We start from the raw sequence: 72,089 nt of genomic DNA, 5'->3' as shown, positions 1-72,089 counted from the left end.
TTAAAGAGTGGATACGTGTACATGTGTAGCAGACACTTTGCTATACACCTGAAACTAACACAACATGGTAAAGCAACTGTACTGCAATAAAAGGAAACTTTTTAAAGCAACTTTCCTTCTACCAACAACACAAAACAAGCAAAAAGAAGCTGAGGAGAAGCAGCCAGTGCTCCCGGGGCTACCCTAGCAAAAAGCTAATGACTTTCTCTCTAGAGCTGCAATTATGGTGCTTCAGCTGCAGTGTCCCAGATTCTGAATTCCTTGTCCCAGGGAGGAAAATATTCAATATGATGGAACTACCTTAGATCAGGTCTCTAAAGAGTGATGGTTAAGGAGCAGAATCAATTAGCACAAACTTGGGAATGTTGCCAGAATCATCGGGGCATGATTGGTCACCCCAAAATCTCTGATGCGGTTTCCCCCAGTGATAGATCACAGGTGAGGACCATGGGATTGCACAATTGGTGAAAAGGAGGGGACAACGTTACCATCATGCAGATCATGTGTTTATCTAGAAAATCCCACAGAACCAAAAGAAACAGATGAGAATTCATAAGACAGCTCAGAATGATCACTATCATCAATACGACAAATAAGTGAGGTGAACAATTGCATATAACATTCCCATTCACAATATGTTTTATTAAATTATCAAGTTCCTAAGGATAATTGTATAAAAAAGTCTACAAAAGAGTAACAAAAAAGACTTAAGCAGATGAACTCAAGAATGCTGGATTTTCACAGCTAATTTACAGATTTAATTTCATTCATATTTAATGGGATTTTTAAATTTTTGCTAAAATTGTCTAAGTTTTATCCACAAGAAGAATCAGATGCAAAAAAAGTTGTCAAATATTTCAAATAGCTTCGAATAGCTTGGAAACCAATGAGACTTAGTGTAAATACATAAATATTGAATATGAAATGCCCTGAATAAGAACAGTAGTTTCTCTGCAGAGAGAGAGAAGGGATGATATTTTTCTTCCTGCTAGGTATTCTGTTCTCTCCAAATATCTACAGTAAACTGTTTAAAAAAGAAGAGGAATGAAAAATGTGGAGTATTATGGGAATTCTCTGGTTGTAAGTAGTTAGAACTCCATGCTTTGACCACTTAGGGCCTTAGGTTCTATCCCAGGTCAGGGAGGTAGGATCCCACAGCCACGAGGCCTGGGGGGAAAAAAGGGAGTAATAACTTAAAAGGTAGGGGGTGTTACTTCTAATAGACTTTGAGTCACCACTTTTTTGGATGTATTTGCCTCTAATTTACATATGAAATTTAAAAACAAACTGAGTTTATAGTTCATTAAACTTCTGCAGTCTACTTTTTTTCTTATTTTGATTAAGCATGTTCTTATATTAGTGAAAAATGAGTTTACTAATGTTAATATCCTATGTAATATCCCATTGACTTAAGTAATTTCCAAACTTTCGATAACATAAATAACACAAAAATAGTTGTGTGCTTATAGGTGTCTGTACTTCAGATTATTTGCCTTAGGAAAGCATCTCCAAATGGAATGAAAAGGTAGGTTCCCAATACATATTGCCAAATTTTATTTTGGGAAAGCATATACTATCATTTGTTCTACTATAAAGAGTACAAGAATACCTTAACCAACATAAGGTAGTGTGCGTGCTCAGTTGCTTCAGGCTTGTCCGACTGTTTGCAACCTCATGGACTGTAGCCCGCCAAACTCCTCTGTCCATGGGATTCTCCAGGCAAGAATACTGGAGTGGGTTGCCATTTTCTCCTCCAGGGGATCTTCCTGACCAGGGATTGAACCCACATCTCCTGCGTCTCCAGCATCAGCAGGCAGATTCTTTACCTCTGAGCTACCTGGGAAGCCATTCATTTGTGAATCAATGCTAATTAGTTATTTGGATAGTAGTGAAGGTTAGGGTTACAGAGTCAGACACGACTGAAGCGACTTAGCAGCAGCAACATTGAAGGTTTTCTTTAGATACATATAACAGTTATATTATATTTCACATATCAGATGAAAAGAAGGCTAAATGAAGAAAACGGCAAACAAGCATCTTGGTTATATCTTCAAATAGTGAAGGTCTGAAATTTTGATCCTAAAATAATGAGAAGCTGCCATGACAGTATCTGGGATAAAATGGACTGCTGCCAGCTTGGATGTGAACTGAATAAGGAATAAGTTGAATAAGGAAACTAGTTTACAAGGGATGTGCGGAGAGTAATTCACACAAAAAAAGAATAAGCTGGAATGGAGGTATTCCCTGGTTCTTTCACTACCAATGTTGCTACGAAACTTTTCTTTATTTTTTCTAATGTGATAGATATTTTAAAAGAGCAAGTAAGATTATGTTACCTTTTTCTTCAACTCGTTTCTATCCTTTGTAAATACTTTGTAATGGCAATTAACTACTTTTATAATCAGAAAAGCACACACACAAGCCTTGAGCAGAGAAAGCACAAAGCTTCCCCACTGGGGGGCCCCAAACCCTAAGCCAACTGTCTGACGTGGCACCCAGAAGAGGGAGGAGATACTGCAGCTACTTATCGCCTCTGGGAGCATCTCTACAGATCACAGATTTTTTATCAACGTTAGCTCTTCAATCCCCTCTCAGCAGTGAAAGGGCACAGTCCTAACCACTGGACTGCCAGGGAATTCTTCTCAATCCCTTATTTTCATTCCCAGAATCGGGCCATTCTTTCCCGTCCTGATCTGAACTATTTATTTGCCTTTTCCAAAGAGACACCCCTGCCTCCACCCTCAGACTGACATCCTTGTGCCACTCATTTCTCCAGGAGAGGGAAGGGAAGCTCTCTTGGGCTTTCTTTGGTCTGAACAACTCAAGAAGAATTTAAAAACAAGACACAGAAACAGAAAATGATACTAACTAAAAAGTAAGTGTTTTCTCTGATTTCATTCCTTTCCAAATCACCCCACAGATTACTCATTTCACTTCGAGCGTGTATATTTACAAAGTGTATGCAGTATAACAGGCCTCCCCGGGTGCCTCAGTGGTAAAAAAAAGGAAATCTTCCTGCCAATGCAAGAGATGGGTTTTTGATCCCTGGGTCGGGAAGATCCACTGGAGGAGGAAATGGCAACCCACTCCAGTATTCTTGCCTGGAGAATCCCACTGACAGAGAAGCCTGGTGGGCTACAGTCCATGGGGTCACATGTCAGATACAACTTAGCGACTAAGCAACAACACACACACAGTGTAACAGGATCTAGCAATGTGGGATGGGGGCCAGGAGATGGGAAAAGCCCAGACCTCCCTGCTGACAGCCTAGAGACCCCCTACCATGCTCGGTTCTGTTGTTACAATCTGCTGTGCTGAACAGAGTCAGCCTCTGTTTATCCTCCCTCACTGGCTCCCTTGATTCTTCCAGAAGCCCCCAAGACTCACGACTGGTGAGTGATGGCAGTCTAAACATCCACCCAGGTTTGCCAGCTTGTAGCCTGTCGTTCTGTCACGAAGCACCCCGCCATGTGGCCTGGCCCCAAGGAGCTGCTCCTGGCGTGGAAGGGCCCGCTGTGTACTGCGAGCTCGGCAGAGTTGTGTCAGCGCCCCTCACAGGTGTGTGCATCCAGTGTGGCATTCTGTGCAAGTCAGTGACTCAAAGCCCTTTATTCCGCTTCTGCTCCCTGTCAGCTACATGTGTCACCCCATCCCAGGCAGCTGGGGACACTGCTTAAGAAAACGGAGCTGTGTGGGCATAACAGTGAAAGTGGCATTTCTGTCTCGCTGGGCAGCTTGGCTGCAGCCAGTAGCCAGGATAGAGCAGGAGCCTTTCTGGCTGAGAGGTGGAAGGAAGAAAGGGCAAGGGGCGGTGGAGAGGATGATAGAAGGGAAGACGTGACGGGAACCAGTGTAACTCATTCCTTCATTGAGTCACAGAGGTATTTAACAAGTCACTTAGGAGGTAGACACTGTTGAATCACTAAGTCGTGGCCGACTCTTTGTGACCCCACGGACTATAGCCCACCAGGCTCTTCTGTCTACGGGATTTCCCAGGCAAGAATACTGGAGCCAGTTACCATTTCCTTCTCGAGGGGGTCTTCCTGGATCAGGGATTGAACCTGTGCCTCCTGCACTGGCAGGCAGATTGTTTACCATTGAACCACCTGGGAAGCCCTGCTCATAGCGTATGTGCTCTGTGCTGTGCTTAGTCGCTCAGTCGTGTCTGACTCTTTGCGACCGCATGGACTGTTGCCAGGCTCCTCTGTCCACAGGGATTCTCCAGGCAAGAATACTGGAGTGGGTTGCCATGCCCTCCTTCAGGGGATCTTTCCGACCCAGGGATCGCATTGCAGGATTCTTTACTGTCTGAGCCACCAGGGAAGCGGCTTGTAGTCTATAAACAGCAATTAAAGTAGGGTTCAAAGTCATAGTGCTCCTCAAAGGAAGCAAATTTTAAAAGTTAGAGGAAATCAGAGTGATTAATTTCCATTAGAAATTTCATGGAAATGGTGGCATTTAATGTTTCAAACAGCAGCAGCACGGAGACTTTAAAGGACTTACAGAGACTTACGGAGTTGAAGAAGGTACATCCTGGGGAAGGAATCAAGAGCTACCAGCCTCCCAACCAGAAGGAAAACCCTCTGGGACCAAGTTTGTAGAGATGTGTGAATACCCTGCTAAACTAGAAGGCCCTCCTTCCCACCTCCTCCAACAGATATGCAGACTTGGAGGAGGACAGCCTCACTCTCGGGCTCTTCAGTCCAACCAGTGACAGTCTAACCCCAAACTGGTCGTGGGCAAGTAGAGCTACCTCTCAGCAACTTACTTGTTCTTGTCATGACTAGTCCTTCCCCATGTGTGCAATTTAAAAAGAAAACTAAGGGACTTCCCTGGTGGCCCCGTGGCTGGGACTCTGTGATCCCAATGCAGGTGGCCAGGGTTCGGTCCCTGGTCAGGGAACTAAATCCCACATGCTGCAATGAAGATCAAAGATCCCGGGTGTCTCAACTAAGACAAGTGCAGCCAAATAAATAAATATTTTAAAAATTAATAAATAAATAAAATGAAAAGTAAAAACAAAACTGAGGGCTTTCCTGGTGACTCAGTGGTGAAGAATCCACCTACCAGTGCAGGAGACATGGGTTTAATCCCTGGTCCAGGACGATTCCACAAGCCATGGGAAAACTAAGCCCGTGCACTACTGAGCCTGTGCTCTAGACCCGGGGAGTGGCAGCTACTGAAGCTCTAGAGCCCGTGCTCAGCAACAAGAGAAGCCCCCGCAATGAGAAGCCAGAGTCCTGCAACTAGAGAGTAACCACTGCTTGCCACCGCTAGAGAAAAGCCCAAGCAGCAATGAAGACCCAGAACAGCCAAAAAATAAATACATAAATAAAATTATAAAATAAATGAATTTTAAAAATTGAATTTATAGCTCATTAAACGTCTGTATTCTACTTTTTCTTTTTTTCCCCTAATTTCCTCTCAGCCCCAAACTCACCCTACTTGAGTGCTTTAATGAAAAGCAATCTTGAGTCCTTTAAATAAGTTGCCGCAGGCGCTGAAGTTTTGTCAGCAGAGGGCGCTGGAGAGGCATTGCAGGAAGAAAGAGCTTCATTTTCTAAGAGGCCATCTGGGCGGACCCGTTGCTTGGTTTCCCCGGTGCCCACCTACCCTACACAGCAGCCAGCAACACTCGGTAGCCGGCAGCTCCTTCTAGCAACTCCCTCGGGTGGTCTTGTAGCAGACTGCCTGCAATGAGACATCTCTGTGAACAACCTTCCCCAGCACGCTATAGGGCTGATTTCCAATCAGTTCCAGAGGGCGGGTGTCCAGAGACCTCAAAGGCGTGGACCACAGCAACATGTCTGCCTCTCAGTAGCAATGGCTGAGCCTTTTCCAACAAGGTCTGCATCTCAGTTCATGGGCTGAGGGGTGCTTATTAGATCCTATTAGCCCGCCAGGCTCCTCCGTCCATGGGATTCTCCAGGCAAGAACACTGGAGTGCGTTGCCATTTCCTCCTCCAGGGGATCTTCCAGACCCAGGGATGGAACCCACATCTCATGTCTCCCGCACTGGCAGGCGGGATCTTTACCACTATCATGACCTGAGAAGCCCTATTAGACCCAGTACTAAATAAAATTATGTCTGCTATTATATATTGTATTTACTATTCCTACATTCTTCAGAGTTCTTTTAACTTCTTCCTAGCAAATCCCTAGTCACTCCACTCCCTTGGTATTGATAATAATTCTTTATATTAAGCTTTCCCTATTCAAAGTACCGTTTGATTTTTCTCTTCTGACGGGTCCCAGACTGATACAGAATTTTAAACAAAGCTGGCTCCCTTTTATGGCTGTAATACAGCAGGAGAAATCCTGTACTTTGAAGGTAAGCATTTTGTACAAAGGAGAAATCTGTTGTATATGTAACAAATTGTCACATATTATAACAAACTCTAAAACTAAAAAAATAAATAAATAAAACTAATGAAAACTAGAGAAATGGCTTTAATTGCTGGTTCCTTACATACTTTATCTAAGAAAAATTTATATATATATAGAGAGAGAGAGAGAGAGAGAGAGAGGGGACACTGCTCAGTTTTGGGATCTTAGTCCCCAGACTAGGGTTCGAACCCATGCCCCATGCATTGGGAGTGTGGAATCTTCACCACTGGACCACCTGGGAAGTCCCAAAATTACCACTAGTGTCACCTGAGAAGCCCAGAGAAGCCTTTAGAGTTAATTTCCCTCTACTATTCAGGTCCTCTAAGGACTCAACTAATGCCCCGTGTACTCAGCTAATGCCTGGTGTGTGGTCTGTCTTCTCTGACTGGTTGGGATGTGATGTATACTCGGCTCTGTGTAACCCTGGAATCATCTGTCCTACCACTTTCTAGGGTTCTTTCCCTTGCCTCATAGTTTCCTCTAATCTGCACAGGCCACTACTCAGTCCCAGAGGCGAGGAGATCCCTCTGCAGATCTCTGGAACTCTCTTTCTATGCAGTTCCCCCTTTGGTATCCGGCCCCACAATCCTACCTACCTTGCTGATCTCCGTATCTTCAACTCAGCAAGACTGTTGGGCTTGGTTTGGGGTTCTCCTTCCTGGATCTACATCCTGGAAGGTCCTCAGTAAGGTAGTGAGCTCAAGCACTCAGCTCCTTAGGAATCAAGGTCTGTTGCTGCCTGTTGCTTAACATTTCAAAGCAGTTGATTTAAATACTTTGTCCTGTTTCTATAGTTCACAGGAGAAGGGCAATTCCGGCGGCAATTAACCCTTCAAGGATAAGAGGAGATCCTCTACGATCAATTTTTAATATATGATTAGATTTCAGTGTCCCATTTATTGGCCATCTTTATTCCTACAAATGTGAGAGCAGGCTCTGAAAGTTCTCTATCTTTATCTGTCTTTCCCTGACATAATGATTAACGTGGACTCCTCTAATAGTTATTTCAGTCTTATCTTTATCTATGGTTATATTTTCTTCCTCTTTCTCATTGCTGTATATTTTCCCCCCTTTCCCCTTGGTCATTCTTGCCAGAAGTTTGTCTATTCTAATGATCTTTTCAAAGAAGCAGCTCTCGGATTTATACATCAATCCAACTATTTTTAGTTTTTCAATCTATGCAGTTGGGTTTTATTTTTTATGCATTCTTTCTTCCTGATTTCATTAAGGGTATTTAGTTGTTCTTTTTCTAGATTATCTTGAATTCTTATTTTGTTTATTTTCTATCTTATTTAAATATTAAAAGCATTTATGGACTTCCCTGGTGGTGCAGTGAATAAGAATCCTCCTGCCACTGCAGGGGACTCGAGTTCAATCCCTGGTCCAAGAAGATTCCATATGCCACGGAGCAACTAAGCTTGTGAGCCACAACTACTGAGCAGGTGCTCTAGAGCCCACGAGCAGCAACTACTGAGCCCAAGCACCTAGAGCCTGTGATCCACAACAAAAGCAGCCAATGCAGTGAGAAGCCCGCGCATCGCAACTGGAGAGTAGACCCTGCTCGCTGAAACTAGAGAAAGCCCACTGGAAGGAATGAAGACCCAGCACAGCCATAAATAAATAAATATTTTTTAATAGCCTCAAGTTTATATATATATATAAAGCATATATAACTTTTTTGACTTATAGCTTTGACTACTGTGATTGTGAATCCTAACCCTCATTAGTCGGACAAGATTGAATCAGAGCAACCCTATCAGTTACTTGCTTACAACTGTGCAAAGTTTTGTGTTTTGAGTATCATTTCCTTCTTCAGTCAGAACCTTACCTCACTTATATCAACCATGGCCTTGAGAAATCAATTAATCAAAGTCATTCCACTTCTGAAAGTCATTCCACTTCTGATATCTCATCCTGCTGCTGCTGCTGCTGCTGCTGCTAAGTCGCTTCAGTCATGTCCAACTCTGTGCAACCCCATAGACGGCAGCCCACCAGGCTCTGCCGTCCCTGGGATTCTCTAGGCAAGAACACTGGAGTGGGGTGCCATCGCCTTCTCCATTATTTCCCCTAATGAGAAGCTATTTTAGGATTACATGTGGGGCATTCTCACAAGTTGCTTTATTTGAGGGGGAAGCCTTCCACAATTTGGAAGCCCCATGGAGATTTAGCTGCAAGTCCCAACCACGTACCCAGACTCTGAATTTGAGCACCTAATGACTCACCCTGCATCTCTCCACCTAAGGTTCCTGGCCCAAAAAAAAGAAAGACAAGTCACACAGTAGGTCTGAGTGCCAATGTCATTGATGTTCCTAACTCTATCAGGAAAATTAGGTACCACCCACTGAAATGTCCATTTTCTGATTAGATCTATATTTCTAAAAACTCTTGATGAAACAATACTCTTGATCTAAACTTAGCTTTTCCCATCTTACAAGGTGTCATTAACTAAAATGGAGTAACGAGCAAAGAATAGACAATGAACAGAAGCCCAGGAGGTCCAAAGGACTGGCAAGCTTAAAGTCTTGTCCTGCCAGTGTCCCTCAGTAGATGAAATTTGCCTTGGCTAATCATCTAAAAACCCTATGAAGTCTGTTATCCTTTCAACCCAGCTTTATGTCCCTGAGAATTGGTTTATGAGGGGAAAAAAAAATCTCCAATGCTTCAGTCTTCAGGGCTGCAGTTGTTAGGTCTGTGGTCAGAGACAGCATGGGGCTGTGCACAAGCAAAACTTCTGGCAGATCATTATCAATTTGCATGGGGTGGTCTTGCTGGGTCCAAGCCCACAGCTCCAGTAGGCTCAAAACCTGTTTCTTATGTGCCGATAAATTCTCAGTGCAATCTAAATTCTTGTGCATATCTTAAAAAAGTGACACAGTTTACCAAGTGACCTCTTTGAGGAGCTTCCAATAGGACCAAATTGTCCATTCTTGAAGCAACTTAAAACAAAGGAGCAAGAATTCCCTGGTGATCCAGTGGTTAAGACTCTGCCTTCCAAGGCAGGGGACATGGATTTCATTCCTGGTCAGGGAACTAAAATCCAACATGCCACGGGTTGTGGTCAAAATTAGAAAAATAAAAAAACAAATGGGGAAAGCAGGACGAGGCAGCAAATGTAATTAAATCTTTAATTTCATATTCAGTGGTCAGTCTTTTATGACTAATATGAAGAACTTCAAAATTTAAGCTGGTACAAGGAAGCCATAATCCCAGTTTCCTTGACTTCCATCATCTCCATCAGTCAGTTCAGTTGCTCGGTCATGTCCAACTCTTTGCGCCACCATGGACTACAGCACACCAGGCCTACCTGTCCATCACCAACTCCTGGAGTTTACTCAAACTCATGTCCACTGAGCCGGTGATGCCATCCAACCATCTTATCCTCCGTCCTTCCCTTCTCCTCTGGCTTTCAATCTTTCCCCGCATCAGGGTCTTTTCCAATGAGTCAGTTCTTCACATCAGCTGGCCAAAGTATTGGAACTTCAGCTTCAGCATCAGTCCTTCTAATGAATATTCAGGACTGATTTCCTTTAGGGTGGACTGGATGGATCTCCTTGCAGTCCAAGGGACTCTCAAGAGTCTTCTCCAACACTACAGTTCAAAAACATCAGTTCTTTGTCACTCAGCTTTCTTTATAGTCCAACTCTCACATCCATACATGACTACTGGAAAAACCATAGCTTTGACTAGATGGACCTTTGTTGACAAAGTAATATCTCTGCTTTTTAATATGCTGTCTAGGTTGGTCATAACCAAGGAGTATGCGTCTTTCAATTTCATGGCTGAAGTCATCATCTGCAGTGATTTTGGAGCCAAAAAAAATAAAGTCTGTCACTGTTTCCACTGTTTCCCCATCTATTTGCCATGAAGTGATGGGACCAGATGCCATGATCTTAGTTTTCTGAATGTTGAGCTTTAAGCCAAACTTTTCACTCTCCTCTTTCACTTTCATCAAGAGGCTCTTTATTTCTTCTTCGCTTTCAGCCATAAGGGTGGTGTCATCTGCATATCTGAGGGTATTGATTTTTCTTCCGGCAATCTGGATTCCAGCTTGTGCTTCATCCAGCAAGGCATTTCTCATGTTGTACTCTGCATATAAGTTAAATAAGCAGGGTGACAATATACAGCCTTGATGTACTCTTTTCCTATTTGGGCTTCCCTGGTGGCTCAGAGGGTAAAGCATCTGCCTGTAATGCAGGAGACCTGGGTTCGATCCCTGGGTCAGGAAGATCCCCTGGAGAAGGAAATGGCATCCCACTCCAGTACTCTTGCCTGGAAAATCCCATGGACAGAGAAGCCTGGTAGACTACAGTCCATGGGATCACAAAGAGTTGGACACAACTGAGTGACTTCACTTTCTTTCTTTCTTTTCCTATTTGGAACCAGTCTGTTGTTTCATGGCCAGTTCTAACTGTCGCTTCCTGACATGCATACAGATCTCTCAAGAGGCAGGTCAGGTGATCTGGTATTCCTATCTCTTGAAGAATTTTCCACAGATTGTTGTGATCCACACAGTCAAAGGCTTTGGCATAGTCAATAAAGCAGAAATAGATGTTTTTCTGGAACTCTCTTGCTTTTTCAGTGATCCAACAGATGTTGGCAATTTGATCTCTGGTTCCTCTGCCTTTTCTAAATCCAGCTTGTACATCTGGAAATTCTGGGTTCATGTACTGTTGAAGCCTGGCTTGGAGAATTTGGGGCATTACTTTACTAGCGTGTGAGATGAATGCAATTGTGCAGTAGTTTGAGCATTCTTTGGCATTGCCTTTCTTTGGGATTGGAATGAAAACTGACCTTTTCCAGTCCTGTGGCCACTGCTGAGTTTTCCAATTTTGCTGGCATATTCAGTGCAGCACTTTCATAGCTTCATCTTGTAGGATTTGAAATAGCTCAGCTAGAATTCCATCACCTCCACTAGCTTTGTTCGTAGTGATGCTTCCTGAGGCCCACTTGACTTCACATTCCAGGATATCTGGCTCTAGGTGAGTGATCATACCACCGTGATTATCTGGGTCATTAAGATATTTTTGGTATAGTTTTTCTGTTTATTGTTGCCACATCTTCTTAATATCTTCTGCTTCTGTAAGGTCCATACCATTTCTGTCCTTTATTGTGCCCATCTTAGAATGAAATGTTCCCTTGGTATCTCTAATTTTCTTGAAGAGATCTCTAGTCATTCCCATTCTATTTTTTTCCCTCTATTTCTTTGCACTGATCACTGAGGAAGTCTTTCTTATCTCTCCTTGATATTCTTTGGAACTGTACATTCAAATGGGCATACCTTTCCTTTTCTCCTTTGCTTTTCATTTCTCTTATTTTCATAGCTATTTGTAAGGCCTCCTCAGACAGCCATTTTGCTTTTTTGCATTTCTTTTTCTTGAGGATGGTGTTGATCCCTGTCTCCTGTACAATGTCACGAACCTCCGTCCATAGTTCTTCAGGCACTCTGTAATCTAGCATGTGGACTAACAGTTCCTTCAGATGCTCACGGCTGAATAGGAAGAGTTGATTGAAAGGATCTTGAGATCAGTCTATGTATTCCTGGGGTCAGTCAAACAGAACAGGGACTAAAGAAAGCACACAACATGGTAGAGTCCTTACTGAGGGCAATACCTGTTTTATTTAACAGGTGAAGACCGACCGGACACCAATTCAATTTTTTATTTATTTTTTAAGCAAATTCATTGAGGATTTTAAAAATTGCTTCCAGGCAACAATCTGGGGTAGATCAATAGACACTCTTGTCACATCATCCTCATTTTTTAATGAACAGCCTTAAGCCAGAAGTCAGAGAATTGATACTTCATAGCTAGAGTGGGATAGATAGTGTTGGAGAAGGTTAGAGAAGAAAAACAGAGTTAGACTCTAATCAAGTTAGTGATTTTTCAAATTAAACACCTGGACAGCCCCAGATGTTCTCTATGCCTTTCCATAAAAAAGGTCCCCCCTGCCCACTCCAGTACTCTTGCCTGGAAAATCCCATGGACGGAGGAACCTGGTAGGCTGCAGTCAATGAGGTCGCTAAGAGTCAGACATGACTGAGCGACTTCACTTTCACTTTTCACTTTCATGCATTGGAGAAGGAAATGGCAACCCACTCCAGTGTTCTTGCCTGGAGAATCCCAGGGACGGGGGAGCCTGGTGGGCTGCCGTCTATGGGCTCGCACAGAGTCGGACACGACTGAAGTGACTTAGCAGCAGCAGCAGCAGAAAGAATTCTTGCTGTCATTATGAACAAAAGAGATGCTGGAAGACCAACTGCCCCACTGTGGGCAGAGAAATCTCTAACAGATAATAAGAGGAATTCCAAGGAGGAGGCAGCAGCCAACTTGAATTCTTGCCTTAAAACTCTCAGGATTAGCATGAACTATAGTGAGTCACATGCCTTCCAGGTGTCAGAGCCTCGGCACCAAGTGTTCCACTGACCTGGAATCACACGTGATGACCACTTGCTCTCATCACCTAGTTAATTTCAGATCTTTCACACTTTCTGGAGCAGGGGAACCATCCCTGTCCTCTCAGCCCAAGTCAGGACATGCTCCTCTTTCCTTACATTGCTTCTTTATACTTTCTTCTTTGCTCTCACTGGATCGCAGCTTATAGTTACACATTCATCAAGTATTCACACAAATATGTATCATCCTCATAAGACTGCTTTGGGGACCACGGCTGGACAGAGCTGGTTTGCTCACAACTGTATTCTCTGTGACCAGCACATCGACAGCAAGGTATTCAGGGATTCTGTTGGGTAAATGACTAAAAAGCAAATTAGAATAAGATACACTTTCCATGTGAGAGATGGCAGCTTTAAATACAGTGGTCCCCAACCTTTTTGGCACCATGGACCAGTTCCCTGAAAGACAATCTTTCCACTGGGAGTGGGGGAAATGGTTCATTTTCAAACACGTTACATTTATTGTGCACTTTATTTCTATTATTATTACATCAGCTCTACCTTAGACGATCAGGCATTAGATCCCAGAGGTCAGGGACCCCTGCTTTAATGGACTGGCCATATTCAGTGTTAGGTGAGGGTGTGGAGACACAGGGCACTCACACCCATTGTTGATAGAGGCATAAATTGGTAATGGCTTCATGTACCTATAAAAATGTTCACTGTTGATACCTGTTGATCCAGGGATTTAGCACCTGGGTATTAATTCTGTAGGCACAATAGCACAAATACGTATCTCTATAACAATGATCCCGGAAGTAACAGCTCGAAGTGTGACCAGTAAACTGGTCACAACTTAAGTACCTTTGTAAGAGGATACTGAAAAAATTAAGGGTACACTCATAAAATTAATTTCTGCACCATGCAACTATTATAAGATTCTCTGGGGGCTCAGTGATAAAGAATTTGCCTACCAATGCAGGAGACTTGGTTTGATCCCTGTAGCCTGGCCGGCTACAGTCTATAGGGTCGCAAAAGAGTCAGACATGACTTAGGGACTAACTAACAACAACACAAATATACTGTTAGTAACAAAACTAATGGTTAATGAGAAAAGTTAATCCCAGTATTTTTTTTTTAATCCTCCATATATAAACACAAATAAAAGTTTGGTGTTTTTAAAAAAATAGTGGAGGTAGAGAATAAACCAAATCGTTGATCAGTTTCACCTCTACAGAGTAGGGATGAGGGGTGGGTGGGGATTTTCACTTTTATTTTTATCAATATCTCTAAACTATGTAAACAGGCAAGCTTATAATTCAAAACACATTTTAAAAAATATTTTAAAATCTAGAATCTTTGCAGAACAAGACTTATAAGGTTCACTTATAAGGTAAGGTTCACCTTGAGAAGGTTAAATTAAAGCTACAACCAGTGAGCAACTGCACTAAAAAATGGTCCCTTGAGGACCTAACACCCAGGGACCACCCAAATACAGGCTCATCAGTCTTTAAATCCTAGGGTGAGGTCTGGGAGGAAGGAAGACACAGTAAATGAGGGAGGTCGTGGGGGTCCTGGGATGTGCTTGCCTCCGGAAGGAAGAGGGCAGAATTTATTCTGCATTTCCAAGTACAATATCCTCCCCAGAGGCTCCTTGGACAAGATCCGACGGATACCTTTCACCTATCAGCCAAGATCTTAAGAACCCAAGTGAGGCAGAGAGTCTAGAACCAGGAGCGGAAGGAAATCCTGGGCTCCTTGTCACCCTAGCCCTGTTGAGGAAACCACACACCGCCCACCTCTCCGATCGTCCCGGCGACTACGAAATGAGTCAGGACCCAGGGCTGCGCGGGCGACACCAACCGCGTCGCGCTGGCGAGGTGATCTGGCCCCGAATGTGGGCGTGGCAGGCGGCTTGGAGAAGCAGCCGGGCGCGCACAGCCCGCGCCCTGGAAGACCCGGGGCCCTGAGCTAGCCTTCCTCCCCACCCCACCCCCCGCCCCCCGCACTGCCTCGCGTGCGGCGAAGGCTACAAGGTCAGGTCCCCGGGGCTCGAGGAGAGGGCGCCAGCCGCATCGTGGCTGCTTTGGTAAGTGGGGTGGGTCACGGAGGAAGCCCTACTCCGCCGCAGGCCTCCTCTCTCTCCACCGACTTTAGGACCTCTGGTGGCCTCTCTCGGCCGGATGGATGCCGCCTCCTTTCCTTCCCTCCAGGTTTAGTGACACAGTGGAGGCCAAGCCGTGCATTAGGATCTCCGTCTCTCCTTCCAGCCCGCACCGCTGCGCTCAGGCTCTCCCCATTTTGCCAAGAGGAAGCCGCGGCTGGGGCGGCGAGAAACCTGACCCAAGGTCACCGGGACTGACCAAGGTTTCCCCCACCCTAGATGCTTCCTCGTGTGAATGTGAATGGGTCTAAGTGTTTCTTTCTTTCCCTCAATAGCCGGCGAGAAGAATAAAAATGCGGCCTTTGAGCGCCGGGTTTGGGTCTGAAAAGCCCCGCGCGTCGGAGGTGGCGTGCCTTCCCCGGGGGTAGAGACCGCCGGGCGGCGCGCGGGCCGGTTCTCCGACAGTGAAAGATGCTGGAGAAGTAAAAAGCCCCCGAGAGGGTTCAACAATCTCCCCCGCCCCCCAAACCTTGGGAGCGGCACGGGCCCCGAGCCCACCCGGATCTGAGCCCTGAGGGGGCGATGCCCGCTCCCCACGAGGTGTCAGGGACAAATGTCCATCCGGTCCTAGGGGTTGGACGCCGCTTTCGGCCAGCCTCGGCTCATGGCAACTGGAAGCCGAGAGTCATGGGCGCGACCCCGGGACTCGAGTCCCAGCCTGTAAGGGCGCGAGTGTAGGTGGATGTGAGCGCAGAGGGGCCTGCCTGGGGACCCTGGCCACACTTGCCCACGGTTATTGCTCCTAGGAGAAGACTCTTTAGAGTCCCCTGGATTGCAATCAATCCTAAAGGAAATCCTAAAGAAAATCAACCCTGAACAGTCACTGGAAGGACTGATGCTGAAGCTGAAGCTCCAATACTTACACCTGATGTGAACAGCCGACTTATTGGAAAAGGCCCTGATGCTGGGAAAGATTGAGGGCAGGAGAAGGAGGCAACAGAGGAAGGGATGGTTGGATGGTATAACCTACTCAATGGACTTGAGTTTGAGCAAACTCCAGGAGATAGTGATGGACAAGGAAGCCTGGTGTGCTGCAGTCCGTGGAGTCACAGAGTCGGACTCGACTAAGCGACTGAACAACAACAACGGTCAGCCTGGAGCTGCACCGGTGCCCGCCCCAGAAAGCTGTCGGCGAGAGCTCTCCGCCGGGGTCCCGGGGAGGTTTGGAGAAGTGAAGAGTTAAGTGCGCGACCCCCTGGGAGCGGGGCGCGCCCAGCGCCGGCCAATGGCCGCGGTGGGCGGGGAGGAGCCGCGCCCCTTGGACCCGCGTGGACCGCGGCCCTTCCCCACCCTAGCGCTCTCCGGTCCCGCTGCCCCGCCCGCCAGCTGCCCTCTTAAACCCGACTCAGCCCTGCGGGCCCGCCCGAAGCCTACGGATCCTGAACCCGCGCCGCCCCTCCGTGGACCAGGGGTGCCCGCTCGCCCGGCTGCGCGGTCTCCAAGGTGGGTGCGGAGCCCCGCGTGCAGCTGTGGCCCGGGGCTGCCGCCCGCCGGGGTGGTCGGGAAGCACAGGCAATAGTCTCTGGCGCAATTCGTTCTGAGGAGTCGTTTTGCCTTCTCGGAGTTTGTTTTTGTTTTTGTTTTTTTAACTCGCTTAAACGGCTTTCAACCCCAACTCGAAGGTCCTCGGGGTGAGCCCAGCGCCTTTGGGGAGTCTCAGAAGGGGACGCGTAGATGCCTTCGTCGTGGCTGACCTCTTTTCCTGACCCCGTGTTCTTTAATTTCTGAGTCACGACCCCGCTTGGTTTCCTTATTGGGCTCATTGATCTTGCCCTCGAGACCAGCCTGCCCTGAAGGGGCCCCAGTCTCCAGGCTTGGTGAACTTCTGTCCATTAAAACGCTGTCCTTTTCGGGTGGGGGCGGCAGCGGCGCTGGGGCCGGAGCCAGTTCTCTCCCACCTGACCTGGGGCTCGTCGTCTCCTGCTCCCGAGAGGCCACCCCAGGATCCCTAAGTTCCCAGGCGAGGTGGCGAGTTTCGCAAGGGACCTGGGGAATGTGGCGGGACTCGGCGCACGTGAGGAGCCCACGCTGGCTCCGGAGTTGAGAGGGGAGCCGAAAATGGCACTCACTTCCTCCATCTCCTCCTCTTCGTAGCCGGGACCGCCGGGGTCCTCGGGGTCAGACCCGGGCCTCGCAGCGAAGCGGCCTCCCGGGACCTGAAGCCGGGCTAGGGGAGCGCGACTCCTACGCAATCCGACCGGGCTTTCGGCCCTGTCCTTTCTGCTAGAGACCCGGGAGCGCCCGAAGCTGCCGCCTGCCCCCAGGCGCGGTCTAGCACTCGGCCCCCGCCCCGGCGAGAGGGGAGGTCCTGCGGCTCCGACCCACCCTGGAAAAGAGGGTGTGGAGGACAGAGAAGAGGGCGGAGGAGGGAACTTGAAGCGAATTTTGCAGGAGCCGGGTTTGGGGCGGGCGTCGAGCGTGGGTGTTGGAGACGAGCGCTGCCCGGTCAAGGTGTGTCTGTAGAGGAAGCGCGAAGCGACACTTACCCGGAACTCGGTGTCGGACAGAATCCCGGCAGATATTCGTTTTTATTTTGTTTGGGAGTTTGGGCGGTGTTTTTAATTGCTGTTTTTGTTTCGTTTGCCGGGTAGGTCTTGAGGAATCGAAGTGGGAAGTTTATCTAATGTCCTTGGACTCGGGCGGGGGAGGCTGGGCGCGCAGGAGCCGGCTTGCAGCGCCCAGCGCCCCTCACCGGGCCGCCCTTGCTTTTCCGCAGACCCGCCGAGCGCCGTGGCCCGGGGATGGCCCTGCGGCCGCCGGGGGAGGCCGGCCCCCAGGACAAGGGATGCTACCCTCCCGACTGGCTCCAGGGCAGCCCCCAACACCTGGCCGCCTACTACACGCCTTTCCCGCCCTACGGCCACTACGGGAACACCCTGACCGCGGCAGAGGAGGGCTTCCAGCCTTTCCGGCCCCTGGAAGCCCTGGCAGCGTCCCCGGCTCTGCCCCCCTTCGGCTTCCGGACCGCGCCTCCCTTGCTAAGCCAGGGCCTGGCCCTCCCGAGGGAGCCGCTATGCGACCTGCCCTGGTACAGCAAGCTGCCGACCTGGTACCCTGTTCCCCACCTCCCCAGGGAGGTGCCGCACTTCCAGAACAGCAGTCGTGAGTTTACCGGCGCCGCCAGCGAGGACTTGGCACACACCGCCGGCCGGAGCGACGGTGGCCAGTGTTGGGGACCTGAGATTTTCGTTCCGCCGCCCCCCGTGGATGCTTCGTTGTTACCTGAGAGGCCGAAGCCCTCGCAGCTGTTATCGGGGTCCCCCAGCGAGCCCTCTGAGGATGGCCCCAAACTCGTGAACCGAAAAGGGAAGGCTTCTCGCCGCTACCACTTCACCCAGGAAGACCTGCACTTGGTTCTGTACGGGGTCATCCCCAGCCCGCAGCACTCAGCCCGCCTGCAGCACGCGATCTCGGGCCTCCTGATCCCCACCGATAGCGCCGGTAAAGGCGGGCCCCATAATGCGGGAGTCGGGGGCAACTGGAAGAGAGGTGGGAGCAGGAGGCGGAAGGGGCGCTTCTAGGTGGATCCCAGGCAGTGCGAGTGCTGAAGGGGAGGGTGTGTGCTTCCATCAGAAGATAGAGCTGGGGAGGCCAGGCTAACCTCCGAAACCCTACCCGCATGACTCTTAAGGTTGTTTTGCTTCCCCGGTGCCAATGCAGGGGACGCGTGTTCCATCCCTGAATGGGGAAGAACGCCTGGAGAAGGCAATGACAACCCACTCCAGTATTCTTGCCTGGAGAATCCCATGGACGGAGGAGCCTGGCGGGCTACAGTCCATAGGGTCGCCGAGTCAGACACGACTTAACGATTAAACAAGGTTGTCTTAAGAGAAATGGCTCATGCTGTGTGTGGGCTGATCAGGTGGGCTCAGGTTCTCCCAGGATGCCCAAGGTGTCTCAGTGAGAGCCAGCTGCCATCCACTCTGGGAGTCTCCCTCCAGCCATCTGACCTTGGTCAAAATCAGCATTACCTCTGACTCTCCAGTTCCTTGAATTTGCTAACAGGGGTTAATTACCACCTAACCAGCTAGGGTCCTTTTGAGTCTAAAATGAGACACTGCATATGTAAAAGGAACCGGAAGCCTCGAAGGGTCAAATGGTAAGCTCTAGAGAATGAGGAGGAAGACACGTTTTATAATACCTTTTATTTAAAAAATAAGAGTTTAATCCTGTCTTTTTCTAGGGGCTGATTCTCTTCCTCAGACTCTGGATAACGACTCCCTTCAGCTACCAGAAGGTAGGCAGGGCTCCTGGCTTGGATTTTTTTTTTTATTTAATGGCGGTAAACACAGTAGGTTTCTTCACTGGCTTTCTTTCCTGCCCTGGGTCTCCTGCTAGGTCTCTGCCTCCAGCAGACGAAGTTTGGTGAAGTCGCACATTTTGGGGTGTTCTGCAGTAGTCTTGTGGCCAAAGGAGTCAGGTTTGGGCCCTTTCAGGGTAAAGTGGTCAACACCAGCGAAGTCAAGACACACGGAGACAATTCCCTGATGTGGGAGGTAAATTTGTTTCTTATGGGTTGTCGGAAAGTGGGGAGGAGGGTCGCTGGGGATGAAGCCTGGCCTCTGCCCCTCTGGGAGAGGGGACCCTCTCAGCAGTACTCAGCTGTCTAGTGCTGTCTATTTTGCAACATAAAGAGAAAAGTAGGCAACTGCAGAGCCGCTAGGGATAGCACCTCCACATGGAGTCTGTGTATCTTTTCAGTGCCTTAAGGCATTTTCATCTGAAGATTAGCCCCAGAATACAAAGAGCCAATACCCTGGGTTATATTTACAGACAAAACAAATACTTTAAATATTACCATGTGATGCTAAGAATATGTCCAAAAGGACAAAGACCAGATTTAAAATTTTTTGATATCATTTGTCTAATGGGGATTTTTAAAAACAGCTATTCTTAACTCTGTATGAGGCATGATGGTAGGACTGCAGTATGTCAGACTGTATCAGATTATCCTCCCTTGCCCTGAATTTTGAGGAATACACTTTAGGAAAATAATCTGAAATCCAGACTTCCCAGAATCTGTTTGTAACACCAAAGCATCAAAGACTGCAGAATTACTCACTGGAGAGAAAGAATTAAATTATATCTCCATCAATACACACGAAAACTCATTTGAGATAAAATACCAAACAAATTGGTTGTCTTGAACTGATAGAATTAAATGTAACCTCCTGTTCCCTTTGCTTCTGTTTATGAAGTTAATATATGCTCACCCTAGAAACTTGGGAATCAAGAGGTGATAAAAGTAGAAACCTTTTAAAAATGTCACACCACCTAGACAGATATCTTTCAGCTGATAAATCCATTTAGGCTTAATAATATTGATAATAAATATATTCAAAGAGATCAAGCGTGAGATTTGAATTGTACATTTTTAATATGTAAATTTATTTTCTATGTCAAACCAAAAGAAAAATAAAAGATACATTTCTAAAGTTTGTTTGATTCCATTTAGATCTTTGAAGATGGTCAGTTGAGCCACTTTATTGATGGAAAAGGAGGTGCAGGGAACTGGATGTCCTATGTCAACTGTGCCCGTTTCCCGTCGGAGCAGAACCTGGTGGCAGTACAATGTCAAGGGCAGATCTTCTACGAGAGCTGCAAGGAGATCTACCAGAACCAGGAGCTCCTCGTGTGGTACGGAGATTGCTATGAGAAGTTTCTGGACATTCCCGTGAGCCTGCAGGTTCTCAAGCAGGGGAAGCAGGCATCTGGGTCCTCTGAAGGTGAGTGCACACCTTTGCCTCACCCAGTGAGGTCCTCTTGGTCGAAGGACTGGGCTCTTTGCCCAGACCAGCACCTTCCTGCAGCTTCTCCACTTGCTTGTGGAACTTCTGCCTCCCAGCTCTAATGTAGAACCCCGAACTCAAGGGCGTCTCTAGCCACATGAGTCTTGCCAGCTGGAGGACGATGCCCTCCTCTTCCCAAAGCTGCTGACGCTACTGCTGTTCACCAGGATACCTTTATCTTCTACCCTTTCACCCGCTCCCAGAGAATAAAATAAAAGTGAAATAAATGGATGCAACCTCTGCCTTAGATGAGCCAGCTTCTGATTCATCTCTGCAGAGGCTCACACAACTCAGGAAGTCACTGTTTTTTTCATTAAATTTTTTTTTTTTTTTAATTAAGCTTCTTATTTTGTATTGGAGTATGACCGATTAGATCTTCCCTGGTGGCTCAGTGGTAAAGAATCTGCCTGCAATGCAGGAGACACGGGTTCAATCCCTGAGTTGGGAAGATTCCCAGGAGAAGGAAATGGCAACCCACTCCAGTATTCTTGCCTGAAAAATCCCCTTCACAGTCCATGGGGTTGAAAAGAGCTGGACACAACTCAGTGACTAAACAGCAACAGCATGGCTGATTAACAACCTCATGATAGTCTCAGGTGGACAGCAAAGGGTCTCAGCCATACGCAGAGCACTGCTTTTCAAATGGTGGCTTGCAATATGTTAATAGGGTGGGAAATCAGTTTGGTGGTAGAGATCAGCATTAAAGAAGAAAAAAGAATAAGAATAAAATAGAACAGAAAATATTGATATGAATCTCACTTAAGCATTGTTTGGTGAGGCTTTTGTTTCACATGGATGTGTGTGAACCGGGTCTCAAATAGAAAATGTTTTTCTTACTGGGTCTCAGTCCACTTAGAGGAGCATGGAGCTAGACTCTTGCTCTCCAGTTTTAGTGTTGTGTTAACATGTGGGGCCCTTTCGGAAGGTGCAGATTCTCATTCCAGGATGGGAGATTTTGCATTTCTATCAAGCTACTAGGGGATGCTGCTGCTGCTGCTGCTGTTCCCTGGACCAGATTTCAGTAGCAGGGAGCTGGAGGACCATCAACCCACTCGCTGGGGATTTGCATTTTAAAAAAGCTCTCTGGGCGGTTGATTTTTATAACCACAAAAGCCTGGGAACCAGTCATCTCATACGTGGGACCAGACAAATGCAAATTAATATGTGAACCAGGTAGAAGACCATCCTGTTCTGTTAGGATAGATGTCATAAGCAGCAGGTAAAAGAGAATGTGAATTGCATTCATCACACTGCAGTGATGGTCTGCATGCATGTCTCCCCTGCTAGACTGAGACCCTTCAGGGCTGGAGACAACTGTAAACACCTTAATAGCTCCTGCTCTGAATTCCTTCTGTATTGAAGGAAGGTGGAAGACTAGACTAGATTAGGGAAAACTGCTTAGGGATGTGGTGAATTAAGGGATGAGTTTTGGGCTTCCCAGGTGGCCCAGTGGTGAAGAATCTGCCTACCAATGCAGGAGACTCAAATTCCATCCCCAGGTCAGGAAGATCCCCTGGAGTAGGAAATGGCAACCCACTCTAGTATTCCTGCCTGGAAAATTTCAGGGAGAGAGGAACCTGGAGGGCTACAGTTCATGGGATAGCAGAGAGACACGATTAAGCATGCACGCATGCTCACCACAGTTTAGGCAGGGAAAGGCAAGACAATCCAGGCTTGGGGATATAGTGAAGCCAAGGGCAAGGATGTGTTCACCAGGGATTAAGAGGTGAACAATGAACAGTCTATTTCTAGAGGCCAAATAATGAGGGGTTGTTGAACTGTCTTCTCAGTACCCCAGCTTATGGATGGTGTGGGGATGAGGGTGAGGGGTGAGATGGCAGAATTCTCTGGGGTCTGGACTTCACAGTTGCCCCGTAGTTGGCACCAAACCAAGCCTTTTTAGTCACTTCCCAAGAGGTACCAAGCACTGCTGAAATAGAAGTGCCAAATGGATTTGAGAAAGATACATGCTTGACAACTCACAAAATAGAATCATTATCTTTTTGAAAAGGTATTCAGCACTATGTATCAGAGCTATTAAAATGTTCATAACCTTTGATGTATCAGTAATACTCTTCTGGAAATTTGTCTTTAGGAAATACTCCAATAGGAAAAGCTTTGTCCATAGGGATTTTTAATACAGCATCATTCCTTTTTGTGAAAAGTCACAAACAAATGCCCAATAGTAGAATAATTATTAAGTAAATCATAAGCACCAGGGATAAGGGCTTCCCATGGTCAGTGGGGTGGGGAGAAACACCAGCAGGTGTAGTACCTGGTGTAGTACCCACCTGTACTACACTTCTTTCTTTTTTTAAATATTTATTTGGCTTCACTGGGTCATAGTTGTGGCATGCAGGTTCTTTAGCAGAACTTGGGATCTAATGCCTTCACCTAGGGACCGAACCCAGGTCCCTGGCATTGGAAGCATAGAGTCCTAGCCACTGGACCACCAGGGAAGTCGCTGTGTTACACTTCTGAACCAAATTACATCTGGATAAGTTCATGGCTTTCTGTTAGGAAGAATGGTTGAGAATAGAATTAAAAGAAATGAAAAATCAACATTCTTCTGTCCTCTCAGAAGAAAGTTTTTGTGTTTTATCCAAACCTTTTCTTGAGACTTGGTAGGAGCCTTCCCCTTTAAGGTGTTGAGTGGGAGGGAAGGGCCCTATGTGGGCGGGTTATCTAGAGTTTGCAAACCTAGAGTTTGCAAAGTTTGCAAACCCTCAGTGTGTTTTGGGTGGGGGGCAGGGGGTGGTGGTGAGGGTGGGGAATGTGTAGATAGTTCTTAGTCACTACCCAACTCTATCTAAAGAGTTGTCTAGGTGGCAAACCCGCAGAGTGTGTGTTTTGGGCGGGGGGTGGGGAATGTGTAGATAGTTCTTAATCACTACCAAACTCTATCTAAAGAGTTGTCTAGGTGGGGCAGAAAGCATCATTTTCAGTTTCAGGAAACCATTTGGCTGAAAAAAATTGAAATGGGATGGAGGAGGAAGGAAAGGAAACAGGACAAAATTAGGTTAAGATAAAATTTCCAAGAACCTGAGCTGAAAACGTAGGCGGCTGAAGCCTAATTAGTAAGGGTGCTGTGTCATTTCTGCCTAAGTGGTGGTTCTTATGCAAATTGACTATTGTGCCCCTATTCTGAATTTTGGTGTGCCTTAGGGCTTTAATTTGTAAAGACTCGCTGACCCTGTCTCGTAGACAACCCCCTTCCCACCCCGGAAGCTGGAAGGCCAGGTATTTCTAACCAATGAAAATTCTAGCTTCGAGCAAAAACCGTCCCAGCAGGGAGGTTCTGAGAGCATTAGCACCTCAATGAAAGCGGTAGACGAGACTGAGCAATGGATCGTCCTGGGGCTGGTGGCTGCCTTCCTGCTTATTTACTTAATAAATGAAATGATTTCTTTCCTTGGCCACCTGTTAAATGTGCCTAGCATGCAGTTGTTGACTAACAAAGCCCCCAGTGGATAGCTTTCCTGCTTCCCCAAGCTGACTAAAAAACTTCCACCTACACACTCTTGCATGTACTCAGTCTTGGCTACTCTCTGCCTCCCTGGAGCAGAGGCAGTGAGGTTTCATTGATGCATTCATAAGCAAAACCACTTGATCCTCTGGAATCCAGAGTGTCCTCAGCAGGAACGCTTTTGTAGGTGGCCCCGGTCCTTCCCCTTCCCACCCCACCACATAGACACCCCTGAGCCTGGCATCTCTTCTGCTAGATTTGGCTGCACCTTCTCTAACCTCTCCCCAACCTCTCTCCTCCTCTGATGAAAACGGAGTTACCTTCCTCAGTCTTGTCTGTCGCTCAGTGATAGAGTCACTTGTTGGTTTGAATTCAGTGTCAGGGTTAAATTAATCATGATAATCCCATGTTTTAGTTCTGGAATCTTCCCCGAAAGCTCAGAGAAATGCATTGTTAGCTAAAAGGGTACCTAAGTCTTTGTAAGTGAGGTCCAATGGAGCAGCACTTAATGAAGCCTGGGAAGAAGCTCTGGGTGCCCATCAAGGCCCCCAAAGGGTGAACTGCTTGAACTTGTAGCTCAGTCTGATCTGAAAAGCACAAATACAGTAGGTATTCGGTACATGAACCTTGTAACACAGGCCAGTTAGGAAGTAACTATAAGACTGACTTGCTCATAAATAGGGCTGGAGGAAGGGTGTCTTCAATAAATATATTTCAGGAACAAAAAGGAAAAGGAACCTAGAGATTAAGACATTGAAGAGACATAGTAACTGTGGACAGCATGTGGACTTTGAATCCTACGCTGAACCAACTGACTGAAAAATAAACAAACATAAGTGCGTGTATATGTATTATAAACAAATATATATGTGTTTCTATCTATTAAGGAATAAGGTTTTGACAATTAGGTATGACAGTGGCTTTATGGTTATGCTTTTCAAAAAGTTGTTATCAGGGACTTGCCTGGCAGTCCAGTGGTTAAGACTGCACTTCCTCTGCAGGGGATGCGAGTTCGATCCCTAGTTGGAGAACTAAGATCCCACATGCCACCCTGCTCCCCAAGAAAGTCATTATCCATTAAAGATTGTGGGCTGAGGTGTTGATGAAACAAGTGAGAAATCGGTATTAAAAATAATCTGTTGGGGGAAGTGATGTGAGTCAGTCACTGTCAAAGCCTGGTGTTTGGGCCCAAGAGGGTTTATTCTATTATTTTGACTTTGGTATTTGTTTAAAAGTTTTTGTAATAAAAGGTTGTAAAAGACGGTCCTAAAGAAAGTAAGAATGTGGGAAGATAGCTGACCAAGCCACTTTTCCCCCTGTGTTTGACAGAGTCTGCGGAAGGGTACAGGTGTGAAAGATGTGGCAAAGTATTTACCTACAAATATTACAGAGACAAGCATCTAAAGTACACGCCTTGTGTGGACAAGGGTGACAGGAAATTTCCCTGTTCTTTATGCAAACGATCCTTTGAGAAGAGAGACCGGCTCCGGATCCACATCCTTCACGTTCATGAGAAGCATCGGCCTCACAAGGTAAGAGTTAGGGCAGTGACCCATCTCTCTCTAGCAGTCTGCTTTCAGGCTTTTTCCCCAAACCCCTGGGTGCACCCCGAGGGCCTCCTGGGTGCAAGTTACTGGGATGGGAGGATGGGACAGGGTCTCTGAAGGAAGTGGCAGTGCTGTGAAAGGGCAGACATGGACCCAATGTGATGGTCCATGGACCAAGACATGATGCCTGAGTGTTGAAGCTGGCGGATGCATGGTAGACAGGGGCAGAAGACGGTGTCTTTCTACATGTGGGCCATGAAAGGCCTCATAGACAGGTGGCCGTGAGCAGAACCTAGGACTGAGGAAGTGTCTGGTTTATTTGGAGGTGGAGTTGACTGGGGGTTGCGGGAAGGGTTGAGACATCCCAGTTGAGAAAGACCTTGGCCTGTGGTTTTAGGTAACCACACCTTGTTCCATAATGTGTTCAGGCTTTTTTTTTTTTTTTAACGTTTTATTGAAGCATAGTTTGGTTTACAATGTTGTATTAATTTCTGCCGTACAGCAAAGTGACTCAGTTATACACATACATACATTTGTTTTCATATTATTTTCCATTATGGTTTATCACAGGATATTAAATATAGTTCCCCTTGCCATACAGTAGGACTGTGTTGTCTATCTGTCCTATATACACTAGGTTGCATCGGCTATTCCCAAACTCCCAATCCTTCCCTTCCCCACCCTCTTCTCCGTTGGCAACCATAAGGACCTCTGTGTCTGTGAGCCTGTTTCTGTTTTGTAGATAACTTCGTTTGTGTCATATTCTAGATTCCACATAGTAGTGACATCATATGGTATTTGTCTTCCGCTTTCTGACTTTCTTTGCTTAGTATGATAATCTCTAGGTCCAATGTGCAGGCATACTGATAGTTACAGGCATGGTCCAAAGGATGGGTGGCTTTTGTGCCATGCCAGGGACTTTGTAAGGAAGAAAGAAACACTGGTGCATTGGGGAGCCATTGTCTACCATTCTGGATATGTGGTGGCTCTGCCAGACTTGGTGCAAGAAAGTGCTGACTACCACTGGTCTTAATTAGGATAAAGAGGATGGGGCTTGGGTACAGACCGACAGATTCAGATTAGGCTTCAGTGCTGTCAGGACTCCTGCCAGCCCCACTCTTCATTTGAAGAAATAAAACTGCTCTTGTCTCTCCCCTTCTGTTCACAGTGAAGCTCCTGGAAATATCACAATCACTGTTATATACAGCTGTAAAATCTGAGTATTTTTACAATGATCTCAAATTGTTTTTGTAAATCTAAGAAATTTTAAATTATTAAGACAGTGAAATCATTTCTCACCTTTTGTTGTTTGGTTGCTCAGTCATGTCCAACTCTTTGCAACCCCATAGACTGCAGCACACCAGGCTTCCCTGTCCTCCACTATTTTCCGGAGTTTGCTCAAACTCATGTCCTTTGAGTCAATGATAGCATCCAACCATCCCATCCTCTGTTGCCCCCTTCTCCTCCTGCTGCCCTCAATCTTTCCCAGCATTAGCATCAGGGTCTTTTCCAACGAGTCTGCTGTTTGCATCAGGTGGCCAAAGTACTGGAGCTTCAGCTTTAGCATTAGTCCATCCAGTGAATATTCAGGGTTGATTTCCATTAGGATTGACTGGTTTGATGTCCTTGCAGTCCAAGGGACTCTCAAGTCTTCTCCAGCATCACAATTCAAAAGCATCAGTTCTTTGGTGCTCAGCCTTCTTTATTCTCAGCTATAGATTGGCAGAGTAAAAAGTTATACTGTCCAGTATTCTACATGTAAATCAATAGGGAATTGGTTATGTAAAGTTTGGCTTATTAAGCACAAACAAGTTGTAAAATATGTGTGGAATGATGTCACTTAGAAAATCATGTACACTGTATATAATGTTTACATATAAATGGAAACACAATTGGAAAGAAGCCATTAAACTCCAATCTTTCTGGGAGTATGATAGAGAATAAAGCCAAGCATGATTTTTATGTCTTCACTTGGTAAACTTAAAATTTTATTTTTTATCTGCAGTTTTTTAACATGAGAAAACAATATACACTAGAGATAAAAAGAAAACAAAAACCACTAGATATGTTATGGCCCAAAGTTATTTTAGGTATAATTTTTTTCTATATGTGTATGTATTTTTAATACGCTTGGGGTCATACTGATGTTATGTACTTAAAAATCTACTGTTTTGTGCATTTCCCCCCAGCATGGCTGCAGTGAACAATATTATCTATAAATCACTCTGTTTTTCATTTCTGATTATTTCTTTGGGGTACAGTCCTAGAAGTAGAAAGATTGAGTCAAAGGTACAATTTTAAGGCACTTGAATTAAGGTACCACACACCTTTCCAAACAGTCCAACCAGCTGGGCTTGCAGTGTGTGTAGTCAGTAACCCCAAGTCTCCCACAATATTATCCTTCTTATGTTCACATTTTTATAGATGAAAAATGGTATCTTGCTTGGCTTTGCATCTTTGTTATTTATGAGGTTTACATTTTATTAAAATATATTTTCTGAGACCTCCCCTGGTGGTTCAGCGATTAAGATAAAGAGTAATCTAAAAAATAAAATAAGATATATTTTCTTGGCTAGTTTGTATTTGTCTTGTGGTTTGTCAGTTTATGTCTGAAATTTTAACAGAGTGTGTTCAATGTTTCTTTTCTCTTTCCTTCCTTTTTTTTTCACCCCTGCCTGCTTTGTAGTCAGTAAAAGACAAAGTATTCTTTCCGTCTGAAGGCACAGAGCCTAAGCTCAGAGGAATTCTCCTGCACTTTCGGGGTTTCTTTTTCAGCCTGCAGAATCTTAGTTCCCCAAATAGGGACTGAACCCGTACCCCTGCTGTGGAAGCTTGGAGTCCTCACCACCAGGGAAGGCCCTCTCTTGTACTTTCCTTGGCTATTATCTATCTTCCATTTTTGTTCTCTTCCTTTAGCCAAATGTTAGGTTGAATCCACTTCTTTGTATTCATTAACCTTTACTTTTTTTCATCAGCATTCTCTGAGAGTTCTCAACCTTCATTTTTATGTCATGTTTCAGTCTTTAGCAGTCAGCTGAGCCTGTTGACTACAGCATTTCATTCTGTACCTTTTCATTGGTTATTTTTAATTTCCAAGAACAGGTTCATGTTCTAATTGCTTCCCTTTCATTTAAAATTGATCTGTTCTTTTTGCAATGATAACTTCAACATCTGACTATTTTTGCTTTAGTAATGACAGTATGGGCTTCCCTTGTGGCTCAGCTGCAATGCGGGAGATCTGGGTTCCATCCCTGGGTTGGGAAGATCTCCTGGAGAAGGGAAAGGCTACCCACTCCAGTATTATAGTCTTAGAGAATTCCCTGGACTGTGTAGTTCATGGGGTCACAGATTTGGACACGACTGAGCGACCTTCACTTTCAATGACAATACATGCTCCTTATTCAAACTTCAAGTAGTAAAGAAAAATTAGAGAAGATTTTTAAAATCCACCCCCAAATCCCATCATCTAAAAATACCTAGGTTCATTTGCAGAGACGTGGATAGACCTAGAGACCGTCAAACAGAGTGAAGTAAGTCGGAAAGAGAAAAACAGACATAATATCGCTTATATGTGGAATCTAGAAAAATGGTTCAGATAAACCTATTTTTGTAAAGCAGACATGGATACAGTCCACCCCTCTTCCGCCTTTGGTATGTATACTTTGGTATACACTACTATGTGTAAAATAGATACTCATGAAAACCTACTGTGTAGCACAGGGAACTCAGTGCTTTGGGGTGACCTAAATGGGAAAGAAATCCAAAAAAGAGGATGTGTGTGTATACACACACACACACACACACACACACACACACACACGTGTGACTGATTCATATTGCTGTACAGCAGAAACTAACACAACAGTGTAAAGCAACTCTACTCCAATAAAAATTGTTAAAATAAAGTTAAATAAATAAAAATAGCCAGGCTCCCATGTGTGCCCATAAGGACACCTGCGGAAGAGAGTCCAGAAACACAGTAGTTTCTTTTACCTGGTTCAGAATTCCTGAGAAGATTGGACAGGAGTCATCAGAGTCCAGAACACAGAGAAATGACGCGTGCCTGTCGTTCCTATAGCAGGTGGCTATACTGCTTGCTTTCACCGCCCCCCCCCAAATTGCCCGTTTTTTTGTAGGTACATTTTTTGCGTCATCTGTCACCTGTATTGCCACTTGGGTCTACATATCTGTCCCCACTCCCACGAGATTTTTACTCCTTGTCTGTAGCAGAGTGTTGAGAGGTTCTCCATAAATACTTGGTGAATTCATTGCTAAGGGCTTGCAATTTTCTCCCAGCCTTGTGAGAACAGCAGGGCAAGTATTTTACCCATGAGGAAAATTGAGCAAAGACTCCAAGTTTAACTGATTTGTTCTGGTCACACAGCTACCTGTTGACAGAGCAGGACAGAGTCAGGCCTCTGTTACACACCAGGGTTATATATCTAGGCAGCTAGCATCCAAAGACTTTCGAGGAATGGCTTGGAGCCACAGCGCTGAGTAGGCTGTGGACCAGAATGTGGTGTTGGATTCTTCCCCAGAGTCCTGTGACGCCCTCACCCGTCTCAGCTAGACCCTCAGCCTGCATCTGCTCCATCCTCTGCCTACTAATCCTCCCCCACCATCACCACCGCCCGAGATAAACATAATGGCGAAGTTAACTTCCTAGCGGGGAAATGTGGTTTCAACTCTATTTTTCTTTTCTGTCTTAGTGTTCTACATGCGGGAAATGTTTCTCTCAGTCTTCCAGTCTAAACAAACACATGAGAGTCCACTCTGGAGACAGACCCTACCACTGTGTGTATTGTACTAAGGTAAATGGACCTTCTTTTCTTTTGCCCCACCCCACACAGCACACAGCACACCGCACACAGCATGTGGGATCTTAGTTCCCTGACCAGGGATCAATATCACGTCACTGCAGTGGAAGGGCAGAGTCTTAACCACTAAACTGCCGGGGAAGTCTCAGTGGAACCTTCTTTTAAGGAATCTGCCTTGAGCCCTGTTTGGGTGTCCATGGATAAGAACTTATAGAATAAACCCTGGCTTATAATGAGTCCCTGGTAAATCAATTCATCATTAGCCCATCCCCAATTTCCACCCCAGATTATACTCATGTTTGCTTACAATGATCAGATACAACCTACTATTGCCAAATTGGCACTCAAGGCATTTGTTATGAAACGGACCCTAAATTTATAAGATTCCAATGATAACAGACATGAAGTACAGACCGCCTTTTTTTTTTTTTTCAAGTACAGACTCTTAAATTTCGCTAGTCTTGGTTTCCAGAGCACTTTTGCTGAAGTAGCATCTAATCTTGTTAAACAGAATACTAATTTATAAAAATGAAGAGACAAATATATCATGGTTAGGGGTTGCTGGGTTAGGAACAAAAGTTGCTGGGTTAACTTTAAAAATACTAAACCAAAACATCTCATGTCCTCTTTCGATGAGGTACATCTGGGCTGTTCAATGTGTAGTTACCCATTAGCCATATGTGGCTATTTAATTTACTAAAAATGAAATAAAATTGAAAATTTAGTAAGTCGGTGGCACTGGCCACATTTCAAGTGCTCAACAGTCCCACCATTGATGGCTGGCGACCACCACATTGGCATGGACATAACATTTCCATCATTTTAGAAAATCTTATTGGATACACTGGAATCTGCTATTTCTATCATCAAGCCATTTATTTTTTTTAAATATGTAGCCATGAAAGAAATATAGTCTCTATTAGGGTGACTGTTAAGGTTCCAAAAGAGGAATAAAACTACCTGGCTTAGGGAAACGGATACCACCAAAGAAACTGTGTCAATAGAATGGAAATAATCAGTGTAGCAAATTGGAGCTAAGACATAACTAGACAATGTGCAGCTAGCACAGACCTAAGGAGGGTGGCTCTGGATTTGCCTGGACGAGGAATCTATCCTGAGGGATCACTGATCTCCTGCCAGATTTCCAGAGCAGGCTCAAAATATCCCACCGCCCCTCCTCTTCCTGGCGTTCTAATTCTGATTCTCACCTTGAATTTCTGGCTAATCTGGGAATGAGAGATACCCAAAGGGGTGACTCAATGCACTTGGGTCATAAATGAGCTGTTTGATGTTCTGATTTTTTTTTTTTTTTTTTTTGTAGCTAGTTAGTTAGTTGTTTTTGGCTCTGCTGGGTCTTCGTGGCTGCACAGGCTTTTCTCTAGTTGTGGCAAGCAGGGCCTACTCTCTAGCTGTGGTTCACAGGCTTCTCCTTGCAGTGGCTTCTGTTGTTGCAGAGCACAGGCTCTAGGGCTCATAAGCTTCCGTAGTTGCAGCCCATGGGCTCAATAATTGCAACTTCCAGGCTCTAGAGAACAGGCTCAATAGTTGTGGCACACAGGCTTAGTTATTCCTAGGCATCTGGGATCTTCCCAGACGAGCAATCAAACCTAGTCTCCTGCATTTGGCAGACAGAACTCTACCACTGAGCCGTAGGGAAGCCCTGAGGTTCTGACTTCTAGTTAGACTCCTGTCACCTGAGCTGCTGGAGACTGTCCTAGGCGCCCACACCTTGTGCTCCTTAGTGAGCAGTGGTCCAACCCCACATGGGCCCAGTCCTGAAACTCCAAGGTCACTGGTTTAACCTGGTGTTTTGTATCACTGTCAGCAGACTCCCAAATTGGGGTCATTACATCTCTAATAAATACCTGAAAGTGACAAAGGTCAGAGCAGAGTATTGAAATGAATTAGGAGACAGGGTATAAGTGAGGGAAAGAAACGAAATGGCCATGTAAAAACAGCAAAGCACTTGTGAACCTAAAATAGTAGAACTACTCTGGAAAACTGTTTGGCAGTTTAAGAACTAAACTTGTAACAACCATTCAACCCAGCAATTGCTCTCCTGGGCATTTATCCCAGAGCAGTGAAAGTTTGTGTTCATGCTAAAACCTGTACACAAATATTAATAGCAGCTCATAGAAACCTCAAACTGGAAATAACTCAGATACCGTACCATGGGTAGGTGATTAAACAGACTGGAACATCCACACCATGGAATTCTTCTCAGCTATCAAAATGGGTGAGCTGGGACTTCTCTGGTGTTCCAGTGGTAAAGAATCCACCTGCCAGTGTAGGAGACACGGGAACGATCCCTGATCCAGGAAGATCCCATATGTTGCGGAGCAACTAAGCCTGTGTTCCCGAAATACTGAGCCTGTGCTATATAGCTGAGAAGCCGCACCTAGTGAGCTACGTGCCTCAATTACAAAACCCATGCACCTAAAGCCTGTGCTTCGCAACAAGACTGCAGTGGAAAGCCCGACCACTGCGACTAGGGAGTAGCCCCCCTGCTCCACAACTACAGAAAAGGGCCTCGCAGCAACAAAGACCCAACACAGCCACAAATAAACTAAATGCTTTTTTTTAAATAAAGGATGAGCTGTTGTACCTGAAAGAACTTGTGTGAATCTGCAAAAAAAATTCTGCGGAGAACCGCTGATCCCCAAAGGTTACATATTGTATGCTTCCATGTACATAACATTCTCAAAATAATAAAATTACAGAAATGGAGAAGAGATTAATGGTTGCAATGGCTTAAAAGTAGGTGTGAGGGGGAACTATGTGTGCCTGTCACAGGGTGACATGAGGGTCCTTGTGATGGAAATGTTCTGTTCAGTTCAGTCCGGTTGCTCATTCACATCTGACCCTTTGCAACCTCATGGACTGCAGCATGCCATGCTTCCCTGTCCATCACCAACTCCTGCAGCTTACTCAAACTCATGTCCATTGACTCAGTGATGCCATCCAACTATCTCATCCTCAGTTGTCCCCTTCTCCTCCCACCTTCAATCTTTCCCAGCATCAGGGTCTTTGCCAATGAGTCACTGCTTCACATCAGTTGGCCAAAGTATTGGAGTTTCCGCTTCAGCATCAGTCCTTCCAATGAATATTCAGGAATGATTTCCTTTAGGATGGAATGGCTGGATCTCCTTGCAGTCCAAGGGACTCTCAAGAGTCTTCTCCAACACCACAGTTCAAAAGCATCAATTCTTCGGTGCTCAGCTTTCTTTATAGTATAGTCCAACTCTCACATCCGTACATGACTACTGGAAAAACCACAGCTTTGACTAGATGGACCTTTGTTGGCAAAGTAATGTCTCTGCTTTTTAATACGCTGTCTAGGTTGGTCACAACTTTTTTTCCAAGGAGTATGCATCTTTTAATTTCATGGCTGCAATCACCATCTGCAGTGATTTTGGAACCCCCCCAAAATAAAGTCTCTCACTGTTTCCATTGTTTCCCCATCTATTTGCCATAAAGTGATGGGACTGGATGCCATGATCTTAGTTTTTTGAATGTTAAGTTTTAAGCCAGCTTTTTCACTCTCCTCTTTCACTCTGATCAAGAGGCTCTTTAGTTCCTCTTTACTTTCTGCCATAAGGGTGGCATCATCGTGTATCTGAGGTTATTGATATTTTCTCCTGGCAATCTTGATTCCAGCTTGTGCTTCATTGAGCCCAGCATTTCACATGATGTACTATGCATAGAAGTTGAATAAGCAGGGTGACAATATACAGCCTTAATGTACTCCTTTCCCAATTTGGAACCAGTCTGTTGTTCCTTGTCTGGTTCTAACTTGCTTCTTGACTTGCATACAAATTTCTCAGGAGGAAGGTCAGGTGGTCTGGTATTCCCATCTCTTGAAGCATTTTCCACAGTTTTTTGTGATCTACACTGTCAAAGACTTGAATGTAATCAGTAAAGCAGAAGTAGATGTTTTTCTGGAATTCTCTTGCTTTTTTGATGATCCAGCGGATGTTGGCAATTTGATCTCTGGTTCCTCTGCCTTTCCTAAATCCAGCTTGAACATCTGGAAGTTCTGGGTTCACGTACTTTTGAAGCCTGGCTTGGAGAACTTTGAGCATTACTTTGCTAGTGTGTGAGATGAGTGCAATTGTGTGGTAGTTTGAGCATTCTTTGGCATGCCTTTCTTCGGGATTGGAATGAAAACTGACCTTTTCCAGTCTTGTGGCCACTGCTGAGTTTTCCAAATTTGCTGGTGTATTGAGTGCAGCACTTTCACAGCATTATCTTTTAGGATTTGAAATAACTCAACTGGAATTCTATCAGCTCCACTAGCTTTGTTCGTAGTGATGCTTTCTAAGGCCCACTTGACTTTGCATCCCAAGATGTCTAGCTCTAGGTGAGTGATCACACCATAGTGGTTATCTGGGTCATGAAGATCTTTTTTGTTTAGTTCTTCTGTGTATTCTTGCCCTCTCTTGTTAATATCTTCTGCTTCTGCTAGGTCCATACCATTTCTGTCCTTTATTGTGCCCATCTTAGCATGAAATGTTCCCTTGGTATCTCTAATTTTCTTGACTTTCAATGTCAACATCCTGATTGTGATATTACCCTATAGTTGTAAGATGCAACCATTGGGAAAACTGGGTAAAGGGTACCCAGAATCTCTGTTGTTTCTTCTAACTGCATGTGAATCACTATTACTCTAAAAGTTTAACTAAAAAAAAAAGAAAGAAAGAAACCAATAAGGTACCCATGTATGCAAAGATAGTGGCCAATGTTAGCAATTCCTTCCATAATGCAGATCATCCTGGAGTGTGATCTCAGTACCATCTGCTTAAATGCAGCTGCCTTCTTACCCAAAAGAGCGTACTCATCAGGTCAACCTGCATTTTTGACTAGACACCCAGACGATCTTAGCCATTGAAGGGCCACTGTTGTAACCAGTGGCATGTCCATCATGTCCTTTTTTATTAAGGCTATTCCTGGTGACCAAGAGTGCCCTATAGCATTAAAATCCAGGATTTGTTGACTGCGGAGAACTAAAGTGTGATATCAGGATCAATGAGGGCTTCTGAGGTGGCTCCGGGGTAAAGGATCCACCTGCCAGTGTAGGAAATGTGGATTCAATCCCTGGGTCATGAAGATCCCCTGGAAGAGGAAATGACAACCATTCTAGTATTCTTGCCTGGAGAATCCCAGGGACAGTGGAGCCTGGTGGGCCACAGTCCATGGGGTTGCAAAAGAGTCAGACACAGTTTTTCAAGAAAACACCACCAAGGATTGGTCATAATGAAATTAACTCCTTTGTTTCATTGGTGGATGGCATTTTATTTTTTCCTGTGCTTTCTGTCCTCTGCAGAAATTCACTGCCTCCAGTATACTCCGCACGCATATCAGGCAGCACTCGGGGGAGAAGCCCTTCAAATGCAAGTACTGTGGTAAATCTTTTGCATCGCACGCTGCTCACGACAGCCATGTCCGGCGCTCGCACAGGGAGGATGACGGCTCTCCCTGTAACACCTGTGGGAAGACCTTCTCAGATCAAGAAGCCTTCCACTCCCACATGAAGTCTCATGAAGACTGCTAGCCCTCAGAGAGTCTGAGGACAAGGCCTCTAGATGCGTCTTGATGTTTCTTATGTTCATGGGTATATCTCACAAACCAGTGGCCGTTATATTGAGATGAGAAACAGAATAATGTAACTGACCTACCAGTAGGATTTACCAGATTTATTGTCTGTAGTTTTAACAGCTTTTGCAGGAATGCTTTTTCACACTTTCTAACAAGAATGGAGTTTGGGTGAATGCACCCAGAAGGAGTGAAAGGCTGATGGTTAACAGTGCTTACAGGTCTGGAAACACAACATCAGCCCTGAAAGGGACCATTTCATTTCACGGACTAGGAAGCAGAGTCTTTGATTTCTCGATTGAAAAAAAAAAAGGAGGATTTTTCTCTACTCTTTGCCTCGACTCCTGATTGTGATATGTCTGTGGCCATCCCCTGTTATATTTCTTAACAAAATAAATTCTTTAAAAATCCATTCAAGCCAGAGCTTCATTAGTATCGTAACTAAGTGTTCAGACATGAACTAAGGTCCCATTTTATTTGAACTCTTTTTTTGGCTGCAGTGAGTCTTCATTGCAGCTCTTGGGCTTAGTTGCCCTGTGGCGTGTGGGATCTTAGTTCCTCAACCAAGTATGGAGCTCATGTCCCCTGCATTGGAAGGTGGATTCTTAACCACTGAACCAGCAGGAAAGTCCCCTGGAATTCACTTTTTAAACCCTTAGTTTCTACCTCTCCCTTGTCAACTGACAAATGTCTGTTAATAGTTTGTTTAGCACCAGAGTTACTTGGGGGACACAGAAGGTACTCATTCACCATCTGTGACCTTTAGCAATTGGGGAAGAAAAGTTATTGTTGCTCTTCAGTCTCTAAGTCACGTCCCACTCTTTGCAACCCCATGGACTGCAGCACGCCAGGCTTCCCTGTCCTTCACTCTCTCCCACAGTCTGCTCAAACTCATGTCCATTGAGTCGGTGATGCCATCCAACCATCTCATCCTCTGTCACTCCCTTCTCCTCCCACCTTCAATCTTTCCCAGCATCACAGTCTTTTCCAATGAGTGTGCTCTTTGCATCAGGTGGCCAAAGTATTGGAGCTTCAGCGTCAGTCCTTCCTGTGAATATTTAGGGTTGATTTCCTTTAGGATTGACTGGTTTGATCTCCTTGCCACCCAAGGGACTTTCAAGAGAAATGTTATTACCAAGTGAAGAATGGCTAAAAATTGCAATAGGCTAAGAAATAAATTAGATTCCCTGGTGGCTCAGACAGTAAAGCGTCTGCCTGCAATGCCAGAGACCCAGGTTCAATCCCTGGGTCGGGAAAATCCCCTGGAGAAGGAAATGGCAACCCACTCCAGTATTCTTGCCTGGAAATCCCATGGACAGAGGAACCTGGTGGGCTACAGTCCATGGGGTCGCAAAGAGTCGGACACGACTCAGCGACTTCACTTTCACTTTCAAGAAATAAATAAATGTATTTATATTGCCCTAGGTTTAAATGTGATTTCATTCCTGATGAAGAGACAACTATAGCGCTTTTGCAGACATTGTCACAAGACTAACGCAAGCTTGTGGAGAGTAATCTTTTCTTGCTTTCTTTTTAAATAATTATTTGTTTTCTTGGCTGTGTCAGGTCTCAGTTGTGAGCAGGCTGAGTTGCTCTTTGGCATGTGGGCTCTTAATTCCCTGACCAGGGAATCAAACCTGTGTCTCCTGCATTGCAAGATGGATTCTTAACCACTGGACCACCAGGGAAGTCCTGAGAATAATCTTTTGTTTTGTTTATTGACTCATGTGGGTCAAAATGGCCAACATCTGTAGACCATGAAGCCTATGACATGGCAGCACTGAGTTTACCACCGGACGGATAAGGAAATCAAAGAAGAAGGAAGTGGTCCAGCATTTGCCTCTTAAGGGGCAAAACTAGGTTGGCCTGACTCCAAAATCCAGGCTCTTAATGAACTAGTGATGCTCAGCTTATGAACCCTGCTAAGGAAATAGTATTTTTCTATTGACTACGCCCATCCTTCCCTCTTTTGGGGCCAGCAACAGCAAACTTTTAAATACTCAAATGGAAAATGGGAGACCAGAATAAAACTGCATTGTAGGCAAGCATGCTACTAAGCCACCAGGTCATGGCTCTATCGACCACGGGTTTTTCTCCACACTTTATTCATGGTCCACATTTCTTCCAAATGTAAGAGATTTCAATACAGAGCAGATGTCCCTTCAGAGGGGGCTCCCAGCTGCAGCAGAGTCCTTTGAAAAGAGATGTAGCGCACGTGGAAAAAGCAGTGACAGATTTTTCTCTGGGGAATGCTTGGCTGCGGTGAGTGGGTCTGAGTAATTTATCCTAATGGGAGTGTGCCCTGTTGTTTCAGGACTGTGTTAGTTTGTGTTAATTAAGTCAGAACAATGATCATTTGAAAAGATAAGGGGGCTCAGGCCTGTAATTAGGCAGCCTTTCTTTGCCTGCTAGTTCAAAATATATTTCTCGGTCCATATGGATTTGAACATTATTTTAAAACCAAAGTAGTAAAGCAAGACATCAGGAACTGGTGTGATGCCAATGTTTTCACTAGTTGAATAATTCAAATTAACTACTCTGTTCTTTGAACTGGAAGAGTAGCAGAGAAAGGTTAAAAAAAAAAATTTCCTCTTTTCTAGCACTAATTCCAAAATGCATGCATGTCAAGTAATACCTTAGTATACAGATCATGCGTGCCTACACTAACTGGAATGCTTTGGACCTTTTTTAATTAATCCAAGCTTTTTTCTACAAAGCTTTGGTCATATTGATCACATTACCTATATCACTTTTTGGTTTGGAAAATACAGTCAATTCATAACATCTTCCTATTAGTAATTACCTTAAGCTCTCTTGTGTTTAAAAGTACATCTCAGATTTCTAAAGATAATTTAGATTAGCTTAGAGCAATAAGAATTTTTTTTTAATGGACTAAGAATTAAAGTAGAAGACAAACCACTCCATAGAAAGTATTAAAACTTTCAGTTAACATAATTGTGTTGGCCAAACATTGTTGGAACACGAAGCATAGACTATATTTTGGAGTTGGCCAAACTTAGATTTGTGCACCATGTCCCTACTGTATAATCTTGGGCAGGCCACTTAATCTTTAAGGTTAACAGGCTTATCCATAAAATAAGGTAATAATTATGTTGTAGGGTATTGTGAGAATTAAGTAAAATGAAACAACTTGCTTTCTGTATTATACTTATTAAATCCATTTCTTTTTTCTTAACCTGTCAATGAAGGCAAAAGGGAGACAGAACTATGCAAATTCTATTATAGATAAATATGCTTTCTTTCAGTGGTTCATGGACCAGCTGCATCAGAATTGCCTGGAAATTTGTTAGAAAAACAAATTCTCTACCCCTGCTGAATATCTACTAAATCAGAAATTCTGAGGTGGCACCCAGTTATCATATCAAAGTTCAGAAACCTTTGCTTAATGTGATTATCTCCACAGTCCCTGCAACATAGCAATGGGTAAAACCGAGTAGCTCGGTGACTTGGTAAAATCACAAAGTGGTTCATTAAGAGGAACGATTAGAATGCAGATGGCAGGCAAAATGGTGCTCTTCCTGAGAATAACGGAAACCCATAGAACACAGTTGTCACTTCACTGTTGGAAACACGGAACCCGTTCTGTAGCTATGAACCCGATTGATGGAATTCAGAGACCTTCTTATGAGATAATTCTGTGCTTATATTCCTTTTCCTATCGGAGTCTATATTTTATGACAAATATTATCTGTTAATTTATTATAGGAAAAAATGTATAAAAAGGGACATGTGAACCCCGGGAAAACAACAAGGCTCAAAGTGGTATCCGTGATATTGATGGAGCTCTTAATGGGCCCTCGGGGTGCTCTTCTAGGACTTGGGAAGTTGGCAGCTGCAATGAACAGTGCTGTCAAAGTGGACAGATGTTTGGGACTCTGTGGGGCCTGCAGTAGGTAGGCTAACAGGGATACGGTCGTAAAGTCATAGCTTGGTTTGTACCCACGGAGGACAAGGCAGATTGGGTTCTCAAGAAACTACCATTCACAGTATTATAGAGATAAAATCACAAATACTGGGACTTCCCTAGTGGTCCAGTGGCTAAGACTCCAGGCACTCCCAATGCAAGGGGCCTGGGTTAGAACCCTGGTTGGGGAACTAGATCCTACCTACAGCAACTAAGACCCAGTAGTTCTATGTATTTTCAGAATGCCTTATGCTGCTAGTTTATGGACTAGATCCAAAACTAAGGAGAACAAATTCATATAGAATTCTTTCCATAGAAACATGTAACTCAAATATATCACAGCACTTTTTTGTTGATTGACTGTATCAAAATCAGTTCAGTTCAGTAACTCAGTTGTGTCTGACTCTTTGCAACCCCATGGACTTCAGCACACCAGGCTTCCCTGTCCATCACCAACTCCTGAAGCTTACTCAAACTCATGTCCATTGAGTCGGTGATGCCATTCAACGATCTCATCCTCTGTCGTCCCCTTCTCCTCCCACCTTCAATCTTTCCCAGCATCAGGGTCTTTTCCAATAAGTCAGTGCTTTGCATCAGGTGGCCAAAGTATTGAGTTTCAGCTTCAGCATCAGTCCTTCCAATGAATATTCAGGAATGATTTCCTTTAGGATGGACTGGCTGGATCTCCTTGCAGTTTTAAAAGAAGTTCTATATTCAGGAAATATAAAGTACATGATGCTTCCTTTTATTGCTGAAAAGAATCTAAACTTTATTGCTTTGTGGGCTTAAAGTAACTTTAACAAAAATAAATTATAATTTGTGTGTATGCGTGTGGCCATGCCACTTAGCATGTGAGATCTTAGTTCTCCGATCAGGGATCACACCTGGGTCCCCTGCAGTAGAAATGCAGAGTTTTAAACACTGGACTGCCAGGGAACTCCTTGAATTATAATATTTTGAAATGACATTTAGCTCTAATTACAACTAGAGTGAAGAATGTCTATGGAGAAGATTATCTCAGGATAAAGCATTCTTTCACCATCATTCTTTTTCATCTTTTTCATTATCTCAAAATGTGGGATAAATTGTTTTAACATTATGTAAATTCTATCCATCAACTTGTGTGATTTGTGATGGATTTATTTATAGCATACTAATTTTCATTGAATGGAGAAGGGAATGGCAACCCATTCCGGTATTCTTGCCTGGAAAATCCCATGGACAGAGGAGCCTGGCAGGCTACAGTCTGTGGGTTTGCGAGAGTCGGACGCAACTGAGCAGCTAAGCACAGCACAGTACCAAAAAGACTGGAATTCCATTCTTAATTTTACAAACTGTTTTAGAACACCAAGTCTTTTTCCATCTGCTCCCACAGTGTGTTTTATTTGACCTCTAGCGATTGTTTTTTAAATGCTAGTAAAAATACCAGGTATGATTTTATGGCCAAATATATGATTTTTTTCCCCCACTCTTAACCAATTTGATGTAGCAAGATGACTGACGCAGAAGACAGTTTGTTTTTCATGACAGAAGGATTTTTCTTCTCTTTGGGAAAGATTTTCTCAACCTCCAGTGGCCACAGGACTGTGAAGGCCTGAACCAGGGAAGGGAGGCCGAGCCATGCTGGTGAATTCCCCTCTCCCTAGTTACCTGATTTAAAGATGCTGGAGCCAAATTCTCTTCCATTTGATTTGCAAACTCCTTTCATTAAAAATTCTTTTCCACTAGGGGAGCCCAGGTGGCTTACTGGTAAAGAATCCGTCTGCAAGGAAGGAGATGCAGGTTCAATCGCTGGGTCAGAAAGATCCCTGGAGAAGGAAATGGCAACCCATTCCTGTATTCTTGCCTGGGAAATCCCATGGACAGAGAAGCCTGGAGGGCTACAGCCCATGGAGTTGCAAAAGAGTTGGACATGACTTAGCAACTAAACAACAACAAGCTATGTATTACATTATCCACTAAAAATGGGCAGGATGTCTTCCAAGGTTCTTCCTTAGAGGGAGGCTGCTCTGTTTCCCTTAAACATCAAATCTCTTCAGTCCCAAAGCCCCCTGGGGGCAAGCCCAGGGTTGTCTATTCCTGTAACTGTGTGTGTGTGTGGGTTCAGTCGTGTCCGACTATTTGCAACTCTGAGGACTAAAAGCCACCAGGCTCCTCTGTCCATGGGGTTTCCCATGCAAGAATCCTGGAGTGGGTTGCCATTTCCTTCCCAGGGGATCCTCCCGGTTCTTTACCACTGCACCAGTGGGAAAGCCCATTCCTGTAACTGGAGGGCCTGAAATCTTCAGTGGTGACTAGAAGCCCTGGGCTGGGTAGTCTGCGGAGCAGGCATGATTTAGAATTCCAGTCTTTTGGAATCCCCATTTGCCAAAGGGGAAGACTGAAGGACCTGGAAAGGCTAGTGCTGGAATATAGGCCCCTTAGGCTGTCCACGGGTCTGGGCACCCTGAGGGTCCTGAGTCTGATGACTCACAAATGCCCAGGGGCATTTCCAGAGAGAAGAACCTTGAACAGGGCCAGTCAGGAACTTTGTCAACTTATAAATTGCCAAATTTGGCAACTTTGGTCAACTTACAAATTGAAAAGTCCTCCACTAGTTAGTTACCTGGGGACGTGTATGCCATTGCTGTTTTCAAGGCATGGCAGGATTGGAGGGAGAGGAAATAAAAAGGAAGAACTGGGTGTGTTTAATCTATATTTGTTGTTGTTTACTTGCTAAGTCATGTCTGACTTTTTGTGACTCCATGGACTGCAGCATATTACAAATAGCAAATACACAATATCAAGAGACATTAAAAATTAGAAGTCTAGGTGTGAATTATCTTAATTATAGAAATACTTAAATGCAAAATGGGAAATTTTCTCTGGGACACCTAATCCTACAACCCATCTGTCATCCATCAATTGGTCTATCAGTCCAGGTTTCCAAACTGATTTCAGATGTCAGATGAGAAGAGAGTAGGTTTGTGGTTACAGCTGTTTACTTAATTCAATCTGAGATAGTGCCTGACCTCTAAGTTTCTCATAATAGATCACAGACTACAAGACTGAGAATTCATATTTTGAAAGAAATATTAATACAACTAACCATCAATTTATTGAGCTTGCAACGTTCTAACTCCCAAATAAAAGGGGCTGATCAGTCGCAAAGGGGTTCCTGTCGAGTGGAAGTCCGAGTCTCTCAAACCTGCCTGAAGATAAGAATCACATTCTTGCGTGTGTACCCTCAGGGTGGAGGGTGGAGGGAGAGGAGTCTTGGGGTACTCCAAACTAAGCATTATTTTTCTATGAATTCCAGGAAGGTTTTCCAAGTTTTTTGTTTCTTTTTAATATTTTGGCCATACTACAAGGATCTTAGTTCCTTGACCAGGGATTGAACCCATGCCCCCTGCATAGACAGCATGGAATCTTAACCACTGGATCACTAGAGAAGTGCCCTATTTTTGTTTTTTAATTACTGTCTAGGAAAGAAGATGGGCTTACCTGGTAGTTCAGCTGGTAGAGTCCTCCTGAAATCCAGGAGACCCCAGTTCAATTCCTGTGTTCAGAAGATCCAATGGAGAAGGGATAGGCTATCCACTCCAGTATTCTTGGGCTTCCCTGGTGGCTCAGCTGGTAAAGAATCTGCCTGCAATGTGGGAGACCTGGGTTTGCTCCCTGGGTTGGGAGATACCCTGGAGAAGTGAATGGTTACCCACTTCCATATTCTGGCCTGGAGAATTCCATGGACTGTACAGTCCATGGGGTTGCAAAGAGTCAGATGCAACTGAGCAACTTTCACTTCACTTCAGCAAAGAAGATGACTGTGTGAATTTGTGGTCAAAAGTGAGACCACATAGTAGTCAAAAGCTGGAAGCAACCCGTGTCTGTGAACAGATGGGTAGATAAACAAAGTTGGTCTGTATATCTAATATCTAATGGAACAAGATTCCACCTTAAAAAGGAAGAAATTCCTACTTGCTCCAACGTGGATGAATCTTGAAGACATGATGCTGAATAAAACAGGCTGAAAGTAGAATCGTGGTTTTGGGGTGGTAAGGAACAGAGGATGAATGTGTCATGGGTACAGAGTTTCAGTTTTGCCAGATGAAGTGCTTTAGAAGTGGATGATGGTAAGGCCTGTACAACAGTGTGAATGTACTTAACGTCCTTGAACTGTACAGTTAAAAATGGTTAAGATGGGAAATTACCTGGCAGTCCAGCGGTTAGGACTTTGCGATACCACTGCAGAGGGCACAGTTTCCATCCCTGGCTGGGGAACTAACATCTCAAAAAATGTGAGTGGCCTGACCAAAAAAAAAAAAAAAAAAAAAAAACAAGGTTACAATGGGAAATTTTGTTCTGTATATTTTACCACAATTTTTTTTTTTTTAATGAGACCAACTATAGCTACTACAAATAGACAACCCAACACGAGTTCTGGGGCTCTAAAAGGACTACCCTGATAGAAGGCCTTTCCTAAGCTCTAAGTGGCTTTTTCTTGCTAGCTAAACCTTTGTTCCTAATCTCTGCCTATCTGTTGTGGGGCTGGACACTCCCCTGCTCCTGAGAGGAGCCTCACTTTCGGAGTGTTTACCCCAGACCCTCTCTTTAAGAGGCTACCTGTCAGTTTCCATTTCAGCTCTACCTATTTACTGGACGGCTGACCACCGACTGACATATTACCTGTATTGATTCTCTAAGAGCCATCAAGGTGGAGGGAAAGACTATTCTAAGGCTGCCCTGAGCTCTTAGCTGAGTGGGCTCATAAATGTCCCCATTAAAGGTTTCATTCAATGACAATCTTGGCAAAAGTAAATGGACATCGGTCTCCCACCCCCACTGCTGATCCAGAGGCCATTATCAATGGGCAGAGAGCGCTGAGCTGCAGCAGTATCAGTTTCCACATTTTCAAATGATTCCTCTAATGAAAAGCTGCGCTCTTTTCAGGCCATGAAACAATGGAGGAAAAGTCTATTCATTTAGGTATTTTATATATATTAGCTTATCTATTTATGGCTAGCTTATTTATTTATAGCTAATGCTGCCATCAGCATTCCCTGGGTGTAACGTTCACTCCCTTATTAATTGGTTGATAAGCCTGCTAAAAACCAGACATGCTGAAATTGCCTTGAATTGCTATCACGCAGCGCACACTATTTTGATAGTATACAGGATAGCTGAAGTGTATTTTTTCATTTCAAACACAAACCCCCTGCCCTTATATTCTATGTTATTCCCCTCATTTCATATTTGCACACTTATGTGATCAAAGCTCATAAAGATCCATTTTCAACCATGTTTGTAGGAAATAAGTACATCACCACCCTTAACCAAATATCTTTCAGTCATTGAAAGATCTTCACCACCAAACTGTGAGCTCTTTTATGGCAAGACTCTCCCTCTTTCCCACTTTCCTTTCCTTCCTCCAGTCCTTCCTTCATGAAATAAATACACAGCACCTGTGTGTCTTGCCCAGCAGGGACTCCATGGTTGGCGACAGTTTTTTTGGAGGAAAAAAAGTACTGCCCCAATGAGATTCATCTTTGAGGGATCTAGGGAAAGAACCGGGACTTTGCACACTGGTGTTTTGGAAGATTAGGGTCCAGAACTGGATTTACTGTTTCTGTTAGTGCAGTTTGATGAATTTTTGAAGATTTTTCTTGACGTGGATAATTTTTAAAGTCTTTAATGAATTTGTTACAGCATTGCTTCTGTTTTATGTTTTTGGTTTTCTTTCTGGACCTGAGGCACGTGGGGTCTTAGCTCCCTGACCAGGGACCAAACCTGCACCCCCTATATTAGAAAGTGAAGTCTTAACCACTGGACCGCCAGGAAAGTCCCTGAGAGATCTTTTTATTTTTATTATTATTTTTTTTTCTGAGAGATCTTTTTTAAATGTTCAATTGCATGGCTACTCTGTGCACACGGAGAGAAATAGGAGTAATGAAAGGGGATACAATGACATGTAAGTGTTCTTTCATTAAATTCTGCCCTCCCTTTTCTTTTGTTATGTGAGACATAAATGTAAAAATTTGAAAGAAACCACAAAGAGAGCCCTTAAAGTCACTTCAGAATTGTGTTCTGCTGAAACTAAACAGAGACAAGAGGGGGATGGCCAGTCAGCCCACAAATCGGGTGAGCCGAGAGAGGGGTAAAGTTACTTCCGTTTCCAACTTACAAGCCTGACCCCCGGGGCTCTTCTAACCTCCACTGGATGTGAGTCTGCGTGTCAAACCGGGTCCCTCTCCTGATCCTGGACACTCCTGTTTCCTCTGAGACCTGGCTCTTCTTCCCACTGCGCACTGTCTCTGCAGTGTCCCGAACTCCCAGCAGTTGTTTAATTGGTAAGTTGTGTCCGACTCTTGTGACCCCATGGACTGTAGCTTGCCAGGCTCCTCTGTCTCTGGGATTTCCCACGCAAGAATACTGGAGTGGGTTGCCATTTCTTCTTCTAGGGGATCTTCCTGACCCAGAGATCAAACCCTTGTCTCCGGTGGCTCCTGCATTGGCAGGCAGATTCTTTGAATTGCCATCTCCATCCTACATTTTGACCTGACGTCCTACTACTGTGTGCCGTGTGCCCTGGAGGCAACTGATTTTGCCAAGTGTCCAACTAAACTAAAGATCTTTCCTACAAGTCTGACAGCCACCAGATCCCTATTTTAGGAATGGCCCCACTATCTCCTATCCAGGTTCCTACCTGGCAGTCACACCTCGCCTCCAGTTCATACATTTCATCTCAGAAGCCTGAGGTCCATCATCTCCACCCCACTGACACAATAGCTCTAACATCAATTCCTGCCCCTCAGATCCCTTCCTTCCTAGCCAGAGGTATCTTTTCAAAATACAAATCACTTCTTTGCTCAAGGCCTTTTAATAGCTTCCAAGATTATAGTCCAAACATTTTAACCTTAACCTACAAGGTCTCCAGCCTCTTTCTGAAACAATCTCCCTTAGGACTTTGATTTGGCCACTAGCTTTCTGAAAGTCTCTTTAACAAGTCAGATTACATTCTGCCTCAGGGCCTTCACTGATTGTCTGCCTTCTGCCTGGAGCACTCCCCACCCTTCTTGAATCTAGCTTTGAGTGCTGACCACCTAGATTTGGATCTAAATGCTACCATTTAACCAGTTATGTGACCTTTAGTTTCTGTAGACTATCTGTGAAATACAGGAAATAATAGCACTTACCAGATTGAGTTATATAAGGATTAAGTAAAATCATGTACCTAACCTTATCCTTTCTAGTAGTCATGTATGGATGTGAGAGTTGGACTATAAAGAAAGCTGAGTGCCAGAGAATTGATGCTTTTGAACTGTGGTGTTGGAGAAGACTCTTGAGAGTCCCTTGGACTGAAAGGAGATCCAACCTGTCAATCCTAAAGGAGATCAGTCCTGAATATTCATTGGAAGGACTGATGCTGAAGCTCCAATACTTTGGCCAGCTGATGCGAAGAACTAACTCATTGGAAAAGACCCTGATGCTAGGAAAGATTGAAGGCAGGAGGAGAAGGGGACAACAGAGGATGAGATTGTTGGACGACATCACTGACTGGATGGACGTGAGTTTGGGTAAACTCTGGGAGTTGGTGATGGACAGGGAGGCTTGGCATGCTGCGACATGACTGAGCGACTGAACCTTATCCTTAATGTCTAAGGCAGTTAGTATGTGTTCAATAAATGCTAGAGATAAGTATCATTGTTATTTTCTTCAGTGTTTCCAATAAACATAGTACCCTATATTTATGACAGGGTGGTTCAGTATTTATTGAATGAATGAATGAGCACAGGAAAGATGAGATCTGGCCATCCCTTTATTGTCATTACTGTGGCTCCCCAGGTGGTGCTAGTGGTAAAGAACCTGCCTGCCAATGCAGGAGATGTTAAAATACACAGGTTTGATTCCTGGGTGGGGAAGACCCCTGGAGGAGGGCATGGCAACCCACTCCAGTATTCTTGCCTGGAGAATCCCATGGACAGAGGAGCCTGGTGGGCTACCGTCCATAGGGTTGCAGAGACTGAACTGACTTGACCCGTGCACGTGGAACCGAAGAGTGAGAGCAGCCACCCAGGGTATGTGACCGAATGGAGAGGGGAGGACAAGTACACAGAACCAAAAAACAAGTGGGAAAGCACAGCAGGTGTGAATACAAGGAGGGGAAAGTCATGATCAACTTTCACCCTGTGATGGAAGGTGGAGAGGTGACAGCCCAGATCTGCCAGGTGAAATCTATGGGGGATTGGTGGGGGTTGGGTGAAGGCGTGAAGGATGGGAGTCATGGTGGGAACATGGGATGTGTTCAAGATAAGCTTGAAGAAGTTACACTATCCTGGGATGCTTCTGCAAGATCTCATATGGCCACCACCAGGCTGCTTCTACACCTTGTCACTTTTATACACTCAGCAAATTCACATGTTTGCCAGTGATAAGAGCCAATGCACATCCGTTCTGCTATATACAGTGCATAATCTGGCACCATTCTTAGAAGACAGGCCCTGGACACTGAAAGTTTTTTTTTTTTAATTGGCCACACCTTGAAGGATGTGAGATTTTAATTCCCTGACCAGGAATCAAACTTGCGCCACCTACATTGGGAGTGCAGAGTTTTAACCACTGGACCACCAGGGAAGTCTCAAGCCTTTTAAAAAATGTATGTAAAATTAGGAATCCATTCTGTAGAGAGTTAGAAATGCAAAGATTTATGAACCAGCCTGTTCTTTGCAGCACTGTTTTTGACAATGAAAAACATGATAACATAAATGTCCAGTAACAGGGTTGGTTCCAAATAGGAAAAGGAGTATGTCAAGGCTGTATATTGTCACCCTGCTTATTTAATTTATATGCAGAGTACATCATGAGACACGCTGGGCTGGAAGAAGCACAAGCTGGAATCAAGATTGCCAGGAGAAATATCAATAACCTCAGATATGCAAATGACACCACCCTTATGGCAGAAAGTGAAGAGGAGCTAAAAAGCCTCTTGATGAAAGTGAAAGTGGAGAGTGACAAAGTTGGCTTAAAGCTCAACATTCAGAAAACAAAGATCATGGCATCCGGTCCCATCACTGCATGGGAAATAGATGGGGAAATAGTGGAAACAGTGTCAGACTTTATTTTTTTGGGCTCCAAAATCACTGCAAATGGTGACTGCAGCCATGAGATTAAAAGATGCTTAACTCCTTGGAAGGAAAGTTATGACCAACCTAGATAGCATATTGAAAAGCAGAGACATTACTTTGCCAGCAAAGGTCCGTCTAGTCAAGGCTATGGTTTTCCAGTGGTCATGTATGGATGTGAGAGTTGGACTGTGAAGAAAACTGAGTGCTGAAGAATTGATGCTTTTGAACTGTGGTGTTGGAGAAGACTCTTGAGAGTCCCTTGGACTGCAAGGAGATCCAACCAGTCCTTTCTAAAGGAGATAATCCCTGGGATTTCTTTGGAAGGAATGATGCTAAAGCTGAAACTCCAGTACTTCGGCCACCTCATGTGAAGACTTGACTCACTGGAAAAGACTCTGATGCTGGGAGGGATTGGGGGCAGGAGGAGAAGAGGATGACAGAGGATGAGATGGCTGGATGGCATCACTAACTCGATGGACGTGAGTCTGAGTGAACTCCGGGAGTTGGTGATGGACAGGGAGGCCTGGCATGCTGCGATTCATGGGGTCGCAAAGAGTCGGACACGACTGAGCAACTGAACTGAACTGAACAGGGCTGGTGGCATGTGGATACAATGGAGTGTTGGGTGGTTCAATAAAACTGAGCTTTTTTCAAAGGATGTTTGACATTCTTTCTATAAACCTACTGCATGACATTGGGCAAAGCTCACAATGTTAATGTGAAGCCAAAAAAGAACCCAAACTCTGTATAGCAGGTATGTATCTGTACAGAGCTTACAGATGGGTAGAAACTACCATTTTCCAGAAGTTAGTAACTAGGCAGGGGGGATTAGCCCGGAAGCCCTCCTAGCAGGCCTTATTTAAATTCTTTCGGGGCTGTCTTTATGTGCTGAAGCTATCCTGACCCCCAGGACTGGCTTGTCAGTCCACTGAGCTTCAGTTTCCTTGTCTGTTAAATGAAGTGGTGCAACTATTTTTATCATGGATAAGATAAACAAACACGCAAGGTAGGTGCAATCTCCCTTAACATTTGCTATTGTCAGCCCTTCCTTTTTGGGCTCTGTTTGAAGAGGCCAAATTGCTGTGCAAAGCTGGTAAGAATTTGAAAACTCAAGAAACAGGTAGCAGCCTCCAGTGGGGCACTGGAGGTGGAAAGAGACTAATTGTTTATTTTGGGGGGTTTGGGCACATGGTAGATTCTGAGGAACACATCACTGTTCCCAGGGACCTGAGAACAGATGGCCAGGACACCGTCTCCTGGCTGGGTCTCCAGGGAGCCAGTGGCCACCCTGGGTTCCGCCTCTCCCTGGTTTTCTGGACTTGGGTGGGAGTTGCTCTGAATTTCAGAGACCCTTCTTTCCCTCGTGCAGTGGTCCTCCCACCAGCAAATGATCACCTCGGGGTGATTTCTGGGTGTGGAAACGCCAGAGATCAACGAGGTGGAGAGCTCCAAGGGAATGAGGGAAAATTTGTTCTCGGGCTCTACCGAAACACCAAATTGGAAGACGTTTCGTTGGCCTTGTCATTTCCCATCACGTCCCCAATTCAGCAAACTGGGAGGAAAGGGGCCAGGAGCGAGAAGGGAGCGAGGCACCTGGACCCCTGGCCAGCCGGCTCCACCCCTCCCGGGGTCCTTCCAGGGGCATATTTCGGAAGCCTAAAGTTACCTGCCAGTGGCAGGGGCTGGAAAGGGCTGCCAAGAGGTGCTGGAGATGTTCTGCAGCCTCCCTAGCCGCCACCACTTCTTAGAACTCCACCACCTCGAGAGAGGAAGACCGGGAGAGGATCTGAAGAGCAGAATCGAGATTTTTGAATTGTTTTCTCTCATCTTTGGAGGAAACTGATACTCCGCATCCAGTCACCTACAGGTAACGTTTTCCAGTCTCCGTCCATCCAGGTTACGTCTGTACGTCGTTATTCAACAGAAACTGCTTTGTAAACTGCCCCTTCTCCACTTACAGTATAATGAACACTGTTTACCAAAAGTATCCGTCCGTAAAAATGACTTTAAACGGGCACATTAAATCCCACTGAAAGGATGAGCCATGATTTAGAATCAATGTTGATCGTTTAAGTAGCTTCTAATTTCTCAATATTAAAAATAGCTGCGCTGAGCATCCGTGTAGGTATTTGCCTACATGCCGGATTGTTTTACATTCGAACCAGTTTCTAGACGGGAACAACTGGACCAAACACAGGCAAGAAAATGGTAAGGTTCAGGTGGGCACAAGTGTGCTGCAGCCATGGAGAGTGCAACAGCAGCTATTGTTAATACTTTCCTAATTTTTTTTCTCTAGCTGCCCCTCCCTTCCCCCCGTCTCCTCCACCAGTAATTATTATTCCGAGCCCTCCTGGGTAAAGCGTGGCCCTGGTTTCACCTGGACTACCAGAGGTCTCCCTATCAGGGAGGACGGACGCGGCCAAGAGACCAGGCACCTAGAGTGAGGCTGGGAGTTCTGGAAGGCAACAGGGACAGGCGGGGCTCCAGACCCAATTTACGGATGGATGTCCGTCCCAGGTGACCGGCCCCTCCCCATCCCCTGCTTGGGCGTGGCGGGGGGCGGCGTGGGGTCGTGACAATGGCCTTGACGACAGGTGGCCCTCAACTGAGCCTCTGGTCATGGGGAGCCTCAGTCTCCCCCTTCTTCCTTTCTCCTCTCCCTCCCCAACCCCACACCGGACTTCCTTCCCCCTCCCCTCCACCCGCGGCTGCCGGAGCCCCCAAGCCCCGGTGAGTGGGAAGCCCAGCCGCCCGCCTGGGGCCAGAGAGGGGGCGGGTGAGCAAGCGAGGCTGAGGTCAGCGCGCATCCTGCAGTGAGAACCCGGGAGGCGAGGGCGGGGCGCGGGTCCTCTCCCTGCTCCACGCGCAGCCCGGGGCATCCGAGCTCCTACACCCGCATCCAGGCTGCACCCCGGCCGGCCCCCAACTCGCCTCACCGCCCTAACCCTCGAGGCTGGGCTGGCTCTCTCCTAACTTTGGGGAGCCACCCAGGCGGCAGCTAGAGACCCTCCCTTTGAGGAAAGGTCTAACTCGGGACTCTCTACCTGCACACTGAGATGGGGCGACCGGTTTCTTTTTTTCTTTTTTAATCATAGTGTACAATTCGAGTAAGATAAGTAGGACAATTCCAAGCAGATCTAGAAGGAACGTTCCTTACGCTATGATTGATCGAATGATGTAATTCAGGAAAGGCAGAACAATAAGAAATGTGAGCACCGCAGGGACCCCACGCTCATCCCCGTGCAGGGCCGACCCTAGGAAAAGTCTGGACAGGAGAGGGTCCTCCTGGGGTGTTTGGGGCTCCAGGCCAGGGCATCGTCAAAAGGGCGTTGTGGGCCGGGCCATGTGTAAGGCTCGGGTTCCATTCTGTTCGAGGCCCGAGTTTCCAGCATCTTACGGGGACCTCCGGCCGCGATCTGATGGCATCTCTGTCCACCTCCGTGGGTGCTGGAATCTCCCGGCTGGTTCTGGCTCCACTGGGCTGTGTGGTCCGTAGCATTCGCCTCTTAAGGTGAGGTCGCTGCGACTCGTTTCAGCCACTGGCTCCTGGACACGTGGGTGTGCACACAGTTTTTGCCCCCCTCTCAACTCAGGAATTGTCTCATCCCACGTGCCTCCTAGTTCCGTGTCCCACAGAAATGGGGGCTTTGGCAGCAGTGACTGCTCAGCACAGGAAGTTATCCAGCGCCCTGAACAAAGATCACTGACATGGACAAAGCCTTCAGTGCGCCAGAGTTCAAAATAAGAAAATACTAAAAAACAAACAAACAAACAAAACCTGGGAGGAGACAAGGTGTGGGGCAGAGGAAAACTTCCCAAAAATCTCAGACCTCCCAAGACATACTAAAAAAGTTTTCTGGAAGGGGTGCTCTTTTTGGTTAACTTCTAATTTCAAATTTCAGTACATTATAGTCAATGACTGTGGTCTATATAAACTTCTAATTTGAGGAATGCATTGAAATTTTTACCTGCCTAATTAATACATGGCTAATAGTTTCAAAATATACCATGAGTGTCTGAAAAAGATGTGTAATTTTTTGTTGGGTAAAAAAATGCTTCTTTATGAATTCAAGTCTGTGAATTGGATTGTGTTACTTAATCATCTGCATGCGTATTTTTTGTATGCATTTGATCTGTGGGTTTGTCAATAACTTTGTCTTGCTATCAGGTTTTACTTTACTTATTTTAAATATATGTTACTAGGTATGTAAAGTTGCCTGGCTGTTATTTATTCTTGGTGGATCATACCTTTTATGAATATAGAATATTCCTCTTGGCCCTTTTAGTACTTTAAGCCTTGATTGTCCTAATTTGTCTGATAATATTTGTTATATCTGCTTTCTTTTTATTAGCATTTACCTGATAGATCTACTTTTTTCCACTCTCTCCTTTCCTTTTTTTTTTTTTTTGTCTTTTATTACACTCTTAATGAGTGATGGAGAAAACAGTGAGTCTGATAATAATTTTTACCATTTCTGTATTTCCCAAATTGTGTGTGTGTGTGAGTGCGTGCGTGTGTGTATAATTTTTGTCCCTTTCTGTTCAGATAACCCTGTTCTGAATTTTACTAGGACCCTCCATCTACCAAGGAAGGGGGTAGTGAGGGGGTCTGAGATGCAGGACAATGTACTGGTGGCTGCTGTTGTTTCTCCAGAGGATGGGAGAGCTTGGGCACCCAGAAATCTAAGACAGTTCAACTGGACTGAGCAATGGTGTTTTGATAAGCTCACTTTTACATGTTTGTTGCTTTTTTTCTTAATTTATTTGGTTGTGTCAGGTCTTAGTTGCGGCATGTGGGACCCAGTTCCCTGACCAGGAATTGAACCCATGCCTCCTGAGTTGGAAGCACCGAGTCTTAGCCACTGGACCACCAGGGCAGTCCTATATTTGTAACTATTTTTAATTTTGAATCCCATGCTGGTTTGATTGTAGTAATTGAAAATCGTACATGAAAAATCCACACTCGGGTGCCCTTTTATGGTTTTATAATATACAATATGGACATTGAATGAAAGCTAGACAATAATAATTAAGTTGATTAGAAGTGTGTCCATAAACTGGGTAAAAAAATTCTATTCATACCTATTAGCTCAAGCTATAAATAGGGTAAAATCATCTACTTCCTTCCAGTTCAGTCAAATGAACATTTCCTTTTACTTTTGGTCTATTTCTGTTTGTGTATCTTTCATACTCAGCATTACCTTAATCCACTGGCCTGCCTTTCCACGAGACGAGTGTGGTGTTTTGGTTTTATAATATGTTCTATGATTTGCCGTGCAGACTTTTTGGCTCACTCTCTCAAATAACAAGTTGTATTTTTCTTTCCCATTTGTCTTGGGGAGTGTCCCTTTATTCTAAACATTTTCCATTTTAAAATCACAACTCCTGTACTAAAATACATCCATTCTTCTGTCTTACTGAGCAATTTAGTTTATGGAACAATAAACTCCAGGTTATTAAAAATATTTTGCCTAAATACAGAGTTGCTGAACTTCCATTTGAAGTAATTTGATGGAGATCATAAAGGAATCTTTTGGGGAGCTTGGGACATAAGTTTTGAGAGAGTTTATCATCTTGGCCATTTTTTCATCAATTACCTGGTACACATTTCTAGTTAGGTTTCCCTGCAATACCTCTGAGCAAACATTGGGTTCTTATGCAAAAGGCTTCTTACAAGAGATTGATTTGTTGATTTTTAAAATGCCTCTTAAAATAAGAATTCCCATTAAATTTCATATTGGAAAAAGAAGCAATATGTATGATTGACATCTCCAAGAATGTCTTGTGTGTGCTACTCACATACAATTGTTTTGTAGCCATTATATTGAACATGTCTCATTTTGAGAGTATAACCTTGAGTTGTCATTGCTTTAGAAACCATGGACTGGTTAGGACATCCATTAATGTCCTCGAACAAGTGCTATAGCAGAATCCCCAAGGGAGACAGGGATTTTACTGGTCTCTGGACACAGGAATCCATTTGTTGGAGCATATGCTGAGTGTGATGAGCTGTAAAATGAAGTTAATTTCTGTGCCAGACCAAACGAGGTGAAAGCCCGAGCAACTGGATAGGATGAGGGCTGCATATCCTTCGGATAAAAAAATCACTGCCTTAATTTCAGATATTGTCACATGAGGTGTTTTTTGGTTTATTTGACTAGGCCACGTAGAGCAATCAAGAGGAACATGAACATAATCTAAGCAAGAGCTCAGGCTTCAGGAAGCTCTCATTGTGAAATCTTTAATTTCAGGTTACACTTCATGCAGAGTAGTCGAAGAAAAGAGGACAATGCCTTTTCGCTAAAAGCACCCTGTAAGTGAAACTGTTAATACCATTCTTGTGAGTTCTTGTAGCTGCAAATTTTAAAACAGAAGAACTGGAATTTTCTATCTTCCACTTGAGGGTACCTGATTATCAAAGCAGGAACAGTAAAACATTTTCATTTTACATTTGCTACTAGGAGTTCATTTGGAGTTTGAGAGTATTTTTCTGGCTGAGATTCTCTTTAAGCTATTTAATAGTTTTTCTGTTATTTTCCATGTCAGTTTTTTCCTTGCTATTGACAGTTGCTCTGCTGTTTTTAAAGACAGCACTCACTACGTGAAAAGCGAAGCCCACATTTCTACTCCCCACCCCACCCCACCCCCATTCAGTCATAATTGCTTTGTAAGCAGAGTATTAGCCTTACAGTGCTGCCCAATATGGTAATTAAGCTTGGAGTTGTTTAAGCTGTTGTATTTGAAATTTTACTTGCTTTTACAAACGGAAGAACCTACCTCTTCTTTTCTGACAGGCAAGTGGTGTAGTAATTAAGAGCATGGATGTTAGAAACAGATATAATTAATTGTATGCTTTGGGGCAACAAACTTCTGAGATAATAATTCCTACCACACAGGCTTTTAGTGTGAATTCAGTATTTTCTAAATATGTAGAACACTACTAGTTCAAATACAGTAGTACTTTTTTTCACTCATTGTATGATGGATATCAAGTCCTTTCTGAAAATCGGATTATATTTTATTTCTAAAACTCGAAACACCCTGATGAAAATTTTGCCTTCAAAAAATTTGATGCGCCAGGCCCTGTTCTAAATACTTTGTGGTGGCTTTTGTTATCATGTCAATCCCTTGTACAGATGAGGAAACTGAAACACAGAGAGAAGAGTAATCTGCCCAAGTTAGAGCTGTGACTTCACACAGGCATCCCACTGCAGAGTCCTTTTAATTTTTAAATTTTTTGACTAGGTAAGACATTCACATAACTTAAAGCAAAGTACATATACGGTAAATATATATGGTGAAGTATCTTTTCACTTCTCATGAGCAACCATTTTTACCAGCTTCTGAGATGTCTTTCCAGAGTTTCTTTTTATAAATACAGATGTATGTCTTATTTTCTCTGCATTTTCTTCTATGTGAACTTTTCTTATTTATCAACATGTCTTCAAAACCTTTTCCAATCAGAACACAGAGGTTTCTCGTTCTTTTTTGGAACTGCATAGTACTCCATTATGTGGATATGCCATAGTTTATTTCGTTTATCTCCAACCGATGGACTGTTTTTTCCCGGTGTTTGCTAACGTAATTAAGGCAGCAAAAGACAAGTGAATGGTCTTGCCCATCCTCCATTCGCTTGTGTGCAAGGACAGCTGGATTCATGCCAGATGTGGTTAAATATGTGTAACACTGACAGATATTGCCAAATTGTGGTCCAAAGAGAGCTGTTCCAGTTTACACTCCCCTCGACAATGTAAGAGGGTACCCTTTCCCTCACAGCCCTGCCAAGCTTATTACCCAATTTATGGAGTTTTGCTGTTTTGAAATCCCAGGCGACTCAGTGGGTAAAGAATTTACCTGCAGTGCAGGAGATGCAGGAGTCTTGGGTTCGATCCCTGAGTTGGGAAGATTCCCTGGAGGAAGGCATGACAACACACTCCAGTATTCTTGCCTGCAGAATCCCATGGACAAAGGAGCCTGGCAGGCTGTAGTCCATAGGGTCACAAAGAGTCAGATATGACTGAGGACTAAGAGACTAACACTTTCCACAAATTAATCTTGGAAAACCATGGGTATTCTGTTCCCATCTTTTTTTCCTGAGGTATGACAGCATTTTGTTTTATATCCCTAGTATTTCATATCCCCATTGACCAAGCCCAATATATGTTTCTTGAAGTGCTTTGCTCAGTCACTTCAGCTGCGTCCGACTCTGCGACCCCATGGACTGCAACCTACCAGGTACCTCTGTCCAAGGAATTTTTCAGGCAAGAAAACAGGAGTGGGTTGCCATTTCCTTCTCTAGGGTGTTCACATTTTAAATTTGATATCTAAATGTGTTCCCACAGTGTTGAGTCCAGGATTGAATATGGAGAATAACTGAAAAAGAATTGCTTGTATTTATTTTTCTGTTCTAAATATTGCTTTATTTACACAAATAATTCTTGCATACATTCTCACTGAGAATTACTCAATACAGGTAAAGCAATAGTCTCCTTTGTCCTTCTCACTTCTCAAGAAATTTGTCAATGCATTTACATACATATAGAGACCCTATTGGCAACATATGCTTTTATTTTGTAGAGTCATTAAAAAACTTATTGGATCATGCTGCACGTAACTGTGTAGCAGTTAGGTTTTTCATTTTTACCATAAGTCTGGATGTACTTGTCAGTTTCTAGAGAACTAACATTATTTTTAACTTCTGCACAGTATCTAAGAGGGCTTCCCTGGTAGCTCAGCGGTAAAGAATCTGTCTGAGTTACAAGAGATGCCGGTTCGACGCCTGGGTGGGGAAGATCTCCTGGAGAAGGAAACCTACTCCAGTATTCATGCCTAGAAAATTCCATGGACAGAGGAGCCTGGCAGGCTACAGTCCATGGGGTCACAAAGAGTTGGACATGACTGGGCAACTGAGCACACATGCACTATCTAAGAATTGCTTGTATTTAAATGATCAGAGGTCTTTTTTAGCATTTAACATCCCTTTTAATGCTTCCTTTCCTTACTCTCTTGGACTGTCTATCAGGAGTGAAGCATTCTGTGACAAATGATCTGAAAGAAGCAAAGTCAAACAAAAGTTGTCTTTATCCCACCGTTTAGTCTACCTAGATTTAAAATCCAGAGAAGGCAATGGCAACCCACTCCAGTATTCTTGCCTGGAAAATCCCATGGACGGAGGAGCCTGGTAGGCTGCAGTCCATGGGGTCGCTAAGAGTTGGACATGACTGAACGACTTCACTTTCACTTTTCACTTTCATGCATTGGAGAAGAAAATGGCAACCCACTCCAGTGTTCTTGCCTGGAGAATCCCAGGGACGAGGGAGCCTGGTGGGCTGCCGTCTATGGGGTCGCACGTAGTTGGATACATACGACTGAAGCGACTTAGCAGCAGCAGCAGCAGATTTAAAATAAAATTTACCCGAAGCAAACCAAAACACCATATTTCTAAGGCTATGAAGTGAAATGAAAGCCGCTCACTGACTCTGTGATCCCATGGACTGCAGCCTGCCAGGCTCCTCTGTGCATAGAATTCTGCAGGAAGAATACTGGAGTGGGTAGCCTATCCCTTCTACAAGGGATCTTCTTGACCCAGGAATCAAACCAGAGTCTCCTGTGTTGCAGGCAGATTCTTTACCATCTGAACTATCAGGGAAGCCCTAAGGCTATGCTTCTCTTTTAATAGAGGTGTGACTAGATAGGAGAATATAAGGAAATGCAAGATAGGTGACTGGAGTAGTCATTAAAAAGGCTCCCTTTCTGGAGCCCTAGGAAGGCTTTAGGTCCTGGAGCAATGATCAGAGTTTAGTTTGGATTGAGTTAAGAGTGGGATTTTCCTTTGTCAGGCTACTGGGAAGCTCCGTAACCATGGAAGTAAAGGATGTGGAACTTAATTCCTTTAAGAACATCCAAGGTCACAGGATGTCTGAAAAGTCTTTGTGTACTGCAGGGGTGGTTACACTCCAGTTCGAAGACTTGGCTGTGGGACAGGTCCATGGGATGCAGAATTTTCAACACCTCTGGGAATGTTCATCTGCATTTGCTTGGGTGCCACCAAGAAAGATGCTGACTCTCATTTTAAAGCTGTTAACAACCAAGGTGCTGAGAGAAGTTCTGAAACCTGCCTAAGGTCACACATTTGCTAATGACAGAGTTTGGGATTGCCTTGATCAAGTCTAAAAGTATAAGCAGTTCCAAAAATAGATGGTCGGGAATGGGAAAGACATAAAAAACAGGAATTAAGCAGGGGAGGGTCTTCCCTAGTGGTCCAGTGGCTAAGACTCTGAGCTCCCAATGCAGGGGATTGGGCTTTGATCCCTGGTCAGGGAACTAGATCCCACAAACTGCAACAAAGAGCTGGGTGCAACCAAATAAATAAAAAATAAGCATTTAAAAATAAATTAAATGTAAAAAAAGAATTAGACAAGGGTTTGTAAGCTGTGAAGGCCAGTGAAGAGTTTTAAAGCATGACTCCAGAGGGGCACTTTTGATTGCATCTCTGGCCTTGTTGACAAAGGTCCTGAGGTGACTATCAGGCTGCAAAGTGGGGAGAACATTTGGAAGGAGGGTGGGAGTTGGGCCGATCATATTTCTGAGTTATTCTAAGGATGGTCATCTTCACCTGAAGCAGCTGTGCTTAGTGCTTTGCACCTGGGAGAGAGCAATGCATGCTGCTGCTGCTGCTGCTAAGTCACTCCAGTCATGTCCAACTCTGTGCGACCCCATAGACCGAAGCCCACCAGGCTCCCCCGTCCCTGGGATTCTCCAGGCAAGAACATTGGAGTGGGTTGCCATTTCCTTCTCCAATGCATGAAAGTGAAAAAATAAAGTGAAGTCGCTCAGTTGTGTCCGACTCCTATCGACCCCATGGACTGCAGCCCACCAGGCCTCTCCGTCCATGGGATTTTCCAGGCAAGAGTACTGGAGTGGGGTGCCATCGCCTTCTCTGGAGCAATGCATAGCTGTTGATAAACCCTAATGACCTGTCTCAGCATCACTGGTATTTTATGAAGAGCTTTTCTGTTGCTTTTTCAAAGTGGAAAGATTATGGCTTTTGTTTTTTTTTGATGTGAACCATTTTAAAAGTCTTTATTGAATTTGTTACAATAGTGCTTCTGTTTCATGTTTTGCTTTTTTGGCCACAATGTATATGGAATCTTAGCTCCCTGACCAGGATTTGAACCCACATCCCCTGAATCGGAAGGTGAAGTCTTAACCTCTGGACAGCCAGGGAAATCCCAGAAAGATTATGTTTTTAATATATCATTTTTTTTTCAATCTTCAGAATAGGAAGGAAGGGCCTATCAACTTAAAAAATAGTCACAACCTAAAAATTGAGAGTTATGTCTTTGTACATATTTATATTTATTTGATTTTACCAAGTCTTAATTGCAGCACGCAGGATCTTTAGTTGACCCATGTGAACACTTAGTTGTTGGATGTAGGATCTTAGTTCCCTGACCAGGGATGAAACCTTGGCCCCCTGCACTGGGAGTGTGGAGTCTCAGCCACTGAACTACGAGGCAAGTCCTGACAGTTATGTTTCTTGCAGTGGGAAGTTTTAGGACTTCAAGCCCTGAGATACAGCATCTTAAATAACCCTGAGAAAACTGCTGCGAGGGGGTTGGGGGTGGGGGGAGGGGAAGGTGAGGAGGGGTGTGGGAGAAAGAGGGAGCAGTCACCTGAGATGGTAGAGGAGGGACTGGAGCACAGGAGTGAGTGAAGCCTTTCTCAGAGGCTTCAGTAGGTTGTCGCCCCGCCCTTCGAAGTGGAGACAGACCACCAACAAGCTAAGTAGTTCAACATATCAGCTCATGCAAAGAGCTGAAATGATTTCAAAGTAAAATCTATTTTATTCTTTATTAGGTCCTTTTAAAACTTTTCCGGCTATGCTGGGTCTTCATTGTGGCTGAAAGTCTTCTCCAGTTGTGGCATGCAGGCTTACTTGCCCAGTGGCATGTGGGATCTTATTTCCCTGACCAGGGATCAAATCGGAAGGTGGACTCTTTACCACTGGATTACCAGGGAAGTCCCTAGTCTTTTCTTTAAACTTCCGAATTTCATGTGATTTGGGGGACAATTGGAAGGTTGAAGCTAGACCAGGCTCTAAAAGTGACTGAGGGAAATAGAACTGATACGAAGTCACAAGCCTGTCTTGGTGGCAGGGGATGTCACATCTGCACAGATCGCTATATCCTGAAGGAGATGGGTTGAAATCAGTCCAAGTTCCACAGTGGTCCTCAAAGTGGGATTCCCTGGATCAGTTCCCTTGTCGTCATGCTGTACATTTTAGAACCCCTGAATTTATTCATCTTATAACTGGAAGCTTGCCCCCTTTGACCTATATCTCCCACCGATGAACCAATGGGTTTTAAAAATGTGGTATATATACACATACGGGCTTCCCTTGTAACTCAGTTGTAAAGAATCTGCTTGCAATTCAGAAGACCCGGGTTCAATCCCTGGGTCGGTAAGATCCCCTAGAGAAGGAAATGGCAACCCACTCCAGTATTCTTGCCTGGAGAATCCCAAAGACAGAGGAGCCTGGCAGGCGACAGTCCATGGGGTCGCAAGAGCCAGACACAACTTAGCGACTAAACCAAGCGACCAACCAACCAAACATATACACATACATACAATGGGATATCATTTGGCCATAATAAGAAGGAAATTGTGCCATTTGTAACAGCATGGATGGACCTTGAGGACACATTAAGTGAAATAATCAGACAGAAAAAGACAAATGTTGTATGATCTTACTTATATGTGTAATTTAATAAGCTGAACTCAAAGAAACAATAGAAGAGTGGTTACCAGGGGCGGTAGCACAAGTCGGGAGGGAAGTTCATTTCACTAGTTAATTTTTAATTTTTTCAATATGCCTTCTAGAAAATTCAAAATATTTCTATTGAATAGTGTTGGTGTAGGATATTGGAAGATTTGCTACACATTTTGTCATTTTCCTGAAGAGAAGAAATGACTGCCTCATTGTTGTCATCATATTCTTTCTCTGGCCATAAGCAACTCTTATCCAATATCCTGAATAACAGAGACCCTGCATTTTTAAGCAAAGTCCCCCCAGTTGTGCCATCAAATAGTGCTGGTGCGGCAAGCAAAGTGGTTGTGATTGGAAAGTGGGTAGTTTGCATAGGACTATTATTGAATTACCATATTCCAACCTGGTTGGCATTAAAAAGTAAGATTAAACAAACAAAAAAAAAGATGATTAAAAAAACCAATAGGGACTCTGTGTCTTGCAATAAAATTGCCTCCTTAGTTTGCCCTTGCACAGTTTAGCATCAGTGCCTTATTGATCAGAATTAGGAAGTTAATAAGGTTTGGGCTAATTAATCAGCTGGGTAGGGACTGGAACTGCACTGCAAGGCTTAATCAAGTCATCAAAGCTCTCAAGCCATGAAGAAGGTAATTAAAGGAAAAGGATGCCTGTTATATAGTAACAGGAGATCAGGAGAGAGCAAGAGTGAGATAGAGAACCTCCATTTTCTTTTGTACACTTTCTTGACATAAATCAGACCCAATGACCAGAGCACTGCTGCTCAGCTTCCTATCAGAGAGTTAAGTTGAATGAATGTATAAATCACCTCATTGGGTAATTTACTTGCCCTAGACCAGATGTCGATGAAACTATACTTATTTATAGCAAACTTTGTCTTTGCCAAGTTCTGCAGAAATGAATTCCTTAGGGTAACTTACGGCTGTCATTAATGGCTACCGCAATTTTGATTTAGAAGCAACAAACCATTCAGTAGTTGATTATCCATCAGGTGCTGAGACCTCTGCTTCCAGACTTTGCGTACTATGGATCTTACAAAGTGTAGAGAGCTATTTACTCAGGGAGATTATGTAGTATGGCAACTTGGTGATTCTCGGGGAATCTTTTCTTCCCTCTGGGTCTCCCTCAGCCTGTCCTCCACACACCTCCTTCCCCCCAATACTTCATTGTAGCATTCTGAAACTCAAATGGGAAAGGAAGAAAGACAATGTGGGGCGGATGTTAGGAAAAGGGAGAACATGCAAAGGAGTGAAGGATGCTCGAAGGCCAAGGCAGAGATTCTCATGTGTGATCTAGACATCACCCACCTGCAGACTGGATGGATCTTTTGGCCTGGGGAGATGAACTAAACTCAAAAAGGAGCTGAGGTTTGCAGTCATTCAAACTGGTTCTGATCTTACAACTTAATGAGGGTATCAGCGAAAGCACTTCTATTGTACATGTTGGGGACTAGCCCAGGGCCCCGAGAGTCCATTGTGTTTAGGAACCAGAATTCCAGTGTCTTTGTCAAGACCCAGACAGGGGAACGGGGAGAACAGAAGCCAGATCTCAGGGACAGGGATTGAAAGCCTCTTCTTTCCTGTCTTCCTCGTTCTCTCTTGAAACTCCTCCCTCTCCTCTTTCTGTCAGGACCTCTAGCATCTGTGTGGGCTCATTGAGCTAATTAACATCTGAACGGTCCCTCTTTTTCCCGTGCCCCACCCCTCTCGCTCTCTCAAATCTCTGATTCCTTGAGTCCCTCTAGTTCTTACTGTCTTGTTAAGGTGTGAATGAGACCTATCTCTAAATTAGTCCATCTATTCAATGAAATGGAATTTCCCTGGGGAAATTTTGAAAATAAAAGGAATGAGGGAGTCCTAGACATAACAGGTATCAAAATGTTTTATAAAACTACAAAGTGTAACAGTTTATTTAGTAATGATGCATGAATATATACATCAAGCAAAGAGAACAGGGCATACAGAAATCGAGCAAAATTCATTCAGAATTTAGAACAGTATAGGAGGAAAGGGGCCATTTCAAATCACTGTGATTCAAATCACAATCATTTCAAATCATTTATTTAGTCATTAAATAATGTTGAAGAGGTACTTCCCTGGCAGTCTGTGGTTAAGACTCCAGGCTTCTAATTCAGGGGTGCAGGTTCTATCCCTGGTTGGGGAACTAAGATCCCACATGCCATGTGGCATTGTCAAGTTCAAAAATAATGGCAATATTAATAATAATGTTGAAGTAATTAGCATTCTTACTCCCAATTTCAATTCCAGATGGAGAAAAGCATTTATAGGAGGTAATCATTGCTATTTTACTTGTAATTGAAAAGTATGAGAAGTAACCTAAAATCTGTTGTAGGGTTAAATAATTTATGGTTCCTCAGGAATATTGGGCTTCCCTGGTGGCTCAGACGGTGAAAAGAATCTGCCTGCAATGTGGGAGACCCAGATTTGATCCCTGGGTCAGGAAGATCCTCTGGAGAAGGGAATGGCTACCCACTCCAGTATTCTTGCCTAAAGAATTCCATGGACAGAGGAGCCTGGCTGACTACAGTTCACAGCATTGCAGAGTCAGCCATGACTGAGCAACTAACACTCACTTTTTCAGGAATATTAGGCTTGTCTGAAAGGGAAAAGGTGTGCTATAGCAAATATTACCAAGAAATATTGCTACATTTGGAAAAGAGGGTGAAGAACTGTATCTGGCACATCTTATGTAAATATATATATATACAACACACATATGCCTATCTGTGCAGGGAAATTTCTAGAAGGATAATTTAAGAAACTTAGAGTGGTGGGGATTTACTTTTCTTTACACATAGCCATTTTTAGGGCTTGAATGTTTAAATAATTTTTTAAAGCTAGTTTCAAAAATATGTGAAGGAGTTGAATTATTTCTAACAAATGACTTCTGGAGCAGTTTGGGAATAATGCTAAGATTTGGGGGTGAGGGTAAGAACAGAGTTTGAATCCAAGGGAATCTTTGACAAACTATGTAGGTTATGGGCAAATAGCCTTCCTGAGCACAATTTTTGTTTAATAGGAGTAATAATCCCTTTTAGGTTTATTTTGAAGGCCAAATACCTTTCTATGTCCATGTGTACAATTCATAGCTTAATGCCTGACATTTAATATGTCCTGATTTAAGAGCAAATTCCTTCCATTTCAGATAACTCTTTATCTCAGGGATCTACCACCCTCTTGATCCAATTTCAGAGAGTTCTTGCTGATAGGTTGTGAACTTTACCCTCTGAAATCAGAAAGTAAAATACCAGAGTCTCTAGACCCTCCCCCAGTCACTTTCTCTCTATCTCTCTACTTCTGTTTTTGCTTTTCACTGGTCTGGTTTGAATTTCCTCTAAACACTCTAACCACTCTGCTGCCAGATCCCTTTCCCCTTTGTTCTTTTGTCACATTCACCAGGAAAAACCCAAACACTGGGTCCTTCCGATTCTGCCTTCTACAACCTCTCCCTGGGCTGCTGGAGAAGGAGTTCTTGAATACTCCTCAGTTTGCTGTGTCCAGCCTCGCGTGAACCTTCAGCTCTGCCTGGCCACCTCTTCCCAATCCTGGTGAGCTTGCTTTCCCACTCATCACAAGGATTATTTCAAACCTGAAAGCTTCTGAAGAACCTTCTGATCTTTCTAATGCCATCAGCAATTTTGCCTGATCTACAATTTCACAGAGAAAATAGAGCCATCAGAAGAGAGTGCCTTGAGGGGTGGAGTTGGGGGGGGGGTGATAAATTAGGAGTTTTTGATTAACATATACAGGCTACTATATATTGGGCTTCCCTGGTGGCTCAGATGGTAAAGAATCTGCCTGCAGTGCAGGAGACCCAGGTTCAATCCCTGGGTGGGGAAGATTCCCCTGGAGGAGGGAATGGCAACCCATTCCAGTATTCTTACCTGGAGAATTCCATGGACAGAGTTGCGTGGTGGGCTACAGTCCATGGGGTCGAAAAGAGTCAGACATGACTGATCAATTAACTTTTTCACTTTCACTGCTATATATAAAATAGTTCAACAACAAGGACCTACTGTATAGCACAGGGAACTCTACTCAATATCTTGAGATAGCCTATAATGGGAAAGAATATGAAAAAGGATATGTATATATTAATATATATATGTATAACTGAATCTGTTTTCTGTACTCTTGAAACTAAGAACATTGTAAATCAACTATACTGCAATCTTTAAAAGATTATGATATATTCATGCTACAGAATATCATTCAGTCATCAAAATTATCATGATGAAAAAATTGTAATATTCTCAAAAAGTAACATTAAGTAAAATAGAATGTAAAACTGCAAGAAAAAAAGAAGAAAAGATCTTCACGTTCTTGCCCGTTCCGTGCTTAAATTACACTCTGCTCTCATCAGTCCTCCTGCCCTCAAGGAAAAGGGAATATTTGCCCTTTGTTCTATCAGAGTGAGTCTCATGCTTTGGGTTAGACTTCTCTGTGTACTCATCCCTCCTCAGAATCAGTGGCTTCTCCCTCCCTCTTCACTTAAAACATTTCCTATCTCAAACAACAACGAGGACAATAAAATTATCACCATTTTTATCATTAACCTCCTCACCATCAACAACTCTGAACCCTCCCTCTACACCACAAATCTCTCCCTTCTCTGCCTGTCGACACCAACTCTGCCCTCTTCATAATCACATGGATTTTGTGTTTTGTGTGCATGTGTGTGTTTTATTTTACTGTTTTCTTGGCCCTGCCACTCGGCATGTAGGATCTGTGAGGGCACAGGTTTCTTCCAGGCTGGGGCCGTGTCGATCTTGGTCACTGTTGTTATTTACCTATTGTACTTAGCTCAGCATGACACTCACTGAGCCGGTTTGTAAGCACTGCACACAACACCTATATCATCACAAGGTGGCCACTGCAGTTGTCCCGTTTTATAGGTGAGGAAACAAAGGGAAGTCATTTGCTCATGACGGCTGCAGAGTGAACAAGGCAGGGCCAGGATCTTACCCTGTTCTGTCTGCTTCCCAAACCCACGTTCTTAACCACAACACTCTATTATGTAGATGGCACCACAAATCAATATTATTGACTAAATGGTTGGCTGAATTTCTGTGGGAGTTTTCTTAGCAAACTTCTTGTATCTCACTGGTCCAAACTTGAGCTGGTCTTATAGCATAAGAATAAACAATAATTAGCTCTGTAGCCTCCATTTTGTTTTTCTCCCCAAACAATTCTCTGTGCAGTTGAGTTGGTTGGGCTGGTGTAGCCAAGAAGTCATGAGTCCACTATGTTGAAAGCTCTTATGTAGGAGAAAATGGCTGGGTTGTAAACACTAAATACAAGTCTTTCTTCTATATTCTGGTCTCTTGCCTCGTGGAGAGCTTTCCTAATTTCCAAGTTTTATTGATATGGTTCCCATTTAGATTCAACCTAATTTAAGTCTGTTTTGAATTGATAATCAATCAAAAATAAAGTTATATGGTGACTATTTTAAACTTTTTAATGTTAATTTACCTTTTTATGTTTACATTTTTAGACAATTTTTAAAGGTTACAGTCCATTTGTAGTTATTACAAACGATTGGCTATATTCCCAGTGTTGTACAATGCATCCTTGTAACCTATCTTGATGCCCAATAGTGGGTACCATCCACTTCCCCAACCCTGTAATACTCCTCCCTCCCCACTGGTAATCCCTAGTTTGTTCTCTGCATATGTGAGTCTGCTCCTTTTGTGTTATATTGTTGTGTTTTTTAGATTCTACATGTAAGTCATGCCATACAGTAGTTATCTTTCTCTGTCTGACTTATTTCACTTAGCATTACTGCCCTCCAAATCCATCCATGTTGCTGTAACTGGCAAAATTTCTTTCTTTTTTATGGCTGAGTAGTTACCATTGTATATAAATATCACATTTTCTTTATTCATTCATTTATTGATGGCCTCTTAGGTGCTTCCATATCTTGGCAATTGTAAATAATGCTGGTGTGAACGATGGGGTGCATGTTTCTTTTGGAATTAGTGTTCTTATTTTTTTCAGATATGTGCCCAGGAGTGGAATTTCTGGATCATATGGTAGTTCTATTTTTAGTTTTTTGAGAAACCTCTATACTATTCACACCAATTTATATTCCCACCAATAGTGTATCACAGTTCCCTTTTGTCTACATCCTCGCCAGCATTTGTTATTTGTGTGTCTTTTGGTGATAGCCATTCAAACTGATGTGAAGTGATTCCTCATTTTTTTTTTTAATTAATTAATTTATTTGGCTGTGCCAGGTCTCCGTTGCGGCCTGTGGAATCTAGTACCCTGACCAGGGACTGAACTCAGGCCCCCTGCTCTGGGAACTTGGAGTCTTAGCCACTGGACCACCAGGGAAGTCCCTGTTCTCATTTTACACATGAGGAATCTGAGGGCTTTGGAGATTTTGTAACTTGCTAGGGATCACGCAGTTTGGCACCTAATCATTCCACTATACCGATAACAATATATTTATGCGATGACTCTGAAGAAAAGAGTTTAATAATGCTCGATATATTTTCTTAAAAGAATAGGGAAGTGGGTAGTACATTTTAAAAATGAGGTATAATTTATTACCTACTATAAAATTTACCTGTGGTAAGTGCATAGTTAAATTATTTCTAATAAATTTAGATTTGTGCAACCAATCCTATAATTCAGTTTTAGAATATTCCCATCACCCCAAAAGTCCCCACTTACTCATCTGCAATAGATCCCCACTCTTACTTTCAGACACAGATGATCACTAATATGCTTTCTTTCTCTATAGATTTTCCTTTTTTAGAAATTCCATAAAAATAGGTAGATACATATATCATACAATAGGTATCTGATTTCATTTCCTGAGTAAATGTTTTTGAGGTTCATCCATATTATTGCAAGTATCAGTGGTTTGTTCCTTTTTATGATGGAGAATATTCCATGGTATAAATATACCATGAGTTAAGTTTTTGGCTATCAGGAACAATGCTAGTCAGAACATTCACATACAGGCAAAGGAAGTACTTTTGCAACCCTGAAATTTTAGGGAATTCAATAATCACCATGGTTTTAGATCAAAACTAATAAGATTTAATTAAGCTGGCTGCTTCCAGGAGCTGAGGGGGCTGGGAGAAAAAGTCTGTAAGTGAACAGGGGATGAGACAGCAAGGGCTCAGAGTAGGGGGACCTCTAATCTCTAATACCCTTCCACTTTCCCTCATAATCCTCCCAGGTCTCTATTTTCTCTTGGCTTCACTCTTTTTTCCCCACATCTCTTCAGATGCTTTATTACTCCTTTTTTTCCTTCTTTTTTAAAAAAAATATTTTTATTTTTAATTGAAGGATAATTGCTTTATAGTATTGTGTTGGTTTCTGCCATACATTAACATGAATCAGCCACAGGTATACATATGTCCTCTCCCTCTTGAATCTCCCTCCCACCTCCCAGCCCATCCCACCCCTCTAGATTATCACAGAGTCTCTTGGTTTCACTCTTAAAAAAAAAAATACAATTTATAACCCTTATCCTACCAGATTTATCAAAACTTTCTTACCTCTTCAGACTACACTGAGGCATAAGTCAATTTACTGACACTGCAGCTCCAGGCCCACGTGCTGGTTCCAGAGCACGACTGTGGTGCTGCCTGGAAGGCCTTCCTGCCCTTGTCTGGCTGGCAGAATGGTCCTTTTCACCTACACTCAGCTTCCCTGACCACCTTTCTACTGCAGGAGAGTCAGAGACCCTTCGGATGTCTCATATGTATCTCTACCTAGCAGTTATCCTCAGCTGTCAGCCATCTGTCCATCCATCAGATACAGTACCCAGGTCTATGTGTTCATACTTTCATCTCCATTTCTTTTGCTGACATATCTAATTTCTCTTGTTAGATATGAGCTCATTGGCAGCAGAGGATTTTTGGTCTTGTACATCATGTTCCTCAGTATGGGTGCTAAGTCGCTTCAGTCATGTCCAACTCTTTGCAACTCCATGGACTGTTGTAGTCCGTGAGCCTCCTCTGTCCATGAGATTCTCCAGGCAAGAACACTGGAGTGGGTTGCTGTGCCCTCCTCCAGGGGATCTTCCTGACGGAGGGATCGAACCCATGTCTCTTATATCGCCTGCATTGGCAGGCAGGTTCTTTACCACTAGCGTCCCCTGGGAAGCCTGGTATGTAGCACAGTAAATATTCATTAAATGCTCGTGGAAAGAACAACAAATGAATCAATAAATAATGAATGACTATTTTAGAAAGAAAGGAGAAAGGTGGCCTCACTGCAGACCCATCGAGGCAAAAAGAGAGCATACACACTAATGGTCATACTAAGTTGTAAGGTAATTCACAAATATTTGTCTTTCTTCAACAACTTATCAGAGTTTGCAAATACACCCAAGTTGTTTAGCCTAAAAAGAAAATCAGAGATTTGAGATTTTCTATATGATAATACCTCTCTTGAAAGAAAAAAAAGTGAAAGCGTTAGTCCCTCTGTGTGATCCTATGGACTGTAACCCGCCAGGCTCCTCTGTCCATGGGAATTCTCAAGGCAAGAATACTGGAGTGGGTAGCCATTCCCTTCTCCAGGGGATCTTCCTGACCCAAGAATTGAACCTGGGTCTCCCGCATTGCAGGCAAATTCTTTACCATCTGAGCCACCAGTTCAGTTCAGTTGCTCAGTCGTGTCCGACTCTTTGCGACCCCATAAACTGCAGCACACCAGGCCTCCATGTCCATCACCAACTCCCAGAGTTTACTCAAATTCATGTCTATTAAGTCAGTGATGCCATCCAGCCATCTCATCCTCTGTAGTCCCTTTCTCCTCCCACCTTCAATCTTTCCCAGCATCAGGGTCTTTTCTATGAGTCAGTTCTTGCCAAACTATTGGAGTTTTAGCTTCAACCTCAGTCCTTCCAATGAACTCTCAGGACTGATTTCCTTTAGGATGGACTGGTTGGATCTCCTTGCAATCCAAGAGATGCTCAAGAGTCTTCTCCAACACCACAGTTCAAAAGCATCAATTCTTCAGCGCTCAGCTTTCTTTATAGTCCAACTCTCACATCCATACATGACTACTAGAAAAACCATAGCTTTGACTAGACAGACCTTTGTTGTCAAAGGAATGTCTCTGCTTTTTAACATGCTGTCTAGGTTGTTCATAGCTTTTCTTCCAAGGAGTAAGCATCTTTTAATTTCATGGCTGCAGTCACCATCTGCAGTGATATTGGAGCCCCCAAAAATAAAGTCTGTCAGTTTTCGCTATTTCCCCATCTATTTGCCATGAAGTGATGGGACCAGATGCCATGATCTTCGTTTTCTGAATGTTGAGCTTTAAGCCAACGTTTTCAATCTCCTCTTTCACTTTGATCAAGAGGCTCTTTAGTTCTTCACTTTCTGCCATAAGGGTGGTATCATTTGCATATCTGAGGTTATTGATATTTCTCCCAGCAATCTTGGTTCCAGCTTGTGCTTCATCCAGCCCAGCATTTCTGAGCTACCAGGGAAGCGCTGAATCTCTCTCTTACTCTCTTGCTTTCCAACATGTTTTTATGGTGGGGGCTGTGCTGGATCTTCATTGTGGTGCCTGGCTTTCTCTGGTTGTGATGTGCAGGCTCTCCATTTGCAGCTTGTGGGCTCAGTTGTCCCTTGGCACATATGATCCTAGTTCCCTGAACAGGGATCAAACCACGTCCCTGGCATTGGAAGGTGACTTCTTAGCCACTGGACTGCCAGGGAAGTCCTTCTCATATGCTTTCTTGAGTGTGAGGAAGAAGGGTGAAATTATAAGTGGCCAGCCAAGATGGGTGCCATACTCTGGGGTTTCTTGGACACGTGCTGTGAAGATGAACAGCTTCTATTAGGAGTCACGGCAGGAAAAAAGGACATAACTTCTAGGCTAGAAAATCATAAAGAAGGAACTTGTGAGATGTTAACTCCAGAGGCTCCTTCCCTGACTATACAGAGGCAGCCAAGTCAAGGATACATAGGAGGTGATTCTGCCTGATGCTCATTCTTGGCATGGAGAGTAAACACAGCATCCATGTTCTTTCTTCCCTGAACGTACAAAGCACGGGGCTGACTAGTAGCTGTATATTTTCTGGTCATGAAATGAGATTTCCTAAAAGAAGGACCTGGGCTGTCTTGGAAACC

At 44.1% G+C, this 72,089-nt stretch overlaps 1 protein-coding gene across 1 annotated transcript; it reads left to right on the top strand.

Moving 5' to 3' along the window:
• The first annotated feature begins 17,683 nt into the window (after positions 1-17,683).
• PRDM14 (PR/SET domain 14) lies at positions 17,684-36,112 on the top strand. Its single transcript, XM_027560623.1, has 7 exons — positions 17,684-18,383; positions 19,126-19,179; positions 19,281-19,438; positions 20,398-20,668; positions 25,527-25,729; positions 30,454-30,555; positions 35,885-36,112. Exons 1-7 carry the CDS (start codon positions 17,684-17,686, stop codon positions 36,110-36,112), a joined length of 1,716 nt encoding a protein of 571 aa, XP_027416424.1.
• The last annotated feature ends 35,977 nt before the right edge of the window (positions 36,113-72,089 follow it).

This window comes from Bos indicus x Bos taurus, chromosome 14 (assembly GCF_003369695.1).
Source record: "Bos indicus x Bos taurus breed Angus x Brahman F1 hybrid chromosome 14, Bos_hybrid_MaternalHap_v2.0, whole genome shotgun sequence".
NCBI lineage: Eukaryota > Metazoa > Chordata > Mammalia > Artiodactyla > Bovidae > Bos > Bos indicus x Bos taurus.
This window is presented reverse-complemented; position numbering and strand designations above follow the sequence as displayed.

What these genes read in the sequence shown, in the direction of transcription:
- PRDM14 (XM_027560623.1), top strand. Translation starts at nt 17,684, where the DNA reads ATGGCCCTGCGGCCGCCGGGGGAGGCCGGCCCCCAGGACAAGGGATGC. An exon ending in ACAATTCCCTGATGTGGGAG is followed by an intron (nt 19,439 to 20,397) that starts GTAAATTTGTTT and finishes GATTCCATTTAG; the next exon opens with ATCTTTGAAGATGGTCAGTT. An exon ending in ACTGTGTGTATTGTACTAAG is followed by an intron (nt 30,556 to 35,884) that starts GTAAATGGACCT and finishes TGTCCTCTGCAG; the next exon opens with AAATTCACTGCCTCCAGTAT.